This window comes from Pongo abelii, chromosome 9, assembly GCF_028885655.2.
Source record: "Pongo abelii isolate AG06213 chromosome 9, NHGRI_mPonAbe1-v2.0_pri, whole genome shotgun sequence".
Lineage (NCBI taxonomy): Eukaryota > Metazoa > Chordata > Mammalia > Primates > Hominidae > Pongo > Pongo abelii.
Window position 1 is genome coordinate 92,373,663 of NC_071994.2, and position 72,089 is coordinate 92,445,751.

General features: G+C 38.5%; 1 protein-coding gene and 4 pseudogenes across 1 annotated transcript; 3 read left to right on the forward strand and 2 right to left on the reverse strand.

Moving 5' to 3' along the window:
• Positions 1-9,037: 9,037 nt before the first annotated feature.
• LOC129048980 (tripartite motif-containing protein 49D-like) lies at positions 9,038-15,178 on the forward strand (annotated as a pseudogene).
• Positions 15,179-19,288: 4,110 nt separating this feature from the next.
• Positions 19,289-25,480, forward strand: LOC129048981 (tripartite motif-containing protein 51-like; annotated as a pseudogene).
• Positions 25,481-27,414: 1,934 nt separating this feature from the next.
• On the reverse strand, positions 27,415-38,746 carry LOC100456141 (ankyrin repeat domain-containing protein 33B-like; annotated as a pseudogene).
• Positions 38,747-40,418: 1,672 nt separating this feature from the next.
• LOC129048982 (tripartite motif-containing protein 64) lies at positions 40,419-45,916 on the reverse strand. The gene is made up of 6 exons (XM_054526204.1): positions 45,509-45,916; positions 44,876-44,971; positions 43,947-44,177; positions 43,158-43,180; positions 42,108-42,205; positions 40,419-41,009 (listed from the first exon to the last, which is right to left on the reverse strand). The coding sequence occupies exons 1-6, from the start codon at positions 45,914-45,916 to the stop codon at positions 40,516-40,518; spliced, it is 1,350 nt and encodes a 449-aa protein (XP_054382179.1). The 3' UTR covers positions 40,419-40,515.
• A 20,630-nt stretch (positions 45,917-66,546) lies between these two features.
• Positions 66,547-72,089, forward strand: part of LOC100457974 (tripartite motif-containing protein 43B-like) — an 8,653-nt pseudogene continuing 3,110 nt past the window's right edge.

The following is a 72,089-nucleotide window of genomic DNA, read 5'->3' on the forward strand; positions in this document are numbered from 1 at the left end:
CTCTGGTGGAATCATCCAGATTACCTATGTACAAAGCAAGGCATCCTAGAAGCTCAGGCGCCTTCTCTTTCTTCTCTCTTCTTCTTTACCTTAACTAGTTTGCTACTTTTTATTTTCTTTTTTTGTAAGAGAAAGGTAAATATTTTTGAGAGCTGTCACTTTCAATTTAGCAAAATGGACCAAAAAATAACATGATATAACCATTCATCTAAAGACAATGTCTTGGTACTATTTAGTTGCAAACTTTATTCTATGTGGTTTATGCATTTATTTTAATAATATAGTTGCACCTGTACATAATAACATCAGTATTTTTCCATATTGTCAGAAACTCATTATTATAATTCTTAATAGTTACTAATGTGCAGATATCTTCCCTTGTTTTTGCCGAATTATGGTTTAGTTATTTACTTCTGTTTAATGGACATTTAATATATCTGATTTCTATGTATTCTCTTTTTTCTTTTAAATGGTGTAGCTGCAAAGCCCCGATGAAAGCTTTGAAGGTAAATCTCCTTATGAAAACTTAACTAAAAAAAAGTCCTTCCCCGGAGTTCACTGGCATGTCTAGGGAAAGAATCAAATACAATTCCCAACTGAGTTCAATGTGGGATTGTTTTGAAAAAAAAGAGTGTTGTCTTTCAACCATTATGTTAAAGATTAACTTTCAAAATGCTCTAAAAGCTGATAAAGGAAAATCATTACTTGGGTTCATAAATAAAATACTACTGTGTGTCTCAAAATTAAATCTGCAAGACACCAAAACGTGATGTCTCTTTAGAATACGTAATCTATACATATGATACAATTCAACAGATTATAAGTTTGATCATCACTTATCTAAAATGCTTAAGACGGGAAAAGTTTTGGACTTTCGATTCTTTCAAATTTTGGAATATTTGCGGTATACTTATTGGTTTAACATCCCTAATACATATCCTAATACATATCCTAAAATATCCCGTATTTTAGGATGTGCTAGAATTATTTGCTAAAATTAATGCTCCAATTAACATTTTCTTGCAATGTCATGTTGCTGCTCAAAAACTTTCGGATTTTGACCCTTTTTAAAAAAATTTCTTAATTTTTTATTTTTGTGGGCACATAGTAGGTGTATATATTTGGGGGTGCATGAGATCTTTTAATACACGTTTTGGATTTTTAGATGAGGAATGCTCAACCTGTAATAGAGAGAATGGTGAAAAGTAATTCTGATAATTCTGTGCCCTCATCATCTTGTCTTTATGCTTTTTCCGAAGATCATATAATTAACAAATATTTTTGTTACTCTAATAAAAAAGCATCTTTTCAGCATTGGTTGTATCCTCACAAGCAAGGAAGGGAGAATAAATATCTCAGTAATCTGGGATTATTTATTTTAGCAGCACAAACAATTTATATTATTAAGGACAAAATTTACATCCAAATTATCTGAAAAATGTTTTCTTCCTATACCTATAATAGATATAATTAAAAGGAAATGCTAACTAACATCAGTGTTGCTGAAAGAGACTTGGGAAGTTCTTTCTGTGATCAGTCTCTGAACTCTGGCATCTGCCTCTCCATTCTAGTGCATCCTATGCAGGGCTGCCCTATCTCAAAAGACCTATTTTTGACATAATAAGTGAGATTTGTGCTGCTCAGAAATGTCAGTGCATCCCTACTACCAGTTGATTAATTACAACATACTTTGCTTAACACTGAAAGCCCTCCACTCTGTGACCCTGGCTCTTTCTAGTTTTATTTCATGTTGTTTTTAGTATCTATGTATCATATTCAGCCAAACAATTGAATTTTCAAAGCCTGATTTCTTTCTACCTTTTTTTTTTGTCATTACCTTTACATAGAGTTCCTTATTTCCACATTCATCTGGCAAAATTCTATTCATCCAGGATAGCAATATTATGAGGCCATTAATTTTGAAAATGTTAAACATTTATGATTAATTTATGATTAATTCTGTGTAAAATCAAAAAAGTAGAACACAATTTGAACAACATTTTAAGATGGAAGGAAAAAAATACTTGGTGAGAATACTAAGGTAATTCCTTTAAAGTAGAATTTTGAGGGTAAACATCTGTGTATTAAATAGAATATCATGATATAAATATCAAATCCTGGGAGCTGATGTAAGGATACATAGAAAGATAAGAGTAGATGACCCAGAAATAGGTTCAGTGATATATAAGGAAGTATTAGTAACAAAGAATACAGCAAAAATTGATGAGGAAAGATTATTCAACTATAGTATTGTATCAGCTATGTTAGTACCTGCTATAAAAGTAAATTCAGAATTGCAGTTCCCGTGTTATGCTAACATAAGCAACAGGTGTAAAGAATCCCTTTATGCCAGGAGTTCCAGACCAGCCTGGGAGACATAGTAAAACACCATCTCTACAAAAAATAAAAAGAAAATTAGCCAGGCCTGGTGATGTACCCGTGTTGTCCTAACTACTTTGGAGGCTAAGGTGGAAGAATCACTTTATTCAAGGAGTTTGAGAATGCAATGGGCTACAATTGCAATGCTGCTCTTCAGCTTGGGTGACGGAGTGAGACTTTGCCTCAAAAACAACAGAAAGCTTTAAGTAGCTATTTTATTTTAAAAGTATAATTCTTTCTTCTACAATTAATAAATTTACACATGACTAGGCCAGATGTATCAGACAGAGATTGTTCTCTACTACTTATATCTCAAGAAAAGTGAAAGACACTTACAAGGAAGCTCTAAGAAAGACATTTTTTTTCATCATTCTGGACTTTGAGATTATAATTCTGTAGACTGATTTCCTGTCTCGGTGGTGGATATCATCCTGGAACTTAATTTGTTCAAAAACCTCACATAATCGGATATTTTAAAAAACATGAAATTCATAGGATCCATAAATTATTGTGCCTTAAAAGTCTTCAGAAATTCAAGGATAATTTCTGTGGGATCTAAGGCCTTCTGCATTGTTGGGACTGAGACTCACAGCACTGGGTTGCAGACGTCTGTTAACAGGTCTGGACAAAGAATGATGTCAGCCCAGATAACTCTAAGGAAAGCTTTCTGCTTTGTTATAAGGAGAGTAATCATTGAAGTCTCTAGACAAGCTCACAATCATCATTCCAGCATATGCAAATACATCAGAACAGTTTCAGCATGCTCCTGGTTTATGAATCTTCATCTGCCTCTTTTCCATGTTCCTTTTTTATTATTTATTTATTTATTTATTTATTTTTTGAGATGCAATCTTGCTCTGTCACCCAGGCTGGAGTGGAACGGTGCAATCTTGGCTCACTGCAACCTCCGCCTCCCAGGTTCAAGCACTTCTCCTGCCTCAGCCTCCTGAGTAGCTGGAGTTACAGGCGCCCGCCACCACGCCCAGCTAATTTTTTGTATTTTTAGTAGGGAGGGGTTTCACCGTGTTGGCCAGGCTAGTATCGAACACCTGACCTTAGATGATCTGCCCCCCTGGACCTCCCAAAGTGCTGGGATTCCAGGCGTGAGCCAGCGCACCTAGCCCTTTTTCCCTATTCCTAAATGCTTTCTCATAATTTGTTCCTTACATACTTCTTTGCTGGAATACTCAGACCCTTCTTTGCCACTCATAAACTACAATGAGGGTCCAATTTAAGTATCATAGGAACGGTTCAAGTAAACTTTTCTATAACTAGCCAAGAAAATAAATTGTTAATACACAGGGACTAGGGAAGCCCAGAGGAAGTGCTACTAGGTCAATCACGGGCCCCAGGGCAGACATTCCATGGGTTATACTTAAAAGACACTCTATTGACCCCAGACAGGGAGAGCTTTTCAGGCAGAGACTCACAGGTGCAATTGATGAGAGAGGATAGAACATGAAGTGCATTGGAGGAATTGCCAGAAATTGGGTAAAATTGGATCAAAGGAATGTGACCTCGTGGTCTCCCCATGGGACTGAGAATGTTAGAGTGCTTGTTGGAAAGACGCTATTCTGAAGGCAGAAAGACATTTAGATACCTATTGTAGAAATCCAGATGAGAACATAGAAAATAAAAATAAGGCAATAGTCAAAAAAATTCGTGAAAGATTTGTAAATCAAGAAAAACATGATTATGGAAATATTTTCTTATAGACAAGAATAAATAATTATTTAAAGTGATCTCCTATAATGTAACTTAAATCCTGGAAAGATGACTTTGTTCCTCAGGTTTTGAGATATGGAATAAATGATGAGATAAAACAGAACATGTTGAATGTAAATGATTATGGAATATACAGCTGATGATGATGTGAGATGATACGTTATCTATATGATGAATTGAAATGAGGTGAATGATGTAGGCACTGACATGAGCTTTAGGCTACTACTGACCTTCTGTTTTCCTGGATCTGTGTTACTGTCCTTACTTGCAGTAAATGGCTTAGTGTCACTTGTTTTGGGGGGATCTTTTGCTAAAATCTTCATATAGGTTCAATACTTTCTGAGGAAACATGTTGCCATCAATTGGAACAAGTTTCTTGTTCATGCTTTCTACACACACATTTAACGACCATTTTTTTTAATCTTAAATAAGCACTTATTATACACTGTGGCTGTAACTTCTGCTGTTTGAAATGCAATGCATAACTTGTTTGGATTTGTTTTTCTTCCTTCACAATTTTATGAGTAAAACATTCAACCCACAACCTCAGCATATTTTTTTTTCATTTCTTTTTGATTAGAAAACTTCTACCTTTTCATTTAAAAGAAGCACTTAATTATGGCTTCTCTTTAGCATATTTGAACGACCAGCATCACTGCTTGTGTGATTTGGGGACATTATTGGGTAAGAAATGAATTACTTCAACACAAGCACTGCAATAACATGGCAGTTGAATAAATTGATATCTGAGAGGTTACTGATGATTGGGCTGGTATAAATCTAGTCCTAGGTGGGACAAAGTAAGACTGAAAAAGATTTCATCATGCTATTCAGAACAGCAGGGAACTTAAAACTTAGAAACTGTTTATTTGTAGATTTTTTTAATTTAATATTGTTTGGCCAAGTTTTGATCCCTGGTAACTCAAACCTCAGAAAGAAAAACTGTGTTCTCATTGCACATGGACCCTAGAACTTTAAGTATAATTTTATATATATATATATATATATATTTTATATATATAAAAGAAAAAAAGAAAAACTGTGGATAAGGGGGACTATTACACATAACCATAGATACATTTTCTCCATGATTTGTATGTGGTTAAACATAAAATAAGCTGAGAAAATACATAAGCACTCTTGACTGTAAGTCTCGTGGGGGCTATTTGCAAGGAATTCCTCTGTCAGAAAATGTTTGAGTAGCCACTTCTGAAATCTCTTCTTTTTTTAATTGTCACATGACAACAAAAATATTTGTTATAGAAAGAAAAATATAATCCATCCCTATCATTTGGATTCTGTATTTGTGAATTAGCCTATGTCCTAAAACTTGTTTAAAATCCCCAAATTATTACATTGCATTTCTAGTCACCATGGAACATCATGCACTATGTGGAGAAAAGCATTAAAATAATAACTTATATTTCACCCGTGAGATTGGCAAAGTTTTGTAAATTCAATAAGATTCCTCAAATTAATGGGGTTATTTGGTTAATCAGTGATTTCTCTTAGAGTGGCAGAAAATAAAAAAAGTTTTATCTTCCTGTTGGACTTCCCTGGGAATAGCCTATAAACGTACTAAAGCAGCATTTAGGGCTGGAAGAGGTGGTTTATGCCTGTACTCCCAAGCACTTTGGAAGTCCAAGACCAGAGGATCATTTGAAAACAGGAGTTGGAGAACAGCCTGGGCTACAGAGCCATACCCTGACTCTATGAAAAGTTTTAGAAAACATTAGCCAGGTGGGATGGTGTGAGCCTGTAGTCCTAGCTACTTGGGAGGCTGAAGCAGGAGGATCCCTTGAGCCTTGGAATTCAAGGCTGCAGTGAGCTGTGATTATACCACTGCACTCCACAAGGAGACAGTTTCTCTAGAATAAATAAATGTGCCCTTAGAGGAATGCCTACATCTTGGATGATACATCAATAAACAGTATGAAATGCATCTTAGTTAATTTCTAGTGTATGTCTAATCTCATAGGATTTATGTTACATATGATTCACTTCAGTCACGGTTTTTTGGAATGAAGGAGTGATGATAATTTAATCAGCGGTGCAAAGGTGTGTTCTAAATACTGCATAAACCTAATCATCTTATTCTCTACCTTTCTCAATACTCCACCCACTTAAAGAGGTGGGTGTGGTCTTCACAGATTCTTAAAGAAGGACATAGAAGAGACAAGCTCAGTTTTCTCCAAAGTAGAAGGAGAGCACTTAGAGGGAGCTGTATTTTGGTGACCTCTAAATGTCAGTACTGCGGTGAATGAGCTCCTGACCTTGAGGAGTACTTAACAGAACTATTTCTGGAAGAATCATTGTGGGAACCATTCAAAGAACCCAGCGGTGAGTGAAACTTATATTGATAAAATTATATCTTCTTTCCTTTATAAAATAATAAATTAGAGTGTTAAAAATATCTCATTATCTTAAATCTACACAATGATACCATTTGTAGTTCATATTCTTACTATAGATTTTATGAATTATGAGGATACTAATTGTTGTTATTTTGTCTTTTCTATCATTCTTCAATATTGTTTGGAAAAAATTGAAATATCTAGTGTTTGCTGCAACAGATATGTATGCATAATGAATATATGAAGTTGATATTAATACATATATCTACACATAAGTGTGTGTAAATATATGTGTAATGAGTGCATTAATATTAAACAACTGAATTGAGAAGACATTAATGAATGTTAATTCATTCATTCATCTTTTAGACATAAGTTTAAATTAGTGAGGGAATGATGAGAGATGCAAAACAGTGAAACTGAAAAAAAATGAGAAAGCTCGCCAAAACATCCTAGTTTGGAAATCAAAACACAATTTTTTGACCAAATAAATTTATAAGATATAATTTGATACGTGATGGTGGTTGCCATCTCACTTGAGTCTTAATCTTATTAAACTATGAAAAATTCCTTAAAATAAATTAGATGACTTCTGGAGACTATACACAATTCTAAGATTTTTCATTTCTTTCACTAAAATTCAGCAATGTTATCAAATACGGGAGAGCAAAGTAAAGGACTTAAAATTGCCAAAGACCATAGTTTATATATTACTCAGGGCTCTCCAGACAGACAGAATGTTAGGATGGGTATGTATATATGTAGAGATACATACATGAGCCATTTCAGTCAACCACAAACCACACATTGTGGTCACATAAGATTATAATACGAGTATGTTTACTGTACCTTTTCTGTATTTAAATATGTTTACATACTAAATAATTACCACTGTGTTACAATTGCCTACAGTATACAGTACAGAACATGCTGTACAGTTTTGTAGCCTAGGTGCAACAGGCTGTACTGTATACCATAGGTGTGTAGCAGGCCATACCATCTAGGTTTGTGTAAGTATAGTCTATAATGTCAGAACAATAAAACTGCCCGGCTGGGCGCAGTGGCTCAAGCCTGTAATCCCAGCACTTTGGGAGGCCATGGCAGGCAGATCACTTGAGGCCAGGTGTTCAAGTCCAGCCTGGCCAATATGGCGAAACCTCGTCTCTACTAAAAAAAGAACAAAAAAGAAAAAATTTACCAGGTGTAGTGAGGTGTTCCGGTAATCCCAGGTACTCAGGAGGCTAAGGCAGGAGACTCGCTTTGACCCTGGAGGCAGAGGTTACAGTGAGCCGAGATTGCACCACTGCACTCCAGCCTGGGTGATGGAGTGAGACTCCATCTCGAAAAGTAAATAAATAATACCTCCTTACACGTTTCTCAGAACATATATCTGTTATCAAGCTATGCATGACTCTACCTGAGAAGGAATTCATCAGGAAAATTCGTTTGCTTGATTATGGAGTCTGAGCAGTTCTAATATAGGCTGTCTTTAAGCTGATGTCCTGAGGATACCGGTATCTTGACTGAGCTCAAGGCTGAAAACCTCAGAACCAGCTTCAGGAGAGAGAAAGAGGAAATTGCCTTTTCTCTGGCCTTTTCCTTTTATCTGCGCTAGCAGCTGATTCTGTGGTGCCCACTCACATTGAGGGATGATGGTCCCACTCAGCTCAGCAACTCACATGTCTCTCTCCTCTGGAAAAACCTTCACAGACTCACCCAGAAACAATGCTGCACCAGTTCCCTAGGTATTGGTTAATCCAGTCAGACTGCTATCTAAAATTCAACATCACACCATAGAAATGTAATTACACCTCTCTGAGTTTAACAAAAATCCTACTATATGTTAGTTCAGAGTTTGGGTATTCCTAGGAGAAGTTAATTTAATCCACAAGAAAATAAAAAGGCCTAATATCTTTAATTATGTTTTTCTCTTCTATTAAACCAAAATTGGTTTAATTGCTGGTTTTTTTTTTTTTGTTTATTTGGTTGGTTGATTGGTTTCTCTAATTTGTTTTGGTTTGGTTTTTTATTTTACTTTAATTTTATATTATTTTAAGTCCTAAGATAAATGTGCAGGACGTGCAGGCTTGTTACATAGGTAAACATGTGCCATGGTGGTTTGCTGCCCCACTGTTGTGTCTTTCAAAATATGTCATAGAACCCTCTAGCAATCTTCTCATATTTCCTTGGCCAAGGTAGTTTTCCCCAGTTTTTCATACTCAGCAGTTACCTGAAAGAAGAATAGGAACAACTACAATTTATTCTAGGTCACTTAGAATCAAACCCAATTTCCAGATCAACATTCAGAAAACGGGAAATTGAATAGATTGGTATTATGTTACATAGAGGAAACAAGAGTACAAAGGGTTGTGAGTCATCTAGTCAGTAACATCTACTATAAAGCTGAGAGACTCTCTCTGTGTGAGATTTTTATTTTTGTTACAGAATAAATAGTGTGCTGTACTTTAATGAATACTGTCAAGAGAAGAAAATAGGGCTACCAGGTATCTCCACATGTTCAGAAACTTTTCATCAACCCAGACCCCAAAATGACATGTTGCTCTTTCTTCCTCAGAAACATGAATTCTGGAATCTTGCAAGACTTCCAGAGGGAACTCACCTGCCCCATCTGCATGAACTACTTCGTAGACCCGGTCACCATAGACTGTGGGCACAGCTTTTGCAGGCCCTGTTTCTACTTCAACTGGCAAGACATCCCAATTCTTACTCAGTGCTTTGAATGCATGAAGACAACATGGCAGAGAAACCTCAAAACTAACATTTGTTTGAAGAAGATGGCTTTCCTTGCCAGAAAAGCCAGTCTCTGGCTAATCCTGAGCTCTGAGGAGCAAATGTGTGGCACTCACAAGGAGACAAAGAAGATGTTCTGTGAAGTGGACAAAAGCCTGCTCTGTTTGCTGTGCTCCAGCTCTCAGGAGCACCGGGATCACAGACACCGTCCCGTTGAGTGGGCTGCTGAGGAACACCGGGTAAGTGATGCCTCTGAAGATCTATCTCTATAAATGACACATGAAATTCCTGTGGGTTTATTTTCTTGGAGATTGGGTAAAGCCAAATCTGAGTCCCTTTAAGCAGCTCACTTCTGGGCCTTCTTAGCTTCAGTCCTCGGAGATTTGAGGAAGAAGAAGGGAAATAGAAGAGATGCCATTTCCTAGGGACTTATTTGTCTCTCATTCTGGGCCCCCTCCCTATGAAACGGTCTGCATATTACTTTATTGTTTTCACTGGTGCTTCAATTTATGGCTCTTTTGCAGGAGAAGCTTTTAAAGAAAATGCAGTCTTTATGGGAAAAAGCTTGTGAAAATCAGAGAAACCTGAACATGGAAAGCACCAGAATCAGCCACTGGAAGGTTAGTCCTGTACTACCCTACTTCTACATTCTCCAGGAACTTATGGTGGGAAAATGGGTGACTCTTAAAATAGGAACTTCATATCAAACTCTAAAGTTTCTGGGAGTCAATAAAAAAAAAGGAAACATTGAGAAAAAGTGACCTCATTTCTTATATACAATAGTATGACTGTTATATAGGATTTCTAAGAAAACTACTGAAGTCACCCAAAGCATGCTGGTTTGTTTTCATACAAACCTGCAGCTATACACCAAAAGATACAAGAAACTGGGCCATCTCACAGCATTCTATATGTGCTGGTTGGATAAATGCTGGGCACAAGATTCATCTGGCAGTCATGAAAAGCTCAAGTGAATCTTCTCAGCCTGGGTCAGCATTAATCTGAATGCTGCTGGACAAGTAGTATTTGGAATTGTATGGAAAATTTGAGGCAGAAAGAGTGACAGGGGAAATCTAGAGCAACCATGAAATTAAGAATCTCAACTAATTAATACTGAATAATAGATAACATATGATGAGAAAATTGAGAAATATGGATTTGTGTCTTGAGGGAGACAGGTAAACAAGCCCGAAATACGGGAAATAGCATCTAAATATAAGGAGAACTCTAAGGACTTCAGAGAAATATTAAAAATGATTTTCTCTTTGTGGATGTATACTTTGAGGGTATGATAGCTAATATTAGTGTTTTGAAAAGCGTTTCATAAGAACCTAGTCTATGTTGAATATTAAATTAGAAAATTTGCTAGTATAGAAGACAGAATGCATCTTTGTCCTCACAAATCATATAATCCAAATGAGAGAGGAAAAATGGTCAACATGCAAATATGTGCAATACACGACGTGTTTGGGTGTGGTAGGTTCTTTGTTGGAGAATAATCAAGCAGGAAAGTAGAAAAGGACAATAGAGGCCAGAAACTGGAGATTAGTGTCTGATTTTTAAATAGGGTGGTTATAAAAAAGCCTCACTGAAAAATTCAATTTTACCGAAATTTTGAAGAGGAGAGGGAACACGAATGTGCTTATGTGTATATATATATATATATATATATATATATATATATATATATATATGTGGACCATGAATGTGTATATATGTATGTGTGTGTGTGTGTGCGTGTGTGTAATATTCTAGTTGGAGAGACCAGCATATGCAGTAATTTTGAGTTTGTGTATATTTGGAGGCCCGAGGAACCACAAAGAAGTCTATGTTTCAGAATGGGATAACTTAGAAAAAGAATGGAAGGAAATGAATTCAGGGAGACAAAGATGGCCAAATCATAAGTGCAGCCTTATTAGGATAGGTTTTGCTGGGCGAAATGCACTTAGCTGGACATGCTAGTCTAAGGTTATTTCACATATAATGAGTTTAAGCAACTTGTTGCGTATCTCAGAAATAGAAATAATTATTTCCATTCTAGTAACTATAGCTCTATACTCCAACTCTTAAGCATGAACTGTTCTTACTTTTCCATAAATATTGGCTGGAATAGTGAAATTCAAATTGTGTTTTTTTCATTTCCAACTGCCTTAGAAAACACATTATCTTGAATAAATTTAATATAATTGGTCAGATACATCTATGTTGATTTTTATACAGAAAGAAAGGAAAGGAACAAAATTTTGTGGATTCTAAGAACTAGCAAGACTGGGGTTTAAATTATTGGAAGTTCGAGAGATGAAAAGAATCAGTGAGATTTAGTAGGAGATGAATAAATACATTTCTCTTTTGACTAACCCATTATCACTGCAGGATTACGTGAATGTAAGGCTAGAAGCAATTAGAGCTGAGTATGAGAAGACGCCTGCATTTCACCATGAAGAAGAAAAACATAATTTGGAGATAATGAAAAAGAAGTGGAAAGATATTTTTCATCAACTTCATTTAAGTAAAGCCAAAATGGCTCACAGGAGGGCGATTTTAAGAGGAATGTATGAGGAGCTGAAGGAAATGTGCCATAAACCAGATGTGGAGCTACTTCAGGTACAAACTCACAATGTGGTTTCAGGTTTTTGACTATTCACATGTGTAAGTATATTCCTCATGGCTGAAATCCATCTCCCTACCTTTATTTCCATGATGTGTTTCCAAAAACACATTTGCATAACTAATGCTACTTTGTTGGGAGAGTATAGCCCCGCCAAGGGATTCTATTAGGCCAAAGGTCCCTCCTACTTTGTCCACCAGCCACGAAACTTTGGAATGGTCAAGGTAACAGCTCCAATAACTATTCCCCATCTAAGTCAATAATATATTTTGGGTTGTTTAACATGTATAAAATAGTGAGTGATTCATTTACATTTAGGTTAATTTGAGGACATGGCAAGATCAGAAGTTTTGGGTATCTAGGCTCACATTAATATTATTTTGAGGTCCACTCATTTGGGTAATAGGTTCTGGGAAAGATGACTAAGTAGGTTATTCGAAGTTACCACAGAGCATAGACTCTCTGGGCCTCTTCTCCATTCACTTCTGTAGAGAATGTCTTCAAGACTCAGACTTTACCAGGACATTAATTAATGACAAAACGACTAACTGGGTTTTTCATTACAGAAGAAATAGAAAATGCTTTCCGGATGGTAGGGAAATAATATCTTTAGAAAATGATTCCAAATTTCACACTCAACTGAGTGAAAGACGCATCTTGTGAAATGCCTACATATTTCTTTTTTTTTTTTTTTTACAGGGTTTTGGAGACATATTACAGAGGTGAGTGTGTACCTGTATTTTAGCATGTATTCTTTCAGTTTCCACCAATATCAAAGCAGTCTCTACCAAAGTCATGGCATAAATGATTAAGATATTGATACTACCTTTTCTTTCCATTTGCTTTCACTCTCACAACAGAAAAGATAAGAATAATAAATAAATAAATAGTGAAATAAAAAAATGTTTATTCCTGATTTTGTTTTATTGATTAAAAGCCTGCACAGGTGAAAGATGAAGTTTTGTTTTGTGGATGGTGAGAAAGTCACCAGAGGAAGCAGGAGAGAAGAGGGGGAAGTATTTTAGCAGTGAAAAAGTTGATGATTTGTTGTTCATACCTATATACATATCAGTTAACAGTTCTGAAAAATAGATTGAAAAAACTGTGGAGTGTTAGAACTGTATAAGTCCCTAGGGAAGCTTGTTTCTAAAAGGCAGGTCTAGCTGCCTAGAACAAGTTTCACATTCTTTATCTTGAAAAGGAAGCAGCAGATGCAGCAGTCTCCCCAGAACCCCGCTATTTCAGACAAAGATGTCAGGGGAGTCTGCCAAGAAGTGGAACGCAGAATTTCCTTTCTAAATATTCTCAAGGCCATAAGGCTAAGGAACCTTACCCATTTGGGGCAAAAAATAAGAAAGATCAGACTGAATTCTGACTCAGACTCTCCCACTATGCTTTAAAATTCAGAAACTGTAAATAGAATTTAATTTCAAAAAGGAAGGAATAATTTTTGAATTATCAAATTTGTGGGTTCAAAGGATTCTCACGAAATATCTTTAAAATACAAGTAGTGATTTTTATTTATTTTATGGCTGTAGATGTTGTAACTGCAGGTTTTTCCTTGCAGGAGTGAGTCCGTGCTGCTGCACATGCCCCAGCCTCTGAATCTAGAGCTCAAGGCAGGGCCCGACACTGGACTGAGGGACAGGCTCAGCCAATTCTGAGGTAAGTCTCCACCCATAGGCAGCACTTCCACTATCTAAAGATTATTATTGTTAGGATCACATAGGTAATATTTCACCCTCTATCAAATATTTTACTACTTTATAGATATAAGTGAACAATATAATCATGCAACCCTTTTGTATCTGTGTCTGTATAGTCAGATTTATAGCATTAAGTCTGAAAGATAGCGAAAAACAAATACATTATGACCTCATAAGTACTGAGTAATGTAATGGGAAAAAGGAGTAGTGTAGCAAATTTAAAAAAGGAGCAAATGGAACAATGCCCAGAATGAAGGTGAGTTATTTAATGTTTAATACAAAATTTTACCTTTCCTTAGTGTATTCATTTGAACAGCTAAGAACTGTTTTTTGGGGATTATGGTTTACTGGGGATTGCTGGGGGTTTTAAATTTTCTAAATGGATATGTATCATATATTGCAAAAAAAAATAGTTAATGGGCAAACATAAAAAGAAGAAATCATTTTGTGAATACAAGTAAAATTACAAACAAAAAGAAGTTCAGTTTAATTTCAATATGAAAAGCTACAGGTTAAGTTTAAAATCCAGCTATAACCGCGAGCTAGCATGGAGGACCACAGAGAGACTGGTAAAAGATTTTGCAGAAATCTGTTTAAATTGTCACTTATGATATGTACTTATGGATTTTTATCCAGTCATCAAGAGCAGTACTTGAGTAACTGAAAATCTTCACATTCTTTGATAGCACTAGTTTTTAAGAACAAGAAACATTTCTAAATAATGATCTTGATAACAACATAGTATTTAGGGCATATAATGTGCAAATTTTGCTTTGAAAATTGGATTGAAAGAAATTGGTCTTACATTTGGCTCTCAATATGTAAGTTTTCAAAACATTTTTAATACTTGTGGTTAGTGTTTTGTTTGTCTTGTAGATAAAATTAATCATCTCTATGCTTTATTAGAAGTTACAAGCAAAATTTTCCTTGTGACTTTACATTTCCTGGTAAATTAACTTCTTAATAGAACAATTTTTGCTTATTGACACGTCTATGCATGTTTTGTTTCTTTGTCTTTTATTTATTTATTTATTTATTTTTGCAGTGGATATTACTCCGCATCATGATGAGCCAACAGTCATATCTTTCGATGCGGAAATTTGAGAAGCATATGTATTGGATGTGACCGTCAAAATGCGCCCCATATCACTGCAACACCTACAAGTTTTCTTGCATGGGGTGCTCAGACTTTCACCTCCGGCAAATATTACTGGGAGGTCCATGTGGGGGACTCTTGGAATTGGGCTTTTGGTGTCTGTTATGAGTATTGGAAGGGGAAGAATCAGAATGACAGTATATAAGGAGAGGAGGGACTCTTGATTCTTCGATGTGTCAAGAATGACATTCAGTGCAGTCTCTTTACCACCTCCCCACTTACACTGCATTATATCCCAAGACCTACCAGCTGCATAGGATTATTCCTGGATTGTGAAGCTAGAACTGTGAGCTTCGTTGATGTTAATCAAAGCCGCCTTATATACACCATCCCTAATTACTCCTTCTCACCTCCTCTCAGGCCTATCTTTTGCTGTATTCACCTGTGACCAGAGATAAATCAGAAATGTGTTCATCTGCTGCGAGAACCCCTTTATTCCAGGAAGCCCTTTCCTTGTGCCTTATCAAACAGGACAAATAAGTTCTATTTTATGTCTTGAATTGCCTCCTAATGTTATTAATACTCATTTATTGTGTTACTATTAAAAATGATAAAAACACTAAAAGTATATGTATTGGTTCTTTACTAATTTTTGAAAAATCATTATTCATGATCATGGCATGGAATATATTCTGTTTTTTTTTTCTTTATTTCTGACTGCCACTGAGTGAAATAATAGATGACAGACATGTCTGAATGGAGTTAAAATCAATGAAAGAGAGTCCGGATCTTTTGCTTCATGCAAAAACTTGGAGTGAAGTCTTAAGGATAACTGGGAAATGTAGTTTTTCTTTCTCTTTATCTAACTATATTACACTTATCCATCATGTTTCATCGTACTAATCTATCCCTTTAGTTAACACCATTTGACCTTCTGGGCTTCACTTTGGAATTCTTACCACATATATAAATAATCCTGCATTATTAGTGTGCTCTTCTACATTGAAATACACAAGGTGGTCAGAACAATGCTGGATTAATTGAATTTTGTTTAAAAAAGTAACTAAATATTGACTCCTACCTCAAAACACACACAGTCATTTCCAAATAGATTCAAGTCCTGAAGGTAAGGGGAACATGATACTATATTCTCATAAGGATTTCTTAACCAGGACAAAAATTAACAATTAAAAAAAATTAGATGGTTTATATTAATGATGACATCTGTGTTTCAAAAATCATGACACAAGAATTGAAATGCAAACCATTAGTGGAGAAAGATATTCACCTGAACATATATAAAATACAATAGAATACATGTGCATGATGAATAGTTAAAATGTATTTTAAGTATTTTTCCAGATTCTTCCAGAGTGGCATAGAATAAATTTGGATGGCAGAGTCAATGATGAGATTAGCTGTGGAAATGGGAAACCATTTTTTGGAGGACAGTAGTAATGCTGTGAACTTGTGAAAACAACAAAGTATTCAGTAGCAACTAAAATGTGTCTCCATAATGTCATTTTACAGATGCGTATCTGAAATCTGAAATTTGGGAGAACATTCTACTAGCGTTCTCTCGTGAAAAAATACAGCTGGAAGGAAGAAGGGAGGGAAGAAGAAGGAGAGAGAAACAGAATGCATTAGAGAGAAAATGCTATTTAGACTAAAATAGAATACTGCAGATACCACGACAAAGTGGTTAAAGTGTGTCTTATGGAGCAGAAATGGCAGAAAATACCACAGTAAAGAAATTTACAATTGGATTGTTAGTTCTGGCTTTTATTCTGTCAATGTTGTGGCTTCTAAACACATCAGTGCTCTCCTTTGATCCATGTGCTAATTAACAACCTACACTCTGCCCCCTCTCCCGGATTCTTTCATCGTTTTAAACCCAATCTAATTCTAATCCAGCTGGTCACTGTAACTCATGTAATCACCTAAGAATTTTAAAAATATTTTTGATGAATAAGTGAAAAATTAGCTGGTGCAATGGCATAAACCTCTAGTCTTTTTTACTTTGAAAGCTGAAGTGGGAGGATTACTTGAGCCCTGGAATTCAAGGCTGCGGTGAGCTAAGATTGTGCGACGGCACTCCAGAGGGGGAAACTTCCTTTGGTATAAATAAATAAATAAATAAATGTGCACTTAGAAGAATGCTTGTGCCTTGGAAGAAACTCAAGAAACAGTATTAATCAATTTTAGTTAATATCTAGTATATGTTTACTCTGATAAGATTGATGATTGATATGCCTCATTCAGGCAGTGGTTTTTACAATGACAGTGTGATCCTAATTTAATCAGTGATGAAAAGGTGTGTACTAAATATTGCATAAACCTAATCGTCTCTGTCTCCACCTTTCTTAATACCATAAATATCACTAAAGAGATGGGTGCGGTCTTCAAAGATTCACATAAAAGGATGTAGAAAAGACAAGCTCATATTTATCCAGAGGAGGACAGCACTTAGAGTTAACTGCATTCAGTTGACCTCTGAAAGTCAGCTCTGCAGGGAATGAGCTCCTGATCTTGGGGAGTACTTAAAAGAATTTTTTCTTGGAAGAATTACTGCAGGAAACATTCATAGAACCTTGGGGTGAGTGTAACTTATATGGAGAAAATTATTTCTCTCTTCCTTTAAAATAGTAAATTACAGTGATAAAAATATCTAACTGTCTAAACTTACTTAATGATCTTATTTGTAACTCATATTATTGCTATTCATTTTATGACATGAGGTTATTAATTGTTGTCATTTTGTGTGTTCCAAAAGTGTTTAATATATTTTTGAAAAATTTTAGATATCTAGTGTTTGTTGCAATAGATTTGTATGCATCATGAATATATGGAATTCACATTAAAACATATATATGTACTGCATGTACTAATATTGGTACACTTAATTAAGTAAAAAAGGATAATTATTGAATACTGTAAATGTTGTGCTTTCATAACCTTAAGCTCTTAGACATGATTTTAAGTTACTGAGGCAATAATGAATTAAAAATGGTGATACTAAAGGAAATAAGAATGCTCTCCAAAATACCCTAGCTTAGAACTCAAAACACAATTGTTTAGCAGATAACTGTATAAGGAATGATTTGATACTTGATACTAGTTGTCATTTTAATTGAGGCTTACCTCAGGTGAAACTGTGAAAAATTCCTTGAAATGGCTCAGATGACCTCTGAAAAATATTTGCAATTCTTAAATTTTCACTTTTGGCACTTAAATTCAGCAGCGTTTAGTAAAAGAGAGTAAGGTAAAGGACTTCAAACTGCCAAAGCATAGATTACAGTTTGTATTGGTCAGGGTTCTCCAGAGAGACAGAACCATAGGATGTATACATAACTCTCTCTCTCTCTCTCTCTCTCTCTCTCTCTATATATATATATATATATATATATATATATACAAAAATACTTAGAATTGTGGTGCAATTGCCTATCATATACCATACAGGTTTGTAGCCTAGGAACAATATGCTATACTGTATACCATAGGTGTGTAATAGACTATACCATCTAGGTTTGTGTAAGTATACCCTATGATGTTCAAACAATAACGAAACTGTCTAATGTGTCCCTCAGATCATATATCTGTCCTCACTCTACACATGACACTGTACGGGAGAGGAAGTCCACTAGGGGAATTTGTTCCCTTGATTATGGAGTCTGAGAAGTTGAACATAGGCTGTCATTAAGCTAGTGTCCTGGAGATATCAATATCCTGGCTGAGTTAGAATCAGCTTCAGGAGAGAGAGAGGAAACTGCCTTCTATCTGCCCTTTATCTTCAGTCTGACCTACCAGCTGGTTGGATTGTGTCCACCCACATTGTGGGCTGCTGTTCCCCACTTAGCTCAACAACTTACATGTCTCTCTGGAAACACCTTCACAGACTCACCCAGAAATAATGCTTTACTAATTCTCCATGTATTATTTAATCCAGTCAAGTCAACACCTAAAATTAACCATAATACCATATTAATATAATTATATATATTTCAGTTTTTAAAAAACTGACTATATGGCAGTTCATGGTTTGAGTAGCCCAAAGAAGAAGTTAATTTAAGCCATAAGAAAAATAAACCCAATATTTTTCATTATTTATTTTATCTCCTAGTGATCCTAGACTGGTTTAATTGCTGTCTTTTTGTTTATCTGGTGGGTTGGTTTGTTTTGGGGTTGTTTTTGTTTTAAAGAGCCAGCCTCTGGGTCCCTCTCTCTAAAAATATGTCATAGCGCCCTCTGACCATCTTCTCATGTTTTGTTACCCAATGTAGATTTTCTACTCCTCTCCCATAGTCATTCAGTAGTTATTTGAAAGAGAAATAGGGACAACCATGTTTTATTCTAGACCACTTAAGATTAAAACCCGAGTTTCATATCGACATCCAGGGAATAGGTTTTTGAACAGATTTGCATTATGTTATGGGCAGGAACTAGGAGTAGAAGAGGTTGTGAGTCATCTAGTCAGTAGTGTCTGCTATAAAGCCTAAAGTCTCTCTTTGTGTATGAATTTTTCATTTCTGTTACAGAGGAAATCGTTTGTTCCGCTTTAATGAGCACTGTCAAGAAGAAAATATAGCTATCACATATCACCACATGTTCACAGGTTTTCACCAACCCAGACCCCAAAATGACATGCTGCTCTTTCTTCTTCAGAAACATGAATTCTGGAATCTTACAAGTCTTCCAGAGGGAACTCACCTGTCCCATCTGCATGAACTACTTCATAGACCCAGTCACCATAGACTGTGGGCACAGCTTTTGCCGGCCCTGTTTCTACCTCAACTGGCAAGACACGGCAGTTCTTGCTCAGTGCTCTACATGCAAGAAGACAACACGACAGAGAAACCTCAAAATTAACATTTGTTTGAAGAACATGGCTTCCATTGCCAGAAAAGCCAGCCCCCGGCAATTCCTTAGCTCTGAGGAGCCAATATGTGGGACGCACAGAGAGACAAAGAAGATGTTCTGTGAAGTGGACAAAAGCCTGCTCTGTCTGCTGTGCTCCAACTCTCAGGAGCACTGGAATCACAGACACTGTCCCACTGAGTGGGCTGCTGAGAAACACAGGGTAAGTGATGCCTCTGAAGATCTATTTCTATACAGGACACATGAAATTCTTTTAAGTCTATTTCCTTGGAGATTGGATGATGCCATCTCTGTGTCCCTTTAAGCATGTCTGTTATGAGGTTACATGACTTCACACCTCTCAGATTTGACAAACATGAGGAGAAACAAAGCAAACTCTATTTTCTGTGGGCTAATTCTTCTCTCATTTTGGGTCCTTCGTATATCAGAGTGTGAATGATACTTTATTGTCTTCACTTGTGCTTCAATTCATGGCTCTTTTGCAGGAGGAGCTCCTAAAAAAAATGCAGTCTTTATGGGAAAAATCTTGTGAAAATCACAGAAACCTGAACATGGAAACCACCAGAACCAGATGCTGGAAGGTTAGTACCATATTACTCTGCCTTCTCCAGGAACTTATAGTGAACAAATGGGTGAGTTTTAAAATAGGAACTTGATTTCAACCCATAATGTTTCTGGAATTCAATAAACAAGGAAAAAACACTTGAGAAAAAAACACCCTAATTTTTTGTGTAAGTTAGTGTGACTCTTTGGTAGGATTTCTATTCAGACCACAGATGTTACCCAAGCATGCTCATCTGTTTCCATACAAACCTATAGCAATACCCCAACAAATACAAGAAACTGGGCCATTTCACAGTTCCCAATGGGCTGCCCGGATAAATTCTGGACACAAGAGTTATTTGTCAGTCATGGAAATTTCAGGTGACCCTTCTAAGGCTGAGTCAGTATGAATTTGAATCCTGGTGGGCAAGTATATTGAAATGTGAGCTAAATTTCAGGCAGAAGGAGCAAGAGCGCAAACTTAGGGAAAGCATGAAATTAAGTATCAGAACTAATTAATATTGAATAAGTCATAACACATAATGGGAAAAGTGGTGAGAAATGTAGATTTGTGTCTTGATGAAGACATAAATATGTGAGAAATATGGGAACTAGTATTTAATAATAAGGAGAACTCTAAGGACTTGAGAAGAATTCTAGAAATGATTTTCTCTTTGTGGATGTTTATATTGAGGGTATGATATCTAATATTAATTCATTAATTTATTCTAATATTAATTCATTGAAAGATATTTTATGAGTAGCTAGTCTATGTCAAATATCAACTTAGAAAATTAAGGAGTAAAGAAGAAAGAACACACAAATCTTGCAATGGAAATGAGAAAAGCAAATGGTCACCATGCAGATATGTGAAGTACATGATGTGTTAGAGTGTAGTAGTGTCTGTGGAGAATAATCAAGCAGGAAAGTACAAAAGGAGAACAGAGGCCAGGGACTGGGGATGAAGGTTTGAGTTTTAAATAGGGTGGTCAGAAAAAAGGCTCATGGAAAAATTCACACTGAAACAAAATCTTGATCAGGAGGAAATATATATATCCTCCTGTTTGCCATCCTCTTCCTCATAAATATATGAATATATATGTGTATCTGGGTGTTGGTATATATATATGGATATACATGAGGAATATATATATATACACTCACAGATACACATATATATTCCTCATATATCCATATATACCTATATTTGAGAAATATATATATGACTAAATATATGAGAAATATGTATATATATATGAAAATAATTATAGGTATAGAAAACAGTATGTGTAGTAATATTTAATTTGCATTTATTTGGGGGTTTGAGGAACCACAAAGAAGTCCATGTTGCCAATTACAGTGAGTTTGGAAGAGAATAAATGAAACCTTATTAGAATATGTTATGCTGGGTGAAATGCATTGAGTTGAAAATGCTAGTCTGTGGTCATGTCATCATTTCTCATATAATGGTTTTACATAACTTGCTCCAATTCTCCAAAATAGAAATAGTGGTTTCTTACCTAGTCAGTATAACTCGATAGTTTGATTCTTAAGCAAGAACTGTGTTTTCTTTCTATAAATGTGGTGTGGAGGAGAGAAATCCATTTTTATATAACTATCTTAGAAAACATTTTATCATTAATCAAGCAAATGTAACTGGGCAGAAACAACTATGTTGATATTAGTACAGAAAAAAAAGGAAAGGAATAAAATTTTGTGGAATCTGAGAATTGACAAGATTGAGGATTAAAATATTGGGTGTTCAGAATGCTAAGAGAAATCAGTGAAATTCAAAAGATGAATAAAACATTTCTATTTTGACTAATTGTCACTGCAGCATTATGTGAGTTTAAGGATAGAAGCAATCAGAGCTGAATATCAGAAGATGCCTGCATTTCTCTATGAAGAAGAGCAACAACACTTGGAGAGGCTGCGAATGGAGGGCGAGGACATTTTTCAGCAACTCAATGAAAGCAAAGCCAGAATGGAACATTTGAGGGAGCTTTTAAGAGGAATGTATGAGGATCTGAAGCAAATGTGCCATAAAGCAGATGTGGAGCTACTCCAGGTACAGACTGACCACAGGGTATCATGATGTTGAACATTCACATGCATGGGTGTTTTTCCTCGCTCCTGAAATCTGTCTCCCCCTTCCCTTCCATGATTTGTTTCCAAAAATATGATTCGATAACTAATGCTACTTGGTTGGGAGGGTATAGCCTCTCCTAGTGATTCTACTAGACCGAAGGTCCCTCCTACTTTATCCACCAGCAACAAAATTTTGTAGAATGGCCAGGGTAACAGACAGCCCCAAGAAATATTTCCCATCAAAAGTCAGTGATTTATTTAGGATTTTTGAAAGTGGATAAAATGAGAAGTGATTCATTGGCATTTAGGCTAATTTGGAGACATGGCATGATGGAGAAGTTTGGGAATCTAGGATCACACTAGTATTATTTTGGGGTCCACTCATTTTGGTAACAGGGCTTAGGGAAGATGACTGAGTAGCTTCTTTATGGTTACCGCAGAGCATAGACTCTGTGGACCTCCTCTCCCTTCACTTGTAAAGAGAATGTCTTCAAGACTTAGACTTTATCAGGACATTAATCCATGACATATGATAGACTGGGACTTTCATGACAAAAGACACAGAAAATGCTTTCCAGGAGGGAACATTGTAGGAAAATAATATCTTCAGAAACTGCCTCAAAATCTCACACTGAACTTAGTGGAAGATGCATCTTGTGGAAAGCACTAAATCTTTCTATTTTTTTTTTTTTTACAGGCTTTTGGAGATATATTACACAGGTGAGTGCATACCAAGATTTTAGCAGATGCTTTCAGTTTCCACAAATATCAAGCAGGAACTTTGATATTGAAGGTATAATTGATTCAGATAGTGATACTGCCTTGTGCTGGTTGTACTTTCTCCATCCCCCACCCCCTGTAGTCATCTATTTTGTTGCCATACTCAGTGATTTTATTAAGCAGTTCAATGAAAGTTCTGCAAAACCAAAAATAAATAAATAAATAAGAAAGAAAACAAAAAATAAATAAATGAAAGAAAAATAAAGGAAGTGAGCATCTCTATTCCTAATTTCCTTTTTATTGCTCAAAAGCCTTCATATTTGAAAGAGAAAATATTACATTTACTACATGGCTACAAAGTCAACCAGGGGAAGCCAGAGAGAAAAGGGGAAAGTATTTTAGCAGTGAAAAGTGTTGATGATTTCTAGTTTATATTTAAATATATCATTCTGAAAAATGGATGAAACAAACTATTTGGAATGTTTGAACCGTATAGGCCTCCAGAAAACCTCAACTATAAAAGGCAGGTCTCCCTGCCTGGTGCAAGTTTAAACACCCTGGCCTTGAGAAAGAAGCAACAGATGCAGCAGACTTAAAAATAACCCCACTTTTCCAGACAGTGATTTCAGGAATTTCTGGTGAGGTCTGGAACCCAGAATTTCATTTTTGAATATTCTCCTAGTCTTAAGACTAATGATCCTTACTAATTTGGAGCAATACGAAGAAAGATCCAAATGAATTCTCACTCAGATAGACTTTTCCATCGTGCTTGAAAATCAGCAACTGTGAGTAAGAATGAATTGGAAAAGAAAAATGATAATTTTGGAATTAGCAAATGTGTGGGTTAAAGGGATTCTCATGAAATGTCTTTTAAATAAAAGTGGTGATTTTTATGTATTTTTTTGGCTGTAGATGTGGTAACTGTATCTTTCTCCTTGCAGGTATGAGTCCCTGCTGCTGCAAGTGTCTGAGCCTGCGAATCCAGAGCTCAGTGCAGAGCCCATCACTGGACTGCTGGACAGGCTCAATGGATTCAGAGGTAAGTGTCAGCCCATTGGCAGAATTCCCACAGTGTATTACTTCTTGTTAGAATCATGCGGGTAATATTTGACCCTTCATCAAATCTTTATTTCATTTCAGCAGGAAGTGAACCATATGACTATGCAACCCTTTTATATCTGTGTTTCTATTTATAGTCCAATTTATAACATGAAGAGTAAAACATAGTGAAAAACAAATATGTTCTGGGCTCACATGTTTAGAGTTATATACTGGGTAAATGGAATGACGTAAGAAATAAAAAATTGAATAAATGGAACAATGCTCAGAAGGAAGCTTAATAATCCAAGGTTACATAAAAATTTTACATTTCTTTACTGTATTTCATTTGAATTGTTAAACACATTTCATTGGGGAATAGAGTTCACTGCAGTTTGTTGGAGTATTTGTATTTTCTTACGATAAATATATATTATTGATATAATGTAAAATTTTGACTGAACATGTAAAAAGAAAGAAGAAATTATTATGTAAATAGGAAGTAAAAATAAAAATGATAATTTCAGTTTAGTTACAACATGAAGAGCTACGTGTAAAATCTAAAATTTGGTTTCAGTCTAGAGCTAGCAGGGACGTCCGCAGAGTGACTGGTAAAAGATTTTGCAAAAATCTGCCTTACGTTACCACTTATAATTTGAACATATGGACTTTTATCCAGTTATCTAGAGCAGTGCTTGAGTAAGCTAAAATCTTCCCATTCTTGCCAAAATTATATCACTAGTATTTAAGAACAAGAAATACTTTAATAATAATGACCTCGATAGCTAAAGGGCATTCAGGGCATAAAATATTTCACTCTTACATTGGAGATTGGATTAAAACAGGTTGGTCTTATATTTCACTCTCTAATTTTTAAGTTTTCAATAAATTTTCAATGTCTTTTTTTAGGGTTTTGTTCTTCGTATGGAGAATATTAATCATCCTTATACTTTATTAAATGTTGTAGTCACAATTCTCCTGTCCTTGTAACTTCACATTTCTCGGTAAAGTAAATTCTTGGTAGAACAACGTTTCCCTCAAGAATTCTAATTTCTATTAGCTACATGTATCTATATTTTTTAAAAATTATTTTTGCAGTTGATTTTACTCTGCAGCCTGAAAGAGCCGTCATATCTTCCTGTATGGAGATTTGAGAAGCATGAATGTTGGATGTGACCCTCAAGATGATCCCCATAACACTGCAAAGTCTGAATGTTTTCTTATATGGGGGGCTCGGGCTTTCACATTTGGCAAATATTATTGGGTGGTTCACGTGGGGGACTCTTGGAATTGGGCTTTTGGTGTCTGTAACAATTATTGGAAAGAGAAGAGACAGAATGACAAGATAGATGGAGAGGAGGGACTCTTTCTTCTTGGATGTGTTAAGGAGGACACTCACTGCAGTCTCTTTACCACCTCCCCGCTTGTGGTACTATATGTTCCAAGACCTACCAGCACAGTAGGATTATTCCTGGATTGTGAAGGTAGAACCATGAGCTTTGTTGATGTTGATCAAAGTTCCCTGATATACACCATCCCTAATTGCTCCTTCTCACCTCCTCTCAGGCCTATCTTTTGCTGTAGTCACTTCTGATGAGAGAAAAGTCAGAAATGTGTCTATATGCTCTGGGAAACTGTTTATCCCAGAAAGCCCTCTTTTTTGCACCTCATCAAACAGGACAAATAAGTTATATTTAATGTCTTTAGTTGCATTCTAATGTCATCAAAACTCATTTATAGTGTTTCTATTAAATATGGTGAAAACACGAAAACCACGTGTATTGGTTCCTTTTTTAATCATTTTTGGAAAATCGTTACCCATGTTGTATGGCATAGAATATATTCTCTGGTTTTTAATTATTTCTGAATGTCACAAAGTGAAATAATAGATGAGAGAGTTGTCTAAATGAAGTTAAAATCAATGGAAGAAAGTAGAGACCTTGGGCTTCATGAAAAAACTTGGAGTAAAAAGACTCAATGGTAACCTGGAAATATTTTCTTTCTCTTCATCTAACAGAATTATACTTATCCATGTGTTTTATTTATGAACCTATACTTTGAGGTAATCTTATTTAACCTCCTATGCTGTGCTTATCTTTGTAAATCTCATATACAAATGCTCATGCATTATTAGAGTGCTGTTCTACAGTGAAATTTACAAGGGGATGAGGACAATGTTGGATCAATTAAATATTCAAATGGACATAACTGAATACTGACCCTTACCTCAAAACATACACAGTGCATTTCCACATGGATTCATGTTCTGAAGGTGAAGGGAACACAATAAAATATTCTCACACAGAAAGATTTCCTAACCAGGACAAAAAAGTAAGAATTAAGAAGAAAAATTTAGTTAGTTTATATCAAAAATGATGACTTCTATGTTTCAAAATATGCCATCCAAGAATCAAAATGCAAACCAAGAGTGGAGAAAAATATTTATCCCAACATATATGCAATAAAATACAATACAGCTGATTAATGAATGTAATAAATAAAAGAAAATGAACCAAATATAAAATTGGGAAAATATTTGAACAAGCACTTCATAAAATTGGAGGCATAAAATATCTGGACAAATATGAAAAAGCGATTACTTTTATTAGTCCTCAGAATAATAAAAATTAATCCATAAGTTGAACTACAGGCCTCCATAAAAATTAGCAAAATTTAAAGACACATAATATTGTGTGTTGTGAAAGATAATCACCATAATTTCCAATGACTCTCATGTAGGTTGTCCGATATCAAAGGGTGTATATTTGTATATTGAAGAAATGATGAATAATAACCTTTCTTCGGGTGTTTTAGGAAGTCATATAATGAATAAAAGTGGTTTAAGAAAAGAATGAATTTGGCTTCTAGTATTGTTAAGAAACAATAAAAATAAATGAAAGAAAGGGAGGAATGATTGATTTCATGGTTCTGAGAAGTGGGAAGACATGAGTTTATGTACATAGCTTATTGGTAGAATACATCAGTCAGTCTAGGCTCAGTGGCTCAAGTTCGTAATCCCTATGATTTCGAACTGCTACATCAGGAAAGGGTTTTAAAGATGAATTTCCCTTGAATGATTATTTGTTTTTAAATCCTGTGATGAAATATTTGATATTAGAATGCTCAATTGTATTTTCCTCTTTAAAGGAGTGAGTCAGAGCAGTGGCACATGCCCCAGTGTGTGAGCTCAGAGCTCAGTGCTCAACCCATCACTGGACTAATGGACAGATTTCATGACCTCCAGGTGAGTGTCAACCTTCTGAAGTGATGACCACACAGTGCCCTTCAGGCATGTCTGTCTTTCTTTCTTTCCTTCCTTCCTTTTTTCTTTCTTTCCTTCTTTCTTTCTCTCCCCCCCCTTCCCTCCCTCTCTCTCTCTTTCACCCATGCTGGAGGGCAATGGTGCAATCTCGGCTCACTGCAACCTCCACCTCCCAGGTTCAAGCGATTCTCCTGTCTCAGCCACCCAAGTAGCTGGAATGACAGGCACCCACCATCATGCCCAGCTATTTTTTTTCTTTTTTCTTTTTTTTTTTTTTGTATTTTGTAGAGCTGGGGTTTCGCCATGTTGTCCAGGCTGGTCTTGAACTCCTGACCTCAGGTGATCTTCCCATCTTGGCTCCAAAAGTGCTGGGATTACATGCATGAGCCACCACTCTTGGCCTCAGGCATGGTTTTACTACAGGCAATTTTTTGTTCTTTATTAATCTTTCATCTTATAAAAGGGAACAGACTGTAAATAGCATTTTTAAGCATACTAGTAATACAGTCCTTATGATCATATAGAAAAAATAAATGAAACCTGGTGTAATGGTAAACATCATTCAGTTTCCTCTTGAGTCTGGACCTTTTGGGTCTGGGTCTCTCTGTGCAGCCAAGGCAGGTCAGATGGACAGACATGGTCCAGACCTGGCCAAATGGGTTCTACACAAGCCTTCTGGGTCAACACTGCCTTTCAATAAAGACCTGGGCTGTGATGACTCCAGCCGTGTTCTCCACCACAGTGGGTGGAGTGCTCATAGTGGGTCCTCGGGCCATGAAAGACCCCATTATATACATTGAACAACATGCCATCAAAGCATTTCCCATCTGACACTGCCCGGGGCCCATAACAAGCTACAGCAGCATCATAACCTTTGCCAGCACGAAGCCCAGTGTCCTTTCTGTTTATCTGTGTGTATGAGTAAACACACTTACGCTCGCCTGTGCATACCCTCACACCATAGTGTACACTGTCCACAGTGGCACCGCCTGCTTCTGAGGGCCGTGCCTTTTATCAAGTCTTATTTCAAGCTGGCTCAGCATGAGGAAATTGTGTATGCAACACTGACTTTCAATTGAGTCACTCAAAAATTAGTAAAATCATTTCAGGTAGTGTGTGTTTTTCTTTTTCCTGCTTTCAAAAACAACCTCCAGAGGAGTTTTTTTAGCCACTTATTTAAAATGTTAATGAAGGAACCTGTGATTGCAGGGGCACAGAAACGAGCAGTTGATTTAAGGGGGAGTGCTGACTGCCAGGTGCAGAATCCATAGAATTACCCACCATGGGAGCCAGAGGGACCTGCGCAAATCCCTGGGGAGTGTGTTAGAATTTCCCCAAATACTGTAAAAGAGAAGAGTGCTCATACTTTATCACGTGAAAGACTAATGATGTCTAGGAGCTGACACAGAACAGGAGGACTCTGACCACTGCAGGACCAGCGAGATGTGTCAGGACAGAAATGAGCAAGCTTGAGTCTCCGGGCACACCTGGGGAAAGAGTAATGCAAGGCACACATCAGGGCTGTGACTCACTCCTCAAAGCAGGCTTGGGTCCCCAGGGTAAGAGTGAAGAGACAGCCTTCCCACATCATGTAGTGTGGATGGCAGGGCTGCAGGGGATGTAGTCCTCTTGCCGGTGGGCTGCCAGAGACCTGGCAGCCAGACCCACTTCTTAGTGAGGGCACGTTCGTTTCCTCTCTGGGATGCATTTCATCATATTCACTTTGTACCTACGATTCTTCCTGACAGCCTGAAACAGCAGGGTTTGCATCCTTTTCAGGCCTGGGGTCTGGCCTTACCCCAGGGGCTTCTGTTTCACTCACAACAGACTTGCCTCCACACCGGAGACCTGGTCACTGCTGACAGAAGGGAGAGAAGCAGGCAGAGGGGTCCAGCATGGCCCTCCTGCATTCATAAATCCTATTTTCCAACAAACATGACGAACTCCCTGTCTCCTGCTCCCAGGAGGAGGCTCGGGTCTCAGGAGTGGTCAATGCTGAGATGACAAAGCTATTGAAATTCTGACCTCCATAGTCTTGAGGTCTCTAGTGTTGCCAGGAGACTGTCAGGAGGAGCTCAAGAAGAAAGAGGCACACGATGCTTCACACTGCTTTTCCCAAGTGCAGCCAAGGAACAGCCTCTGCACACCGAGGTAATTCTAGATGATTGGCTCCATGCTCTTCCCTCCTCCTTTCTAGGGAGTTTAGTGCTGGCTGACTGTAGAACACTTTATTCACAGAAGTAGAAAAAATTGTCACTCTTAATTCACAAATTCACATGCTCCAACGTCAGACCGGGAGTGACCGGTTCTGGAGGGAAGTGCCAGGACTGGCTCATTTGTGTTCTCATCAGCTGCCTCCATGCACATGGAGGTGGATTTCACTGGTGAAGATACATGCTTTCACATCCACAAGAGGTTCTCCGAGGGACAGAAGTGACTTCACACCCACCACAAAGCCATTTCTGCTGCCAGAGTCCCCAATCTCCAATCACCAAAAAATTCTCCACCAAGGGGTGAGCTCCACCCATCTCACTTATAATCAGTAGCATCGACATTGTCTGAGAAATATTTATTCTGTCCAGTTTAAGCTTAATTTTCATAAACACTGAAAAGTAGTAAAATAGACTTTAGCTTTTCCTTTAACTATATATAAATCCCTGAGAAGGTAGCTGTCAACTTGAAATTCACTATCTACAGTTAATTAACATCAGGGTGCAGGGAGGGACCCTGAGCCCCATCCGTGTGCACAGCAGGGGCTGGGCTGTCATTGCAAGAGAGCAAAACTGGTCTCCCTTCTGAGCAAAGAGGAGGGGGTGGGAGGGGCACGGCAGTGTAGGAATTCTTAGCCATCAGCACAGATGCTGGCAGGCCTGCTGTTCACTCACTCTGGGGGCCTGGAGGTCCCACCATGATAACACCACATTGCCTCACAGAGGACCCTGCTTTTCTGTCCTTGGTAAACCTCAGAGTAGGTGGTGCCAGGGATGATAAAGAACTTAACCAACTGGGAGAAGAAAACAGGCAAAGGAAGGAAGGTGAATGAGGAAGAAGAGATGAGACAACAGGGGTGGGAGAATGTGGTGATAAAGCCAGGGGGGACAGTGTGGTGGCAACTGACAGGAGAGGAGAAGGGGATCCATGCTCATCAGTCCCCTCCTTCCTGAACAACATGAGGGATGCAGGGAGGGCGAGCCCTCAGTGAGTGAATGCAGCACTTCAAAGAAACAAAAATAGACAAAAATAATAAATGTTCTCCTAGGACACCAGGTTTTTAAAGAGGCCACTGTGAGACCTCTGAATGCCCAATGCCCAATAGTGCTGAGCTGGTAAGTGACAAGAAGCCTGCACCCCCCAGCCCCGTGCACCTCCTGAGACCGAGGAGCCTGTGTCACCAGTACCTAGAGCTAGAGGAAAGGGCTTCCAAATGGCTCAGGAAGATGAGTGGGCATTTCACTCCACCTCTGGGACCAGATGACCACACCTCCCCTGAGGAATCCCTTACCCAAAATAATTGAACATAATAATGTTGCTTAAATATAAACTGGCTCATCTGATCACCCCGACACTGACTCCAGGACACCCCCCTCAAGGTGGCTCCAGTTGCCCATCATCTAGACTTTTCTCCCTGCCCTCCCACACTCCCTGAGCCTGGCTGGAGGTCTGCTTGTCCCCTCTGCTGCCCACTCCAAAGATAATAAGAAACCAAGAGCATGGGCTCGCCATAGGTTGAGGAAAGAGGCTTGGTGACACTTCCTTTGACTTGGAAAATTCCTCTACTAGCAAATCTGCTTCCACATGGCAAAAATGAGAAGTGCTGGGCCAGTAGCCAGGCACACAGCTGCAGAAGCTACCTGGACCTGCCTCATGGGCCAAAGAGAAGGGCTGCCCACAGGCAAGCCACGGGTAGAGTGAGTCCAGAGAGACCAGGGAGAGTCTGGGATCCAGTCAGGGATGACCCTTCTTTCAGTTGGGTCTAGTGGGTTTTCAAAATCCAGTCTTTCCACTGGGGCCATACCAAAGCTCCGGGGGAGGTCAGGTTTCCTAGTCCCACCAGAGCCTCCCGTGAAGTTGTCATTTTCTCTCAAGTTGCATACACTGGCCAGGTAAAGGCAGCTTCTACTCACCAGGCAAGTGGCCAGCTCACCTTCAGATTTGCCAAAGAAATCTGGGTCCTGCCCCATACTTGCTGGCTTGGCAGGCTTTTCAAAATGCAGGTATCTCTGGAGCTGTTTTGTGGACACCAGGAACGTTACTTGACAAGCCCTGTGCTGGCCCCAGGGTACCCTGTGCACCTGGGTAAGGCTGGAACACATTGGGAACAGGGACCCAACATGCCCACTCCGGAACAGCATGGGACCTGGGGAAATCGCCAGTTGTCTGCTGTCCTGCCATTGCTGTTCTACACATCCCTGGAGACTATGAGCATCAGTTACAGTGTGGTAGTGGCTGGTCAGGACCAGAAATGTCCATTTTTGACCTGGAAGCAGCAGACACCCAAGGCTTAGGGTAGAAGTGGGGGCCCCATACCATTCCCAGTGCCAACTTCCCATGGCGGAAACAGGAAGGAATATCTGGCAACCCACCAAGGGTCAGATGCCATATCAGCCCCAGCAAAGCTGCCAGACACTGGCTGTTCCAATGACAATTAGACATTCTTGGGAAGGTGGAACCATTTGTGAGAGCTCAGGATGGGTGTCCTGGAAGTGCCACTTAAAGGCAACTGAGGCCTCTCAAAATCCCTGTGTTAGAGCTGCAGCTCTCTATGTGGGCTGCAGTGCAGTCACCTGTGGAGCTTTAGGACAGGCCCAGGGCTCAGCTCCCCGGACCAGTGCCTTCAGAACTTTCACAACAGGGATAGCCGGCTTGGAAAGTCATGCCTGGGAGCCCATGTGACACTGCCTGGCTGGGTCCTGGGCTGACAGAGGTGAGCGTGGAGCTCGTGGTGACTTGGTAATGCTGTGAATTATTTACGTGTGGCAGAAAGGTGCCACAATGCCAAGGCCCCACGTCTTGGAAATTCCATGAGGTCTGCATGAGGTTGAACTAAACACCAAGTGCAGTCCTCAAAGGAAAAATAAAAGAAATACCCACATAAGGGACTCTGGAACTGAGTCTGGAAGAGAGGGCTGCCTGGTCCACTCCAGGAGAATTTGCCTAAAGTAAGTTTGCTTCCCATTGCATTCTCTTTGCTTGTTCTAAACATCACCTCCCCCCTATTCCTTTAATTTGCATCATTCTGGGCTCCTTACTCTTGTTGCATCCTTTTTTTACATTTTAAGGATGTCTGGATTCAATTTACTTAAGAGCATATATGGCTTAATTTTGTATTTCTGGTGATCATCCATTACATTTCCCCCATTTTATCAAATGACACTTTTTCCTCATACCTAGTTTTAATATGTTAAAGATTTTCTATCCAGTTTATCTAAAACTCCTTGATTAAACTGAGTTTAATCTAGCAATACATACATGCTTATCTCTGCATTGTTTTATAATTTGACGATAAATGTTTTTCCCCAATATATGACTGTATGGATAATACTTTTTAAAAAGATACAATAAAATATGATAACTCTTTCTCACTTGATCATGTGGCTGAATGAGTCGATCCTTCCATCAAATAGAAATATCTGGCATCGCTTAATCTAATTAATAGAAACATCCAGTGTGCACGTGCACCCACAATGAGAAGAAAAGACAGCCAAAAGGAGAGAATCCCATGATTTCTGTGTAAACTCCTACAGATATCATAAATATTTATTGCTAGAAACAGTATTTTAAATAAAAGGTCTTCAGGCAACCGAAACTGCCTTGAATACAAGGGGCCCTACCACCTGTAAAACTTGTCAAATTGGATAACAATTAAAAATACAAAATTACACAGAAAATACCCTTTAATAAATTGAGGTTTTTTGGATTGAGACGTAGTTTGGCTCTTGTTGCCCAGGCCGGAGTGCAATGGCGCGATCTTGGCTCCCTGCCACCTCTGCCTCCCGGGTTCAAGCGATTCTCCTGCCTCAGCCTCCCGAGTAGCTGGGATTACAGGCATGTGCCACCATGCTCGGCTAATTTTGTATTTTTAGTAGAGACGGGATTTCTCCATGTTGGTCAGGCTACTCTCAGACTCTCAACCTCAGGTGATCCGCCCGCCTCGGCCTCCGCCTCGGCCTCCCAAAGTGCTGGGATTACAGGCGTGAGCCACCGCGCCTGGCCTAATAAATTGATCTTTAAAAACATCTTAATTCAGGTTCTCTAAAGGGAGCCTTTTAGGCAACATGCCCGCTAGGTGTACTGAATACTAGGGTGGCTGTGTCAGGCGAATCGATGTGGCTCCCCCAGCGCCTTCCTGGGAGCATCCTAGAAAGACAGCGTGGAAACGCGCGCGGCCTGGTGGTCCCGGGAGCGGCCATGGTGCCCAGCCTCGCGGCCTCATCCTGCCCTCGAACCCCGTGTCAAGCACCCGCGGATTCTCACGTCCTCTTCTTCCAGGGCGGCGGGCGCTTCTCCTGCACCTTGGCCTGGCGCTTCTTCTCGACCTCCTCAGCCTCCGGTTTCTCCTCCTTGGCCCCCTTGTAAGGCCACTTGGGTATCCGCAGGTGGCCACTGTCCTTGGTGCTGCCCTTCCGTGCCGGCCTCTGGGACTGGAAGGTGGCCGCGGGCGCCTTGCTGAGGCGGACCCAGAGCACCACCACGCCGGGCCACAAGCTGCTCCGCCGCAGGCGCTGCAGGGGCAGGAGGCTGGCCTTCCACGGGGCGGGGTTGGCAGAGCCCCAGGACCCTGGCAGCGGGGCAGATGTGAAGCCGGCTCTTGGGGAGCCCTCACAGGGAGCCCGCGGTCTCTGGGCAGGGCCGCTTGTGCTGCTCTGCGCCCTCCGCTTCGCCCGCCTCCTGCGCCTGCCTCCCCACCCCTCGCCTTGCCGCCAGAATTTCCTGAGCCGCCAGGATTTCCTGCACCGCCAGCCGCCTCTTCCCCACGCACAGGGAGCTCTGGGGGCACACGGTCTGGCACGCGAGGGCCACAGCGGGGCTGTTAGAGGCTCGTGGTCATCCTGACCATGGGGTCCAGGGCGCCCGGGTCCTCTGGGCCCCGGACGGAGCGCGGCGTCAGCACGGACAGCTCGCAGTCCCTGACCCCTCTGCAGGCAGTTTTTGGAGCCCTCGGGCTTCAGCGCCCTCTCGTGGAGCGGAGGCAGCTCAAGCTGGTACTTTTCCCCCAACCGCTCCCGGCAGGGGCGCTCCAGAAGCCTCTGCATGAGGCGGACGTGTAAGTGGCCACTCCTCTGGCGACATCCCACGGCGGGGACCCTCGTGTGGACACCCGCCCCTGCTAGCTCAGGGCTCGGATGCGATCGGTTCGACCCTGCATGGCGGCTTTCAACCCGAACGCGTCCATCCTTCAAGGTCAAGACCCAGGACATAGTTCAACAAGTAGTTGGTGATGATAGCGTGCCCTGACTGGGCCAGAGCAGCCTCTTTAGTAAAACAGCACAGGAAAGTCATGAAACAGATGCTCAGCTCCTTTCTTCATTTTCACTTTAATTCCGTGATGCCTCTGTGTCCGTCTGACGACATCTCTCCTGGGGTCTGGGACTCTGCTGGTCTTCAATGCCTACTGACAAGGGTTCCTGGCCATCATCAGCCATGAAAATCTCAAAGCCCTCCATCCTCAACGTGGGATCCCTGGGCCAGCGGCATCAGCCTCACCAGGAAACTTGTTCTTCTGCTCATTCTTGGGCCCCACCCCAGGCCTATTCAAAGAAAGACTCCAGGGGCAGGGCTTGGCAGCCTGTATTTCCATCAGATCTGTGTTAAAGCTCAAATGAACCAGCCCAGGTGATGCTGAGGCAGGAAGCGCAAGGCTGAGAGCCAGTGTCTAAGGCAACTGTGCCCATGAGGCCAGGGGCAGCTCCTGCCTGTGCAGCTATGATTAGGGCTGTGTTCCCCTCCATGTCCTGCCAGTTGACGTCAATGTGGGGGCACTCAGCTAAGGCCACCGCGGTATATCCACAAAGCCGTGGTAGCAGGCGACATTAAGGCCGGTCTTGCCATTGTGGTCAATCTCCTGCGCCTTCTCAACGCTCACCCCCTGCCGCACTAGCGTCTGCAGCAGCCCCAGGCCTCCAGGACTCTCTCCACGCCCTCGATGCCATGCTCCTCCTCGTCCTGGAAAGTGTAGAAAGAGTCGTCCCAGGCGATGCTGCGGGTGTCAGGCAGACTGGAGAAGTCCTGGAACTCTTTGGAATCAGCGCGGTCCTCTTCGACCTGTGTGCCTAGGAGTGGGGACAGCGGTGGCGGGGTCATGCAGCGCGCCCCGCCACCCTGCGGCTGGGTCCCAGCCAGCAGCACTATGCCGGCGGCCGGAGGCGTGGGCGGGGGGCGGAGGCTCTGTCCCGGAAAGCCTGGTGCGCGCCAAGATCCCTGCTTCTTGCCTCTGTGTCCCCAGGGAAGCCCTAGTTCCCGCCCCCAGCCCGGCGGAAACCTCCCTTCTTTTACGTTATTAAGTTTGTTTTTATTTCAATTTTTTAGGACATTGATAAAATCACTTTCTGATTTTTGAGATTAAAAATTAAATAATTTTCAACTTTACCCTTTTCTAAATTTTTCACTATTTTAATGCTTTTATTTTTTGTATATTTTAATTATTGTAATTTATATCTTCAATTATTATGGAAGAATTTTAGAAAAGTCTTTTCACATAATAAAGTCTAATTAATTATTATTTATTCTCTCCTCTATCTCAAATACGTACTTTAACCTTTTAGAACTTTATGTTTTGAGACTCTTGTTACTTATGTGACATTTTAACTATTATTCTTCACTCTTCTAGTGAATTTTTAATGTCATTCAAAGGGTACATCTTTCTATACTGAGAATTAAACATAGTTCTCAACAACATTCTCAAATATTAGGAATTTCACCTTCCAATGGCATGTTAAGTATGTTTTCCTTCCCTTCTAATGCATATTCCCCGCCCCCCTCCCCCCAATTTTGTATTTTAAGTAAAGACAAAGTTTTACCATGTTGAACAGGCCAGTCTTGAACTCTTGACCTCAAGTGATCCACCTGCCTAGGCCTCCCAAAATGCTGGGATTACAAAAACAGCAACTAAATGCTGGAATGATGACTGGGAACTTGTCCAGAGTCTCCAGTGATTATCCTCCTCATAACAAGGCAGAAAGCCTTCCTCAGAATTATCTGGACTGACATTACTCATTATCCAGACCTGTAAACAGACTCCTGCAACCAGTGCTGTGAGTCTCAAATGTGCTCCTTCAATAATGCAGTAGAAGGCCTGAGTTTCCACATAGTAGTATCCTTGAATGCCTGGAGACTTTTAAGGCATAAGAACGTATTGATCCTATGAACTATATGCTTTGTAAAATCTCAGGTTATGTGAGGTGTTTGGACAAATTAAGTTTCAGGGTGATATCCACTGTTGAGACAGAAAATTAGTCTAAAGAATTAAGACCTCAAAGTCCAGAATGAGAAAAAATTGTTTTGCTTAGAGCCTCCTTATAATTGTCTTACTTGTTTTATAGATATAAGCACTAGAGGACAAGCTCTACCTGATATAGCTGGCCTAGACATATGCAGAGTTATTAATTGCAGAAGAAAGAATTATACCTTTCAGGTAAAATGGCTACAAAAAATAATTAGTTGCTGTTTTTGAGACAAGTTCTCACACTGTCACCCAGGCTGGAGTGCAATGGCACAATAGAGCTCACTGCAGTTTTCTACTCCTGGACTCAAGCAATCCTCCCAACTCAGCCTCCTGAGAAGCTGGGACAACAGGTGCACACCACCACTCAAGGCTAATTTTCTGTTATTTTTTGGTAGAGATAAGGTCTTACTATGTTACCCAGGCTGATCTCAAACTCTTGGCCTCCACTGATTTTTCTGCCTTGGCCTCCCAAAGCACTGTGATTATAAGTATGGCCACTGTAACCAGCTTTAGATCAATTTTATTTAATACAGATAGCTACCCAACTAAAAATATTTTATTAGAATTCTCTTAATTCAGCAAAGCAATGTTATTACTCACCCAGTCTTCACTTATTTTCAGCTTACATGCAAGAACAAAATTACCTTTATTTTTTAATTTGTTTTATTTTATATTTTCAAGGTGCACAATATGTCTTTTTGAGATACTTGTGCATAAGGAAATGATTAGTATAATGAAGAAAATTAACAAATCAATCATATCACTTAGCTCTGCTTCTTTTTTATGATAAGAACACCAAAAATCTAGTCCCTCAGAATATTTCCCAAAAACAATACAAGATTATCTAATATACCTACAGGTTGTACATCAGATTCATTTATTCTTCATTACTGCACCTTTACATTTGCCCTTCATTTACCTATTTCCTTCCCACCAATGTAACCACCTTTTTTAATGTATTGAACCTATAAAAATAGATTTCAAATATGAGTGGGACCATGAAGTATATTTTTCTGTGTCTGTCTTGTCTTATTTCACTTAGGAAACCTACCATTTACATGTCTCCTAAATTTAGCACAGAAATAAAGTGCTTGTCAAGAATGTGTCACAGTTTTGTTAGATTTTTTTTTGTTACCCTCTTTATCAATTTTTACTTTTTGTACTAGAGAAGAGTGAAAATTCTTGTATTAAAAAAAACTGTAACCAGGCTATTGATAAATGACTTCTTTTAGGGATAAAAATCTCAGGAAGTTCAAGATTTATGTATTAATGATTGACAATGTTCTTAGTGGTCTCTCTTTGATTTATTTCAATTGTAAGTAAGTCTTGGTGATATTCTAACATAAATTCTGACAGGTGAAGGGAATAAATAAAGTGAGTATTTCTAGGAGAATCAATAGAATAAGATTATCTTGGTTAAATGGCTAAGAAAATGTGGTAAATAGATGCAAAAACCTTTTCATCTTCCAAAATCAGAGTCAAATACTAAGTGATCGTAAACTAGCTAATTCTGTCTTTCTGCCAAAGTGAATCTGAGCTAAATTAGAAGAATGTCAGGAATAAATTCTTCCTTGAAATCTAGCAACAAATAATGTAATTAAATTATGAGGCTTTGACTGTTGCATAGAGTTTTAGCATCAACAGAAAAGCTCACAAAACATAGGTGAAAATCAGAAAGGAGTGCTGGGTTGGAGCCCTAAGGTGAATAATTTTATCATCTCAGATCACTTGGAAAAAAGCAGCGAGTCCAAAAGAAGCTGGTGATAAGCTTTCCCTCTGCTAACCCCTAATGTTCTGCATGAAATGTGTGGATGCAGAAGAGAGACAGTTTATTATAGTCTATGTGGTATAGAGTGAAGGAATAAGAGAATATTTCTGATAAGTATTTTCAAAATTTGGAGAATCATTCCTATCAAAATCATTCATTTACGGGACGAAAATACAAATAAGATGTTTCTTGCCACATAACCCTCAGCTAGCCAGGCTCTAAAAAGGACAACGCTGGACACCTCGACAGTGGTAAAAAGCAGGGTTTACTCACTCTTGAATAACTAAGAACTGGTGCTAACCTTAGGCAGCAGCTTATCTATTTGGTTGAGGTTCAGCTTTGTTTCATTGAACAAATCTCTTGGGTTATTTTCAGTTGTGCCAGTCATTTAATTTGTTTTCTGAATCAAATGATAAGAATAAATACGGTTTAGAGTGTAAACAGCATTCCCAGATACATTACAACTTGGTGTCCCATCTGCCTAATTTTGAACCTATAGGACGGGAATAAATGCATTGTGAGAAACACCAGGTGATTTCCTTAAAGCCAAATACTCTTGTCCCTCCTACTTTTCTTCCAGCTTTCCTGCTGCATGGGACATGGCAATAAATGGAAGTTTCCTGCACATAGAGGTGAAATTCACCCGTTGAAGATGTCAGTCTTCTTCTTGACCAACTCCTATATTGGTACAAACATGTAAGAGAAATGCACCTTCTGAATCATTTCAAATTCGTGGTCTTTGTTAGAGCACATAAGCCGTTGTGCTAGAAGACGGAGCTATTACATTCTATTATAGAATTTTCCATTCTCTATCATCTGGATTGTTATTTAAAATGTAAACAAAGTTTGTTATTTCTACTGCATAAGAAGATTTATACCACTTTACTCTTAGCAAGTAATTAAATTTACATGTCAGTTTAAATAAGGACAGCCTCCATTATTATAAGTCCTCTTCCTGTTCCCCATCATCTTATATAGGAACCATCCTCTTTCGATAGTTTATATTAAAAAACGTAAGACAATTGAAATCAACCCTGTAAAAATTATGCTACACTTATTTTAAATCCTAACATAATAGTGTTATCTTTGATATGAATCTGAAAATCAATTCATTTCTTATCTTTTGATAGATATTCATTAGTATGTTCTATTCTATTTTGTTACTTATATTTTGGAAAAGTTTCTTAATGTTAGAATATTTATACATATTAACTCCTCTACTTATCCATTTACTCATCTTATACACTGTTTAATCTATTCTAAGAATTGCATTGAATAATTGTAATATATTAGCAAAGAAGACAAATACTGCCATTGCCCCCTTGGAATTTTCAATCTTGTAATAATAAGTATAAGAATTTTCTGAATATTATAATCTGATATAATATATTCAGGGAAGATGTAATAGCAGAGCCACCTAGCACTGAAAAACTGTTGTATGAGCTGAAATGTGATTAATAAATAGGATGCTGAGAAAAAATAAAGTCTGTGAGGTCAACTTAACTTGTTTAGACTTAAAAAGAAAATAAGCACTCTTTTTATTCTCTGTCAGATAAGATATCCACCACTTCATTATTCTACCCCAGTCTGGTTCAAATAGACAACTAAGACAAATGATTTACAGTGTGTACAAACTGAAAACATACTCTCTGAAAAAGAAATCAGATTAAAAAAAAGAGCTTACATTGTATGATTTTATTTACCTGGATGCAAAAACATAAAAAGTAGATTAAGTGCTGTCAAGGAATGGGGGAGGGTGAATGGAGAATAAGTGTTAATGTGTATTGGGATTCTTCTGGAAGTGATAGAAGTTCACAGACAGTAGAGAGCTCTGATGCCTGCACAAGTATGATACACTAACAATCTCTGAATTAAATATATTAGAACATGACTTTCATGGTAAGTGAATGAATCTCAACAAAACTAGTACAAAAAAAACCATTATTGATGTTCTAGTAAAGATTCCACGATAATTTATTAATTAAAATAACTTAATTAACAAATGTACACATTCAAGGTGGTTATCCCATTTATAACCATAAAGTAATTACATTCCATGAAGTTACAATGAGCTCACAGGCTCTCACACATAGGGTCTTAGGACACTATTTGCCTCATATATGGGAGGTCACAACAAATCATCATGAAACCAACTTTTCATGTACAACCAAAGCAAAAGAAAGGCCTCAGAGGGGAAGAGAAGGAGGAAGGAGGAAAAACATAGATAAGAGAACCTTTAGAAACATCAAAAAAACTCACAGATCCATTATCATAATCCAGAAACACCCCAACCCGACCCAGAGGCCTTTGCACATACTGAATTAAAGGTGGAGAGTTGGTGGAGAGACTATAGTGATTGCTCGTTTTTGAGGAAATCAAAAAAAATCTTTCATCAGAATCAATAACAATAGTGGCATCTGCAGTCCTGGAATCTCTACAGACTCCGAGAATCCAGTTGGAGGAGAGGGTCACATCCACTTCCCAGTAATGCCTGTGGGAAGTGAATGCTTGCTCTCCCCACACAGCAAAGCTGTCGATTCCTTGGGGACCCGTGGGAGCACTGAGATGGTCGTCTCCAAATGTCACATATCTCACATCCTCAGAAAGGCTTATATAGCAAGGAATCATTTCTGTGCTCAGAGCATTATCCACTGTCAAGAAAAAAATATTACATTAGTGAGTGTTATGAGGGACAGAGTCTCTGTGGCCCAATTATTTACTTCATTTGCTCTTCTTCCAAGAAAATACAGAAAAAAGGAAGCCAAGAGAGTTCAGCCCCATGCATCCATGAAGATGAAATGTTATTACACCTCTACAGCACATACAATTATGTATCATTCCTTAAATAATAGAGAAAAAATGTGACCATGTCACTGGGGAAATAATGATTTAATGTCTATATCTGCATAGTTTGTTTCAGGACATATGCAAAATGGTTTTTTTTCTTCAATAGAAAACTCTTCTTGTATTATTTGTCTTTAAGATCATCAACAGGTAGACATTAATTTGCTGTGATGTATTTATTGGAATGTAAGTTATGCCTGTTATAGTCTCAAACATCAAAAATTTGGTAGAAATTAACACATGTAAAATTTATAAGTTTCTGAAAAAAATACTCTGGCTTTACATTATCTGTTTAGCTCTTGATTCAATCCACTCTGGGTTTCTGCCCTCTGCTACTTAGACCTGCTCTCTAGAATGGGCCTAACATGGTTAAGCCACATTCACAGATCCCTCATCTTTCACTTGTTACAAGATGTTTCTGATGGCATTAGAATTGTCCTGATTATGGATATTTTAGTCATTTTCTTTGTTGATCAAAATGTTCTGATTTTGTAAATAATTAAAATTACTTATAAAATGCATGTAAATGAACAAAGAATAGAAATAATTAAAAACCATTATGCCATATCTAAGCCTTCAAAATTGAATTAAATTGAATAAACACGAAATACTGATGCCACCATGAGAACTAGTGTCTTCATAACTACATGATCTGAATGTTCTTCATCCTCTTATTCTGCAGATAAAGTATGTATCTTGCTTTACATTTTCATCAAACTGTAAGTCAGAAAATTGAGTTTTGATCATTGTAATATTACTATGCAGGTAGAGAAGATGCACATGTTTTGGAAAACTATGTATTACCTACATGTCAAACCTAATAAGACCAAAATGGGAAAAGACTCAACCAAGGGACCCAATAAGGGAATAATTTGAGGCTGGAGTGCCAAGCAGCTGGCTCTTGCCTCTGAAGTTGTTGAGCATGTCTAGGACTCCAGTGATGCGCCATGAAGTGAGCTCCGGGTTCACTGGCTGGGGCTTTTGCATCTGTGCCAAATCAGTCCTGCAAAAAAAAATGGCCTCAGTTATATTTCCAGGCCCAGAGCTAATCACATAGTCATACGAAGATATCATATTTTCATGTAAGATGTTTCCTCAGAATTCTGCCAGTTTTGGTTAACTGGGTGTACATTTTATTCCACACTCTAGGGGCCATAAGGATGTTACTTTTTCTAAACTTTACTTCCATAAAAACCCAATTTCCCCAGATATGTTATTCTCAGACATTATACAACTTCTAAAGTCATTAAAAGTCATTGCCTCCCTCTGCCCATCACACCACTTGAGGGTATGCAGAAATCCTGGAAATATTTCAGAGAGCAGAAAACTCAGACAAAAACTTCTGGGACCTCAGCCTGCAGTTGTCACTAATGCTAGTCAGTGTCTAACAGAGAATGTTCACTGAGACAAAAGTCTTTAATCATTCCTGCAAAACAAAGGAGTCTAATTCCAGCCTGAGAACCCTGCCACTGAGGGTCCCAAGGCAACCATTTTCCTGAGGTCTTTCCTAGAACTGGGTGTATGGTGATGGAGCAGACCCGGGTCATTGATGCTTTTAGGAACAAAACATCCCTCCTCAGCCCATTGTTAGGGAATCTCTCTCCTCCCTCTGTCTTTTTTTTTTTTTTTTAACCTCCCATCCTTCTAGAGTAGAAGACACCTCTATGATTCCTCAGAGTAATTTTGTATTAAGATCTGTGGGGTATGGCCGGTCACGATGGATGGATTGGGAAGAACAAACTTCCGAATGGCAAATTGTTTTTATGTATATTTTAATTCATACAAATTTTGAGGTGAAAACTTTCCAGACCAAAGAGAAGAAGACCTCAGGCCCTCTTTTGAAACAAAATTGGAAATAGCCACTGACAACGATGTTAGTACTCAAAATGTATACATCCCGTTCATTAAAAAGAGAACAAATTTTTCAGAAATAGCATTTTTTAGTGTAAACTCACCTTGCTGATACATTTCTCACATCCTGCAAAAAAATAAAAGATAATGTTAATTATGAGAGATTTTTCCTTCTGCATCTTTTCTCATCCTCTTGTTTCTTTCTGTTTTAGTGTTTTAATAATGTATATCTTTTTATTTCCTGCTAAGGAATCATTGAAGGCTACATTAATAACAGAACCTCAACTAAACAATAAAAAGCTTCATCAGTGGGCATTAAGAAGAAAGGAGCTCAGCAAGAGACGGTGGAGTAAAGCAAAGATATCTAGGTTTCCAGTGTCATTAATTTCCTAATCTTATTTCCAAGGAAAGGTCTGACCACACATGACAACTATTAAAACAAAACAGAGAACCATATGAGAAACAGAGCACATGGACATTGATGAGCAGCTTTGACAAACCTTGCCCAGGCAAGGGGAAACCCCTCAATGTCTTCAGCAAATCACTGCTGTGTGGGACATCAGAGTGAGGAGGAACTAGGGCATATAAATGGAGTATTACTAACCTTCCCCTGGCCTAGAGTTCTAATGATTTTAGATGATCTCTCTGTGTGGATAGTAATCCATATTGTATTGAAGAGAACTTTGTTACATATTATCTGCTAAAATGGCAAAACTTTCCCAAAGATTACCAAAGTATGCAGTAATAAGTGAATGGAGAAATGTAATGGTGGAAGTCAGACAGCATGTGTCACTTAGCTTAGAGCAGTGACATATGCAGGTGATATTTGCATGTTCTGGCAGCATTGTCCAGCAAAGGCTTCCTGTCTCTGAGGATGGACCCTCCCTCCTCACCTGGAGCAGCTCCACGTCAGGCATGTGGCATGCCTCCCACAGCTCTCTGTACATGTCTTTCATCGCTTCTAAATGTTGGGTCATTCTCACTTGACTGTCTTGTAGTTGTTGGAAAAGCTCTTTTGCTTCTCTTTCCAGTGCCTGCAGATGCAGTTGCTCCTCCTCATGGAGAAATATATGCATCTTTTGATAATGAATAGTGATTATCCTCTTCCTTAACGACACATAGTCCTGCAGAGATGTTTAGTTAAAAGGATTACATATTCTCACTCTCAATAGAAAACTTCAAATAATTATATGCTGGGTGTAATCAAGCAACTTATGAACTTTCTGCCTCACTCTTGCAAGGAGTCTTGAATATTGGCTATCTTCTTCTGTCCATCTTTTTCAATGTTCCTATTCTCTCTCCCTTTTTAAATCAAACCTATATAAAGACTTCTGGTTTCTGTCACTGTGATGCTTCTTCACAGTTGTTACTGAGTCAATTGTTTCCTCTATTAACCTCTCTTTTAGGATTTTTCCGTGTCTGATTCGCCTACATGTTAAAAAACGTTTAGCCATACACCATATTATGCAGATTTTTTTTACTTTTACCATATTTTTACTCTATATACTATTCTATCTCTTTCATCTTCCTCACACCCAATCTTAGTGAAAGGTTGTCTCATCTGCAGTGTCTGAAAAGGTTTATGCCAACCTTCAAATTTGAACTAGAATACACATCATGCCGTTTATCCAATATACTAGAATTAATTTGTCTGGCTTGTGTGGGCTTCTCTGTTTGCAACTCCTATTATATCAATTGAAATCACTACATTTTCTTGGGATGAAATCACTATCTTTCAACTGGTAGTTTGAATTTAGCTAAAAAGTATAAGCTAACATTGTGTTTATTTGCGTAAAAACAAAGAAAACATTTTCATTCTTACCTTTAACGAATGAAATGTTCTAGTTTCCTGATTTAGATTGTTTCGTGTCTCTTGATTGATTTTCCATAAATAGTCCATTTCATTTATAAGTTTCTCCTGCAAAAGAAGCAAGAAGCTTAGCAATAATGAAAACAGTATAGTAAATTTCATACCCTTATCAATAAAAAAAAAGGGTGTAATTGAAAGAAACATAAATTAAGTTAGAGTGGAGTGGTCAGATTTTTCCAAGTTAAACACATTTGGTTCTAATAACTTGGACATGAAAAGTGATAGAAACATAATAGACAGTTTTAAGGGACCTTTCAGATAATATTATCAATTTTCTGAGAAACTGGCTTTTATATAACCTGACTTTGAAAAGTGTTCTTGGTGCTGGCCACCAGCTCCACAGCTCCATTCTACACGTTTGAACAATGTTTCTAAGGAAACCTCCTTTAGTGAAGTCTCAACACAGCTATGATTAGAGTGCCAAATTAGTCAGCAACATTGAAAGGACACATTTATGTGTTATGATTGACATGGAATAATCACCACATTCACCATCTGCATTCTCATCACCATCATTATCATAGGCCCTCATCATTCTTATTTGGGATTCTGTATAATTCAAACTGCCTTAGAGGCATCACGTACCCTGCATTCCTCAGCAGCCCATCCTATTGGGATGTGGCTGTGAGCCGCGTGCTCTGGTGACTCAGAGCAGGGCCCACAGATCAATCTCTTGTCAGCCTCACAGAAGAGCTCTTTAGTCTCCTCATGGAGCACACAGATGTTGTCTGAGTTGTTGATGTTCTGAGGTCTGGTCTGTCTGGCTAGGGAAGCCAGCTTTTTGAGTGCCACATTGGTGTTGAAGTTGGGCTTCTCTGAGATTTTTCTGCACATAGGGCAGTGCATTGGTGCTCTGCCTTCTTCTGAGCAGAGGCAGAGGCAGGGCCTGCAAAAGCTGTGCCCACAGTCAATGGTGACCGGGTCTATGAAGTAGTTCATGCAAATGCAGCAAATGAGCTCATTCTGGAAGACTCGCAGGGCATCTGAATCCATGTTTCTGAAAAATTAAAGAAAAAAAAGTGAGAATTTCTTTCTCTTATTTTTATTTGCCCCAATGAAAAGGAAAAAAAGGCCAGTGGACAATTTTCCTTGTCTACTTGAGCTCTGTCCAATATGTCTAATAAGTTAGCTCCAGTACAAACTGAGACATAGTAAATGCAAACATGCTGGATTTATAAAGTTTTCCCTCAATAGCCATTGAAGATTCGGTCCAGGACTCCCTGAGATACCAAGATCCTAAGATGTTCAAGAATCTTCTTAGTAAATGGTGTGGGATTTGCATGTAACCTAAACCTATCCTCCTGAATACTTTATGTCTAGATTACTTTGAATGCCTAATACAATGTAAATGCTGTATAAATACTTGTAATGCCATACTGTTTAGGAACAGCAAGAAGATTGAAATTATGTACATGTTTGGCAGGGCATGGTCACTCATGCCTGTAATCCCAGCACTTCAGGAGGTCGAGGCAGGCCGATCACAAGCTCAGGAAATCGAGACCATCCTGGCTAACACGGTGAAACCCAGTTTCTACTGAAAATAACAAAAATTAGCAGGGCGTGTTGGCACATGCCTGTAGTCCCAGCTATTCAGGAGGCTGAGGCAGGAGAATAGCTTGAAACCAGGAGGCGGAGGTTGCAGTGAGCTGAGATCCCACCACTGCACTCCAGCATGGGTAATAGAGTGAGACTCTGTCTCAAAAAAATAAATAAATAAATAAAGTACATGTTCAATACAGCTGCTTTTTTCTCCCTGTAAATATTTTTTGTCTGAGATTAGTTGAATCCACAGGTATGAAACTCATGGGTATGAAGAACCATGACGTAAATGAGAAAATGAGACGACAGTCCTCATGGCATTTTTGTTAAGCAAGCCGTGCTCTCAGTCATTCCCAGTTACTTAGACAAGCTTAAAGCCTGGGTGGAGGGTAAAAGCTAGGATGATTTCTGAGTCACTTATATAAGCTAATTAACGAAGAAGCACATTCTGAACGTTATCCTGTCTCTCTCATTCTATCTCTCTCAATGATTCCATGATGACAATATATGAAAGACACTTAGTATCTATGGTATTATTCTATACTCCCTGCCTCCAAACTCACCTGTGAAGTTTGCTCAGACAATTATAAATAAAGTAGCTTTTTATCTAAGATTGATTAATCAGAGTGGACTGTCAACTCCTAAAATCATCAATCATTAAATTTGTCCTTTTAACTTTAATATCAAAACTCTTCCTTTCAATACATTAAATGTAAATAATATCTATTATTTTTAATTAGGAAAGTTTTTTCCCATAGTCAATTCAGATGATTAGAGAGAACACTTTCACATTCGGAAATAGCCAATATTTCAACTATAATTAACCAGAATTAATCAACAATTAATTATTTTCTAAAATAACAAAAAAAGTGGAGATATGTATTAGGTTTTCCACTCTACCCTAGAAAATCCAGAAATGCAGTTAATGGAAGCATGGCCACTAATCCACCTTTCCCCTTAGTGACTTGGAAGTTGCAGCTTCTTGGGAGCCCTTGCCAGTTGGTTAGATCTATTGATCTATTTTCTTTCTTTCTTTTTTTTTTTTTTTTTTGTTGCTCTTGTTGAGATGCAGTCTCACTCTGTCACCCAGGCTGGAGAGCAGTGGTGCGATCTCAGCTTACTGGAACCTCTGCCTCCCAGGTTCGAGCAATTCTCCTGCCGCCGCCTCCCAAGTAGCTGGTATTACAGGCACCCACCAACACGCCAGGATAATTTTTTTGTATTTTTAGTAGAGACCGGGTTTCACCATGTTGGCCAGGCTGGTGTCTAACTCTAGACCTCAAGCGATCTGCCTGCCTTGGCCTCTCAAAGTGCTAGGCTGCAAACATGAGCCATCATGCCCAGCCGATTAAATCTATTTTCAACGGCTTTCAAATCTAGTCTGCAAACTGCAAATTTTGAAGACACAGCAAATAAGACCTTTGCAACGAGAATTTTCAAAGTAATTCAACATTTTTAACATTCATGTTGGTGTACATTATAACCACTACTAGATGCCCACATTCTAGTGAACATTTTAGGTATTTTATGGGTTCTATCATTGCATGAAACTATGGAAATGTATCTTTTCACACTCAAGAAAAACCTAACAATACAGAAAACAGTCACATAAAAAGAATCAAATAGCAAGGGAACACAAACCATATCTTACAAATTGAAGACACTTTATATTGATTTTCTGTAAAATCACTAAGACAGTCATTTGTTTGTTTAGAAAAGACCCAAGCATGCTGCCAGGTAAATTTAAAGTATTTTTAAGAGTAAAAGTGAGCACGATGGTTTTGCTGCGCATTTTATACTCACAAGGCTACTATGAATGGTCTCAGTCTAGAAGCTCTGTAGATATCCAGATTAGAAGTAACTCCTGGTGCTCCAAAGCCCAGCAGCCACAAATCCAGTGGGTCCTCACTGAAGGAGAGAGAAATCTCTGGGCAAGCATCCTTTTAAAGTATATGGGCCCACTAAAGACCACACCCACTTCCTGAGGTTGATTAGATTGCATAGAAACGGGTAAATTGGCTGATTAGGTTTATAAAGTATTGAAAACCATACTTGAGGGCTCAAAGCTCAACAGACAAGTTTGGAATGAGATGCAAGAAAGTTGACTTTACACAGTTTATTCAAAGAAATATTTTAAGTATAACAATTATTTCACTAAATATTATCACATGCTAATTTTTATTTACTTATTTGTTTATTTTTTTGAGACGGTATCTTGCTCTGTCGCCAAGGCTGGAGTCCAATGGCTCAGTCTCAGCTCAGTGCAACCTCAGCCTCTCGAGTTCAAGCGATTCTCCTGCCTCAGGCTCCCAAGTAGCTGGGATTACAGTCGCCCGCCACTACGCCCAACTAATTTTTGTATTTTTAGTAGAGATGGGGTTTCACCATGTTGCTCAGGCTAGTCTCAAACTCCTGATCTCAGGTAATCTGACCACCTTGGCCTCCCAAAGTGCTGGGATTACAAGCGTGAGCCACTGCACCGGGCCACATGCTAAATTTAAAATTTTGTTTCTCCCTCTGTTTTAAAATTATAATTGCTTAAGTGCCTAGCCGTTATTTATCTGAATATGTTCAAAGATAATACATTAACTGGGATTACCAACACATCTGTGCTGTGTAACTCTCTTGTTTAAAAAAGTATAACAAGGAACTCAATTGTGTTTCATGAAATTGTATATATAATGGTTGCTAGAATTAGCTGTATCGGCCTGTTTTTCTTATATTTACCATTTTATGACTATTTCCTAATGATGGATTTATATGAAAATAAAATCTGTTTTTTATTTATCCACCTTTTTGAATCATTTTAAAACTGAAACTTTACATATATGTACATAACTATCTATAACAATGTTATGTATTCATATTTTTAAAATTATATAATAATTATTTACACAATAATAATAATTATTATTACTTTTTTTTTTGACATGCAGTCTCCCTCTGTCACCCAGGCTGGAGTGCAATGGCACGGTCTTGGCTCACTGCAACCTCTGCCTCCCAGGTTCAAGTGATTCTCCTGCCTCAGCCTCCCGAGTAGCTGGGATTACAGGTGTCTGCCACCGTGACCGGCTAATTTTGGTATTTTTAGTAGAGATAAAGTTTCACCAAGTTGGCCAGGCTGGTCTCGAACTCCTGACCTCAGGTGATCTGCCCATCTCGGCCTCTCAAAGTGCTGGGATTACAGGCATGAGCCATGGCACCTGACTGCTATTTACATGATAATTATGTGCATAGTTATCTTTAATAGTGCCTGAAAGTTATTTTTAACATGGCTGCCATACTAACAGATTTTGCTGTCATTTACCATGATTTCATAAATCACCAATGTTTATACATAGTTGTGTTCATAAATTATCTAATGTTTGTGGATTTAGGTCACTTCTCTAAACTTAAAATTAACAAACCTTGCTAGAAGTTGAAAAAGTAAAAATCTATATAAAAGTCACCATTTACATATTAATAGACATTTAAAAAATTATAAAATTCATAAAAGCCAGCATAGCCTAGAAAAAGATGAAGTGGCTGTCTTTTTAATCAGTCCACGGCATTGCAAATTAGTATGTTTTCTGAAGTGTCATTTGATCAGCATTATGCTTCAAAAAATATATCCAATAAAGTTAAGAATAGGTAATCATACATATATATATATGGAGACTTTTCCACAAATGTTGTTCTTTGAAAACAGATTCAAACACTTCTTAAAATGTTGCATATTATCTACCTAAGTGTAGAGAAGAAAGACTTTCTAGTATTCTCACTTCTCAGTAAAAATTCAATTCTACATTTTGTAGACTGCCCTGTATTAGACAGAAATAAACAATAAGCAACTTATGAGATGCATATAAAAGAATAAAACATAGTTGCAAATTTTAGTGCTAGAAGCTGAAAAAGTTATTATCTATTTTACTACAACTGTGTTATCATGCAGGATAGGTAAGAGAGAAAAAGCAGTATTTCCTTACCTAACTAAAAATACTCTGTCATTCAAGTCAAAATTTCAGACTTTATTGATGACCAATTCTATGCTAAAAACTGTTCTAAGCGCTTCATATGTTCTAGCTTACTTAGTTGTTACAGCAACCGCATAAGATAAATAATCTTTTATACTCATTTAAAGATTAAGAAACGTAAGAACAGGAAACTTCAATGATTTGCCCATAGGCATACTCTAATTAAGTAGGAGAACTAGGGTTTGAAACCAGGCAGTCTATCTCTGAAAACTGTTTTCCTTTCAGTGACATTAAATATGTTGCCAAAGTATGTTCCTAAGCCACCAAATTACATACAATATTTTGGGGGTATGCTTCTTGCATGTTGGCCAAATTGATTGAAAGTTGACAAAGCTTTCAAGTATTGTGCAGGTTTGGTCCACTTTTTTGAATAGTAATATGCACACTGTTCTACATCTGCCATACTGTCCAACTCTCTATCAATGACATCACAAAAAGCCTGTGAGCATGCTCAGCCAAACCCCATAACAAAGGCATTGTGGAAATCCTAGTGTGCAGCGCAGCTCTTCTTTTCAAAGCACAGAATGTCTCAGAGGGTCTCTTATGTGCGCTACTCTGATTACTCACAAAACAAGTGTCTGCTATGGACTCTCCTTACTGGTAGAGATTGGAGCCAAAATTGTAACAAACCTGCACGTTCTGCACATGTATCCCGAAAATTAAAGTAAAATTTTTAAAACAAGTGTAAAAAAAAACCAAGACTAAATCCTTAAGGAGCTCATGGTCCAGTAGTTGATACAAAGGAAGGGACAGTCATCCTAAAAGTCTTCCTAAAAGAAATGACACCTAAGCTGAAACCCAAAGGATGAGGGTAGTCTTATCTTTTCTGATAGTAAAGTCTAAGTGACAGCAGTTGTCGTGAGAAAAGGTTTTGGGGCCTGGCATGGTGGCTCATGCCTGTAATCCCAGCACTTTGGGAGGCCTAGGTGGCTTGACCGGTCAAGCTGAGAAATTTGACACCAGGCTAGGCAACATGGTGAAACTCCATCTCCACAAAAAATACAAAAATTAGACAGGCATGAGGGTGCACACCTGTAATCTCAGCTAAGTCTTAGGCTGGACGATTGCCTGAGCCCAGGAGGCAGAGGTTGCATTGAGCAGGGATTGTGTCACTGACTCTAGCCTGGGTGACAGAGTGAGACCCTGTCTCACACACACACACACACACAAAATATTAGTTCTGTTCTCTTCCTGGGTTGATATCCTTCTATTCTATCTAGGCAAGAATGCTATCTGAAATGGAAATGTGCCTATATTCCTACCTGCTTAACCTTATTATGGGATTTTGATAAACTACAAGAAAGTAGTTACACTCTTCTGGATGTCTTCTAAAACGTACTTGATGTATTTGGTGCTCAATGTATGAATTGTTCTTCCGACAACTGCCTTGGATTCTAGTAAGGGTGAGTTCCTTGTACTTCTTTAACTTGCCACAATCATCCATACTTCTATTATTTTGTATAACATGATTACCTTGTCAGTGGAAAAATAAATAAATAAAATTAATTTGAAGCGCTGTGACATTGCCCAGTAGAATTGAAGATCCACAAATTTTATCACCCAGACATTCCAGCTATCGGAAGATACTGTCCGGAAAGAGAATCTATTGGCTATTTACATTAGGAGACATGTTCACAAAATCAAAACACAAAAATCATTCCAAACGTACAACAGCAGAAAATGAACAAATATATTTTATTATGCACCATTTATCCAACTTTGGGTTTTCCACTACAAACTCACTCTTGATTGTTTACATAAATAGATCTGGACCCTTTAAATATTTTTTTCTTTGCCACGTGTTAAGATGTCAATCTTTGTGAGGAGAAAGCATTGGAGAGAAATTCCAAAAAAGCGCTTCCAATCTGCTTTGGAAATGACACCTCCAGTGTCTGGCCCGGAGGGCATACAGGCATACACCAATGCTCAGATTGTGTAGTTCAGGCAGCTGCTGTAGCACCCACTTCCTGAAGTTCATGGTGGCCAGGAGAACTCAGCAGCCACGAGCTTCTCCTGATACTGCCCTTTGCCAAATTTGCAGTGGAGCCTGTCTGGCATGACATTTCTTCATAAACAGCTTCACAAGTGGCCCAGAAGCTAAGTTTCCGGGGAGCTCTGAAGTGTGGATTTAAAGAAAGTTTTTCAAACGCAACATCACAGCGACTTCTTAACATTCAGTGAGGCCAAGGGGTGAGGGGACTCTTCATTGGCTACTCCAACTTCACCCTGGAAACAATGGCAATTCCTTATATGTGCTCATCACGTATTATTTAGACTTCTCCTTACATTCTACTAGACAATATTTCCTTGCTCAAATGCTGTCATAATTAATCATTCTTTATATTAACTTTCCCTATTCACATTATTATATGTTTTCTCTGTCTTGACGGACCCTGAATCTTCCTTTCATTTGAATAAATGCTATCCATCTATCTATCTATCTACTTACCTATCTATGTGAACACTTAAAGACCAGTGGAAAAAAATCAAGTACCATACAACTATACAGGGTATGATTTTATTTTAAAAAGTTCAAAACTACCTAAAGCCAAACCACGAAACATGTAAATAATATAGCCATGTGTGATAAAATTATAAAGAATAACAGAGGAAATAAAGATAAACACAAAATTCAAGAAAGTGAAAAAGCACAAGTGTCACTAGTGCATGGGGAACCCAAAGATATTGGAAATGTTATTTTCTTAATACGGCTAGTAGGTTCACAAATGTTCCTTTCATTACTATTTTTCCCTATACTTGTGTGTTATATTATAGTCATTTACCTAAATAAAATATTTTAATAAAAAATGATTTTTTATGCTGTAGAGTGATTACATATACTAAAAGTGTAATTTAATCAGTGTCCCAACTAGTGCGTTGAGATAGTGATCCTCTCAGCCTTGGGAGGCCAGACAGGGTGTGAGACCTCTGGCTTGGAGCAGTTGCCCATATTCCGCAGTGTGCTCTATGACAAACTGATGATTTCCCATGTGTGAAGTGACATGAACACATTAGACTTGATTCCCCGAAAATGCCAGATGAGAGTTTTACGATATTTGTCCATTCTCCTTGGATTTAATACTGACTTTGATTCTTTCACTTCAGAATAAACTTGCATAATTATAAATTTTGATTTTTTATTTTTAATCCACAATGAGAAAATAAAAGAAAAAATATATACACAGACAAATATATGAACACTCACATAACTGTCTATACTATCCATCTTTATTTCTAATATACTAATTTTAAAATACATCAATATACCCAACGTCATTCTTTCTGAGTGACATACCACACAAATTCAATATGGGTTCTCTAAGGAATCCTCTTAGGCTACTTGTTTCAAAGCCTCTGAAGCTGCCTGCACAGTGAAGGCTGCAACAAAGCTTTCTCTTCACTTCTCCCTTAACCTTGCATGGGTCCACTTTCCTTTCAATATCAAACAGAGAGTTAGAAATTCCTGGAAATGACTCCCCTGAATACTTGCTGTGGCTGCTTGGAGCATAGATGACATACCTGTTGATAAAACAGTATACTGTTTACTAGTTGCCCAAATGATATGGAAGAGAAACACAAGGGCACTCTACAATTCTAACATCGAATATTTCTAATTTAACAATTTGAACCAGCCACTTGTCAACTAAACTTCCACATTCAATCAACTCTAAAGACTAGTATGGCCAGGCGTGGTGGCTCAAGCCTGTAACCCCAGCATTTTGGGAGGCCAAGTTTGGCGGATCACGACGTTAGGAGTTCGAGACTAGCCTGGAAAGCATGGTGAAACCCAGTCTCTACTAAAAATACAAAAAATTCGCTGTGCATGGTGGCACATGTCTGTTGTCCCAGGTACTCAGGAGGCTGAGGCAGGAGAATTGTTTGAACCGGGCAGGCAGAGGTCACAGTGAGCTGAGATCGTGCCACACCACTGCAATCCAGGCTGGGCTACAAAGCAAGGCTCCATCCTTTAAAAAATAAATAAATAAATAAAATGGAAAAGACTAGTTTTTGAAATATGTATTAATTAATAATATTTGACTTCGAACAAATAACCTAAAGTGGTAAGTGGTTCGATGCTACAACAGTAACAACGATAAAGTAACCATAGCAATCATGCTTGGTAATAAAGTATTTACTCACAATTTTTCTAATTCTTCAAGATAGACTACACACAGCTGATATTAGTATTTCCAAGAGGAGGAAACTGAGGTCTGAGAAATCAAGTTGCTAAATGATTTGTCTCAAGGCACATTACAAGTAAGTGCTGCTTTTTTAATATGTCATAATAAATGATAGCACAACTGTGATCGTTAAAGTCCTGTTTGTGATTACTCAACCATCTATTGTGTTTTTTTTTGTCCTTTTTAAAAAAGCCACACTACCATGTTAGAATACTTAACATAAAACATGAAGAAACATCAAAAACAATTTTGTAATGCTTCATATGACCATGATAGACGAATGTTTTATAGAACGGGCAAAGTCATTTCATGTCATAGACCTAGAAAGGAAGGACAAACTCTGAAGTGATAAATAAGGCCAGGAGCAGTGGCTCATTACTGTAATTCCATAAATTTGGGAGGCTTAAGTGGGAGAATTGCTTGAGGCCAGGAGTTTGAGACCATCTTGGGCAACGTAGGGACACCCTGTCTCGACAAATAAAAGTACAAATATTAGCTGGGCATTGTGGCATGTGAATGTAGTCCTAGCGATTTTGGAGGCTGAGGTGGAAAGATTGATCAAGCCCAGGAGTTTGAGGCTGCAGTGAGCTAAGATTGCATACTGAACTCCAGCTTGGGAGCCAGTGTGAGAACCCGTCTCTTAAGAACAACAACAAAATAAGCTGGGGCGATGGGTAAGTTAAAAATATGCTGCCATTGGCCAACCAATCGAACTGTTTAAAACATGCTCTTACTCCCAAGCCAGACACTTTGATAATCCCTGGACAGAAAGATGGAGCCATTTCTGGCTGTCCAATGACCTAAACCCTTTCAATACATATAAGATCAACCTGGGGATAGTCAATGTTTGGCAATAGTCAAGATTTAGGAATAAAAAAACCTCTAAATATTAAAAATATGAAAAAGAACAAATAAGTATGTGTTTATTATATACCCTACATATAGAGAGATTTACTGGGTTTTGTGTATATGTAAACAAAAATATATTTAAAATAGGAAAGGGGCTAGAATTACACCCACAAGAATATAACCATGATTTTATATTTTTCTGATGGAATTAGGCAGATATTTATTTTCTGCCGTGGCTTTCTTGATCTTTACAGTTTCTAAAATGAACATTATTTTAAAATAAGAAACAAAAAGATACTGAAAATAAAGATATGCAAAAATTATATTACGTCGTATGAGAGAATATTATATGTATCATTTACTACATATATCTTGAAATTTTCTATTGGCTTGCAAGAAATCAACTATGATAGTTTTCCACAGTACAAAAAAAAAAAAGGAAAAAGTGAAATTATAACAGGGAATCATTTTTTCTTTTCCTACCTATAAAAACTTCTATCTCATAACCCTAAGGATCAATAAATGTTCATTGCAGAAACATTGGTTGATTATTCATAATTCTCAATAATATTGGAATGACAAATAACATGAATATAATTATAACTTCCGTAAAATGTATTTCTATACACAAAATAAAAATTTCAGAACAAAACTGAACTTAATCAGTCAGCTCTGGGTACTGGTTCCAGGACACTGATAGATATCAAAATTTGTGCATACTCAAGTCCTGCAGAAAGGACACGTATACATGGAAAGTAGGACCCCTCTTCTGTGGAATTAACAAGCTGAATGTGAAAAAAACCACTAAACAAATCAAATTGATTTATCAGAATAATAATCCAGATTTTAGTATAAATTAATATTTCATCTTTTCAAGTGATTTTCTGAATAATGTAAATACGGCATTCTCAGAGTCTGAAAAGACTGTCTGGATTACCTTGCTCTGCCTCAGTGAGGAAAGGTAGCTGCCTGTGCGGAATCTGAAGCCACATCTGATCTCCCTTGGGTTAACTGGCCATAATATAACTCACCACATGCTTAATGCCCTTTGACATCCTGGTCTTCATATTGTTAAGACAATGAAGTAGGCAATAATAGAAAACAAAATATTTCTGAAAAACATGGCTAAGAGTCCCAATGGAACATAACAGTTTTGCTTTATTTTGTTTTGTTTTTTGGAAAAACATTCATAATTCTCTTACTTTAGGTTTTTCAATAGTTCTTTATTGGCCACATCTGAGGTTCTCAGAGTCAAGGTCATGTAATGAGTATCAGTCTGTGAAAAAAGTTCTAACATATCAAAGCTAAAGGAAAAATAATTCTTGAGGTTTGTTCCATAGAAATAAATTTACTCACTTAAAAACCTTTTTTCTGGATTTATGTCCTTCCTACTTTGTGATATTTCTAACAAAATCATTTTCTGTATGCAATACTAATATTTAAAAAGAGAAGTTGGAAAAAAATAATTTGGCCAAATAAAGTTTACCATCTTTAAAAATAAAAAGTCGGCCCTCTATATACATGGGGTTCTTTCCTTCAGTAATGTATTTTATTATGTTTTCTTAAGACATGGAATTGCGCTCTTTTGCCAGGGTGGAGTGCAGTGGCTTGATGAAACCTCACCACAGCCTCAAACTCCTGGGCTTAAGCAATTCTCCTTTCTCAGCTTCCAAAGTACTTGCGATTACAGTGAATAACACTGTATTTTCTACCTATCTTTGCTTGCTGATGTGAAATCTACAGAGAGAAAGGGCTGACTATATTTTTTTAAAAAATTGTGCTTAAGTAGACCTGTGCAATTCAAATCAGTGTTCTTCAAGTATGAAATGTATATTTTAAATTCCTATAATATGCAAATTAAGAACAATAAAATACATAGCTACCATATTATTAAATCTTATAAAATACTATTCTGCTAAAGCTTATGAAAGCACATAAACAGCTGCATGTGCCAATGGGAAAAATGATAGTGATTTTTATTTACATCGATGATAACTAACTGATAAACCCAGGTATACAAATATAGGCAAGACTTTCTTCCCCTTAGGTCTCCTAGTAATCTACTCACAGAAATAATATTAATATTAAATTAAAATAATCTAGTAATGTTTAGTAAGATGCCTGACAAATTATAAATATTTACCAAGTGATAACTAGCAATATTCTAATTTTTAAAGCTAAACCTATTAGGAACACAAAACATGGTGCTTATTTCAGTCTTTCTACACTATCTGGATGCCTGCTATGAATCAAACACTCCCTGCTTTCACAGAACTTACATTCCAAAAGGAGTGACGGGGTTGCTATTGCAATAAGAATGATTCAGTCGAATTGAAAGTGTATCAACAAGCTCTGAGTAGATGAACAATGAGTCACCGAATTCAATGTACCGCTTCTGTCACAATGTAATTAACTAACGAGAAACCATCATTACCTTACAAAAGCATTAATTATTATATTCATTCATTTAGCTCTTATTTTTATAATTTAGTTTTACTAACAGTTGGCATTTAGATCTGGCTGATCACCTCCTATGAGCCAATTACGGTTTTGAATGTTTACACAATACATGATTTTTAATCTTCAGAGCAATTCTGCAAGTTGGGCAGGCTAGTAGCCCCATTTCATAGATGAGATAATAAAGGATCAGGAGTTAAATAACTTACCTAAACTCACACTAGATAGTTTTAGAATGAAATGGGAGGTCTATATTGTTATTTCAACTGCACCCTGTTGACAAAGGAAAAATAGGAATAACTACAACCTCCATAATTTGGATGTCAGCTCTATTCAACATTTATGGATTTAGCACCATGAACTCAGATTTTGAAATAGTGTATAGTAAATGAAACACAGACTATCTGTTAGCAGCTCTCATAAACAGATGAGACAATCAAATAAAACATACTTTCAATAAAATGCTATGGGTTTCTGAATCAAATTCACAATCCATTGCTAGAAATACAAAAATTGATGTAGCTACACACATGTAAATGCACAAAGACACACACACACACACACTCGCACACTTCTCTTTCTCTGTATCCTGTGTTAACACCCTGTATCCTTTGATACAGGGGAAAGAAATCATACAAGAAAAGCAGGATGAAGACATGTCTCTTCCTTAGATTTCAAAGTTTTGGTTGAGAAATTCAATATTCAACTTAATTTACTTAGTGAGAAATTACTATTATTACGTGGAATGCACTGCTTAGTTGTTTCAGGAATTGTAAACATCATATAGAGACACAGACTGGGCTCTCCCTCCCCCTCTTCCTCCCTCTCCCCCTCCCTCTCTCCCTCCCCTCCCCTTCCCCCTCCCCCTCCCCTTCCCCCTCCCCTCCCCCTTCTCCCTTCCCCTCCCCCTACCCCCTTCTTCTTTAGTCTCCCTCTACTTTCTTGGGTCTCCCTCTGTTGCGGAGGCTGGACTGTACTGCCGTGATCTCAGCTCGCTGCAACCTCCCTGCCTCGGGCTCCTGTGATATTCCTGGCTTGGCCTGCCGAGTGCCTGGGATTGCAGACACGTGCCTGACTGGTTTTTGTATTTTTGATGGATATGGGGTTTCGCTGTGTTGACCGGGCTGGTCTCCAGCTCCTGGCCTCAAGTGATCTGCCCGCCTTGGCCTCCCAAGGTGCTGGGATTGCAGACGGAGTCTTGCTCACTCAATGCTCAATGTTGCCCAGGCTGGAGTGCAGTGACATTATCTCGGCTCGTTACAACCTCCACCTCCCAGCCTCCTGCCTTGGCCTCCCAAAGTGCTAAGATTACAGCCTCTGCCCGACCGCCACCCCATCTAGGAATTGAGGAGCCTCTATGCCTGGCCGCCCATCCTCTGGGATGGGAGGAGCTTCTCTGCCCGGCTGCCCCTTCTGAGATGTGAGGAGCGCCTAGGCCCAGCCACCCCGTCTGGGAAGTGAGGAGCGCCTCTGCCCCGCTGCCCAGACTGGATCTTTACTATCATTTGGAGAAAATGAAACAAATATAGAAATACTCAAGGAAGAAAAAGCTGTGTGTCCTTAACAAACCATAATTCAAATGATGAGGCATTTTGTCAGGGAGAGAAAACATCATTTTTCTTTCAAAGATAGAAAATGAGCTTCACGGAATCTGCTTACATTTTCATTCTCATTGTTGACTTTTTATCCACATGAAAAAAATTGGAAAGAATTGTTAACAATAAGGAAACAATTCTCCCAATATTCCTCTGAAGATAATGCAATGCTTATATTAACTGATAAATTCCCTTTAAGATTTTCCTATATTTGTTGAATAAAATTAATCAAATTATATTTACAACTTTATATTCTTTCTGCCTCCTTCATATTTTGTTGTAAATATCTTCTTATATTGTATCTCTAATAATTTTTTTTTTTTTTGAGACCGAATCTTGCTCTGTCATCCTGGCTGGCTACCTCCTGGGCTCAAGCAATTCTCCTGCCTCAGTCTCCTGAGTAGCTGGGATTACAGGTGTCTGCCACAATGCCTGGCTAGTTTTTGTTTGTGTGTGTGTTTTTCTGTTTTTCTTGTTTTTTAGTAGAGATGGGATTTCACCATATTAGCCAGACTGGTTTCAAACTCCTGACCTCAGGAGTTTTGCCTCACCCACCCAAATTGCTGGAATTACAGGCATGAGTGACCGCACCTGACTCTAATCATCGATTCTAATGATTATAAAGTGTTATCAGTGGGGAATATTGACTTCTTGAGTAATTTCTCTTCTCTTAGGCAAGAGGTTATTTTGAAATACTTGCTATTATCATTTTAGAACTCAAGTCTTTTTCAAAGCAGTCTTTCTTTTCCAAATTTGAGACTTTTTCTTAAGAAATAATTCAAGAAATGAAAATACTGTGACAAAATATAGAACTTTGTGAGAGTTCTTTGACACTTTAGCAATATAGAGCTATTACTTTCAAAAAGATTAATATAATTCACAATATTATCAGAAATCCATGGAGAGCATATGCTTCAGTGTACCAGACAGAACAATGGGTGCAACAAAGCTGTCAATTGTTATGCTACTGTGAGCAGCAGAACAATAGCAAAAGGGTTCCATCTAATCATGTCAACATGGGAGCAAACTTTTTATTAGGATTTCTTGCTAATATCAAAATATTCAGCTAAAAAAATTTTGTTTCCTGGGAAATGTTATAAAATACCAATAAGCATGATAAAATTCACTATCACTGTGAAATGCAATAATTACTGCATGAGATAAACAGGGTTTCGCAGAAAGATAAAGTCTTTGTTCACAAAGAGATTCTCAGAATATTTGAATGATATTTAATAAACTTAGAGTTGACCCTTGAACACCAAGGTGGTTGGGGTGCCGATACCCCATGTAGTCAGAAATCAGCATATAACATTTGACTTCCTCAAAACTTAGCTATCAATAGCCTACTGTTGACTAGAGGCCTTAATGATAATATTCATGGTTGATTAACGTATATTTTATATGTTATATGTATACTGTATTTTTACAGTAAAGTTATCTAAAGGAAATAAATGGTATTAAGAAAATCAAAAGAAAAATATATTTAATATTCATTAATGGAATGCTAAATATAATTAGTGGAAGTGGATCATTATAAGGGTTTTCATCCTCATCATTTTCATGTTGAGTAATCAGAGAAGGAGGAGAAAGAGGAGAGGTTGTTCTTGCTGTCTCAGGGGTAGCAGAAGCAAAAGAAACTTCAATTATAAGTGACTCACATAGCTCCAACAATTGTTATTCAAGGGTCAACAGTATATATAGGTCAAAAGCTTTAAAACTATATTCTTTAATTTTCTAAATAAAATTAAACTACATTACATAAAAAAATTAATAGAAAATTTCTTGGAATTTCAGGCAGGTAAACTGGGGCGGGGGGTGCTGGAAACTGTACACTAGATAAACCATTGTACTATTGGATTTCCACATAGTTCACATATGTGATTAACACATATATGATGAGAGAGGCAGTGCTTAGAGATGTAGCAGAAAAGGTAGCATAGGGTAGTTCAAGATGGGGCCTAGATGTATGGCTGAAGAATCTGTATTGATCATTTACTGATTCCAACATAAAATGAATCCTATGAAGAGAAGAGATGAAATGAAATTACATATATATTCTGAAAGAAGTAAAGATTTCCTGATGGAAAAGTAAAAACAAATAATATTAAAGACACTCCCAAACACTAAGAAAGAAATTGGCTCTGTGTGAAAGAGAGAGATATCATCAGCTTAATTATTTATATTATAAGTCATCTTGATTCTTTAAAGGTGATATCCTTAAAGATATAAATTACAATACTTTTTTTCTTCAAAATATCAAGTGCCTACTGTGTCTTAATAAGCATTCTAAGCCAATGCAGAAATGAACAAATGCGACAGATTTTCTTGCACCTAAAGAGCGAATGAGGTTGCAGGGTGAGAAACACAAGTCAACGAGTCAAAATACAACATTGAAAAAGTGAAGCTGGCACAGTGGCTCTGGCCTGTAATACCAGCACTTCAGGATTCTGAAGCAGGAGGATCACTTCTGCTTAGCAGTTCAAGACCAGCCTCAGGAACAAGGTGAGAGCCCATCTCTAAGAAAAGATAAACAAAATTAGCTGGGGTTGTGGCATGTTCCTGTATTCTCAGACACTGGCTTAGAAGAGAGGATTGCTTGAATCTGGGAAGTCAAGGCTGCAGTGAGCTGGAATTGCACCATGCTTAAGCCTGGATGACAGAGCAAGAACCTGTTTTGAAAAAAAAATAATTGATAGAGTGACGCATTGTGATAAGTGCTTTAGAGAAAAATACAGCAGGAAATGAAAATGAAGAAAGTATCATAGGCAAAATTGATTTTTGTTTTGTTTTTGAGACAGAGTCTCGCTCTGTCTCCCAAGCTGGAGTGCAGTGGTGCAATCTCAGCTCACTGCAAGCTCCACTTCCTGGGTTCACGCCATTCTCCTGCCTCAGCCTCCTGAGTAGCTAGGACTACAGGCAGCCGCCACCACGCCAGGCTAATTTGTTTTGTATTATTAGTAGAGACGGGTTTCACTGTGTTAGCCAGGATGGTCTCCATCTCCTGACCTCGTGATCCACCTGACTCAGCCTCCCAAAGTGCTGGGATTACAGGCGTGAGCCACTGTGCCCAGCCCAAAATTGAATTTATAATATCATGGTCAGAAAAGACATAGTATAGAATATATTTGGGCAGATACCTAAAGGAGGCTAGAAACTAAGGCAGGTGGCTATTTCATGTATTTCAGCTTTTTCCTAGCTTTTTAGGAAGAGATAACTACATTAAAAATATCTCAATCTAAACTGATTATTTCTCCACATCATATTTGCCCCCATTGTCTATTATGAAGCTTCTGATATAAAGGAGAAGGAATGAGAATACAGAAAATTGAAGCCAGACCTCAAGGTTGAGAGTAACTTATTTATGATCAGTAAAGTCTCATAATATGTACGGCAATTTAAGCATGGTAGGTGAGTGTTATTCCGTGTGAAATGAAGGAAAACCTTACTGGGAATACTAAAAGTAAATATGTCAAGTGTATATGGAAACCAGAGACAAGTGCTCTGCTGCCTTTGGCACAGAGCACAAGCAACACTTTTAAGCTTCATTACTTGTTTCTCAGTATAAGAGGAGAGGAGAATGTCTGCCTATTGACCTCAACAGCATCCTCCTGCAACTAATCATCCTTCATTCCCCTTGTCCCTGAATTCCCTTGACCTGCCCCTCCTTCATTTGATTGGCTCTGTGTACTTGTTAGAATCAGAAGATCTGGGGGAACTGTGGCTTCTAAACGTGTACACTAGACTCTACCCATTTCCAGCCCTGTGACCCTACAAACGTGCTCACCTGAATTTTCCTCCCATAGAGACACTCTTCCTGCTGAGTTTCTCTCCTCTGCTCCTAGAGCCAAATGGCATCTCCTGTCCTATCCATGATGGCTTAACCCAGGAAAGCTCCTGGATCCAAGAGGAGTCAGATAAAGGAAGGGTGGCCCTGTGGGTGCTGAGATTCTCACAGATATAAAGGGGATATCCTGAAGTCTAGGATTTCTTCCTTCCCTTTTCCTTCCCTTACAGCTTCTGCTGCTCCTGGAAGCTTTGCTCTATCTCTCATCCCGCTCAGACTGTTGCTGGGCCTGAGAGTCTTTTATAGCCAAGGTGGTTCTCGAAGAATTCTTGTCTGCATGAGGTCTGAGCTGCTTCTCCACAATCTGCAGCATGGGTTTCCATAACTGCATGAAGAGCTGGAGCCACTGGTAACTAGGCAGAGAATGTTCTCATGTGTCTAACATGGCATGACACTCCTCTCCATGAGTGGTAGAATAAATGCATTCAGATGAAGCCCTGCCATCATTACTTTGTCAAGTAGAAATACATTTCAATTTACCTGAGAGCAACATGTCCTACACTACCTTGGCCCAGGGTGGTCCCTGAGATGGAGCTTTCTAGGCTTTCCCTCCTTTACCCCTTGAGCTGGGGTGAGCAATGCCAGGTAATATAGGAGGGAATCCTACATCCTGTGGTTGCTGAGAGGCCCTTGGAAGGTTTCATCTGGAGCATGAGGAGCAGGAGAAATGTCCCTTCTGGAGTGGAGGCCAACAGTGTTCCTAGATTAAATTCTTAGATTACAATAAAAATGAATCACCTGGGGATGATGGCTCATGCCTGTAATCCCAGCACTTTACTAAAAACTCTACTAAAAATGCAAAAAAATAAAAATAAAAAATTAGCCAGCCATGGCAGTGGGCACCTGTAATCCCAGCTACTTGGGAGGCTGAGGCAGGAGAATTGCTTGAACCTGGGAGGCAGAGGTTGCAGTGAGCTGAGATCACTTCACTGCACTCCAGCCTAGGCAAGTCAATAGAGCAAGACTCCCTCCAAAAAAAAAAACTTCTGTTTTGAAAAGACTTAATCATCATCGATGTTAACAACCCCCTATGCCCCCTGAAATGCAGTCAATTGAAAGAAAGGGGTTGGTCTTCAGAGATTTATATAAGTACACTTCAAGAGCCAAGCTCATTCTTCTCCAGAACCCACAGAGTGGCTTTGCAACTGGCCTTGGAGACTTCCAAAAGCTACCAGCACTGCACCGTGAGGCTCTGATCCCTGAAATGAATTCATCTTATTTGACAGTAGGCTTTGGTGAGAACATAGATATTTTTCTGAGGTAAGTACACAATTTCCAGAGTAGGAGCTACTATTAGGTTACAAACCAAAACAAACACAATTTGGGGACTTTAATTTATCTGCAAACTTGGATTTTTTTTTAGATGAAATGATCTCATTTTCTGAGTTTTAAAAACGGCTCCATTTCTTTTTTAAAATTATTCTAACTATAATCCATAGGTTTACAAGCTCCATTTACTTAACCTATTTACAAATTAACATTCTGTCACCTGTCTTGCTACATGTTCCTCAAATTAAGGTTATGATTAATTTTTTACTTAATGTATTTCTTAGTTATTTGTATATATTGTAAGCATTTTGCAATACTTTCCAAATATCTAGTAATTTTTTAATCTCTGTAGATTCTATAAATGGCTTAAGGGTATTGTAATTTATGTGTATAAATGTGTTACATTCTACTGTACTAGTGGTAATGTGCCTATGTTACAATGTATGGCTATATATAGGTAAAGAGTGCCTTGAATGATTTCGGGAAACATTTTTTTCTAAAAAATGGTAAAAGTCTCTTCACAGACCTCAGTCTGTCAAAGAAAGCAAGAAATGAGTATTTCTGCAGAAAAGTCTCACAGGCAATCATGCAGAAATATCAGAAATAGAGGGATCATATATTTATACAGTGTAGAAACCAGGATTTAGGTTTTTCATTTCTTTGTTTTTTTGTTTGCTTTAGACAGGGCCACCCAGGCTGGAGTGTAGCAGTAGAAATAAGACCCATTATTGCCTCTGCTTCCCACATCAAGCAATCCTTCAGCCTCATCTCCCAAAGTAGCTGGGACTACAGGCATGGGCCATCATGTTTGGCTATTATACGTACATATATATTTATAGAGGTAGGCCGACCTAGACATTTTGCCATGTCGCCAGTCTGGAACTCCTGAGCTCAAAAAACCCTGCCTGACTTGGCCTCCCAAAATACTGGGATTACAGGCTTGAGCCACCTTGCCTGGCCTACGTTTTCTTTCTTCTTTCTTTTTTTTTTTTCAAATCATACATTTGAAGCTCTGACTTACTGTATAGTGCCTATTATAATTGCATAATACTATTTTTCTGACTGTGTGAAAGAGTAATGTTAATGCTTCCAAAGAGCTTAGAAAATATTTCTATCCTTTGTGTACTCCCCTACAGTTTATCAATCTTTTTGTGGTTTTAATTACCTGTCTTTTAAGGATGTTGTAATATTAACCAGTATATCCCCAAATTAACAGACAGTCCAGGAATAGTAAACATGCCAGAAAGTTTTTATTGATTGAATTAACATAGCAGCCTAGAAAAACAATGATTGTTTGTTTTACCTTGGAGAGCCTTTACCTCAATTTGTCTGTTTTACCTTGGAGAGTAAAGGCTAGCTTTTTCTGATTTCGGTCTAAATATGAGTTCTGCTCTAACATTTTCAAGCAGGGTCCTTCTGGAAAAGTCACGATGGATGGTTGTTACAGTTAAATAAAAAAGTGAGAGTAGAAGAGCTTAGTTAGCTTGCCTTCTCTAAACCAATCACTGGCAATTAAGAGTGTTACTGATTTTCAGACCATTCAAAACTCAACCCTTGAGTTTACAGGTTGATGAAACCCTTGAAGCCCAAGCAATTTGGTGGACACTAAAACCTCAAAAAATCTGACATTCTTCTATGCAAGAAAATAGAGTTTGGAAAGCTGGCCATGTGTTGATTGGAGAACAGTCACGTTTTCCTACAGAGGTCCATATCTCTTAGTGCCTTGGTTTTCCATTTTTCCTATCTCTGTCATTGCAAATTAAAGCCTATTCTTCTCTAGAAAAAAAGGATTATTCAATCACAACCTGATTCAAACTTTGCTTGGATCTTTGTCTCTCCAGGGTAGAAGATTAAATTCTTGTGGTGTTCTTTCCTTAGGAAAATGGACTCAGACTTCTCACATGCCTTCCAGAAGGAACTCACCTGTGTCATCTGCCTGAACTACCTGGTAGACCCTGTCACCATCTGCTGTGGGCACAGCTTCTATAGGCCCTGTCTCTGCCTTTCCTGGGAAGAAGCCCGAAGTCCTACCAACTGCCCTGCATGCAGGGAACCATCTCAGAACAAGGACTTCAAAACCAATATTCTTCTGAAGAATTTAGTGACCATCTCGAGAAAAGCCAGTCTCTGGCAATTCCTGAGCTCTGAGAAACAAATATGCGGGACCACAGGAAAACAAAGAAGATGTTCTGTGACATGGACAACAGTCTGCTCTGTTTGCTGTGCTCCAACCCTCAGGAGCACAGGGCTCACAAACACTATCCCATTGAAGAGGCAGCTGGGGAACAATGGGTAAGAGATAGCTCTGCGATCACCTGAAAGCTGGAGGGAGGCAGAGATAAAGAGATTAAAAGGACAATGAGAATCATCATGGTGATTACTCCATTCTTTACTGAGTGCCAGGTGCTGTTCTAGGTAGCAATGATGAAATTCTGAATAAAATATGCAACTCCACCTTCCTTCCTGGAGCTTGGACCGAAACAGAGCGTGATTAAGTAAATGTCATTATTATTGACTCTACTGTTCAATGCTAAAGGCATTGAAAAGCTACCAAAACTACAAGTACAAAGAAACATATTTTGGAAATATATTTAATATTACTGGACAAACGAGTATGGGGATAGCACACTACAAAATCTGGGGGCTAGCATAGTGGGTTCTGAAGCAGGATGTTCCACTGAACATTAGCCAGATTATAGGAAATCTTCACTCTTCAGTTCCCTAAACTGTTCTACATTCTGAAACCTCAAACTGAAAAATATCAATTAAGGATGAGCAGTCAAAAATTTGTGTTTCTTAATCCAGTCTATCATTGTTGGACATTTTGGTTGGTTCCAAGTCTTTGCTATTGTGAATAATGCCACAATACACATATGTATGCATGTGTCTTTATAGCAGCATGATATACACCATGGAATACTATGCAGCCATAAAAAATGATGAGTTCATGTCCTTTGTAGGGACATGGATGAAATTGGAAATCATCATTCTCAGTAAACTATCACAAGAACAAAAAACCAAACACCACATATTCTCACTCATAGGTGGGAATTGAACAATGAGAACACATGGACACAGGAAGGGGAACATCACACTCTGGGGACTGTTGTGGGGTGGGGGGAGGGGGGAGGGATAGCATTGGGAGATATACCTATGCTAGATGACGAGTTAGTGGGTGCAGTGCACCAGCATGCCACATGTATACATTTGTAACTAACCTGCACATTGTGCACATGTACCCTAAAACCTAAAGTATAATAATAATAAATAAATAAATAAATGAAAAAGAAATGCACAAGAGAGCATCATAAAAAAATGTGTTTTTTTCCCCTGTCTAATGTATTTATATATTATATCCCTTGCCTGCGTATACTATTCAGAGTGTGGAATCTATGGTGTTCGGCTTTCTGTTGTTAAACCTCGTAATTCTTTTGCAGGAGAAGCTCTTAAAGCAAATGAGGATTTTGTGGAAAAAGATTCAAGAAAATCAGAGAAATCTAAATGAGGAGAGAACAGCCTTCCTCTGGAGGGTAAGTATGAGACCGTGGGTCCTCACGACCAGCTTGAGACAGGCATGCTGACAACATTTATATTAGCAACTTGAGTTGAAATTCTCATATGCCAGATTTTGTCATGTGTTTATTCATAGGCTGGAAAACAACCAGACTGTTCAATATAATGATTGTTCAGGTTTTCTGTAAATGCTTTTCAGATAAGTAAAAAATAAATCTAAATTCTGAAGGACAAGTGTATGCTTAAAATTAATAAGTATTTCAGGCAGAGATTTCTGTATAAATGAATTATGTAATATTGATTAAATAGTATATAATTGAGAAATAAAGGCATTTAATGGTGAATATGATGTCGTCCAGGGGCAAAAAGGCAGGTGGGAACAGTAATTTAAGAAATGTGCCTGTGCCAGTGAAATCTGATAGCAAAGGACCCAGATGGTGCCAGCTCAAGTAGGAGAAAATGTAACACGATGAAAAGCTGAGGAGAAGGGACAACAAATGACTGCGGGAGTGAGAGAATAAATATGTCAATATTGAGAGGAGAAACACAACGGAATGGAGATTCATGTTCTTAGAATGGCAGGGCAATACAGAGCCTGTGGTTTTTGAGGCAAGAAAGATAGGAGACAGAAAAGAGGTAGTCGGTTTGAGAGATGGGGGTTAAATTTTTTACTAAGATCCTTTTTGCGTGATGGCTTCTGATCCTCATTATAATATACTAACAACGTCCCTACTTAGAGTGATTGTTTAGGCTGTGAAGTACAAAGGTTTGAGACTACAAACTAATTGAGGATCAAAGATTATATATATTATTGATGACAATTTAACAATCAATCATAAGTTTTAGTTGTTTTCTAATGGTATCTCAGATTTAAGAGGACATATATTTAAACATTTAAATCTAAAGGGCTTTTTTGCAGGTGTTCAGGAATTGATGAATTACATAAATTTTGAAGGAAGGTCTTGCTTAACTCATCATCCTGTTTGTAAAGGATGGAAAATAAAAGAAGGAAAGAGGAGGAGGAATTTGTGGGTTCTGTGATGTGGAAGTAGACCTGAGCATTTAGCCTACAAAATCCATGTCCCTAGAGAGTGACGTGGTTTTACGGTCACAGATGATCGGGAATGAGTATAGGAAGCTACATCCAGTTCCAGAAAGAAGAAAAACAACATTTAGAGAGACTGAACAAGGAATACCAAGAGATTTTTCAGCAAATCCAGAGAAGTTGGATCAACATGGATCAAAAGGGTAAACACTCGAAAGAAATGTATCAGGGACTAATGGAAATGTGTCATAAACCAGATGTGGAGCTGCTCCAGGTGAGAACTGAGGGTGTCCCTTGAGACACTTTGTATTAGCTGACCTTTACATCTTTGCCTTCCATTGGGTATCAAAGATATTATTTCTTCATCTCCTGCATTGATGGTGAGAGTCATTCCCACTGGCTATAGAGATAAACTATAACTCCTAACCTAATCATGGAGAGAAAGCTTTATGGAATTGTGCAACGAGATTCCATAGAACATTTTCTACCACAAGCTTCCTCCTCCAGCACATTTCATTCAAACCCTGGAAGAAAAAATTTCATGTGAAAATTCTATTTTTGTTTCCATTAGATAATACAAAGAAATTAGGGAAAAACTAACATTTCCTTCTTCCTCCTTTTGGGAAGTCCTAGTTTTGAAATGCTCTTGATTTGAGCCACATTACCCTTTGGGGACTAGGCCTGAAAAAGACCACGTTGTAGACAGCTGCAGCAATGCACAGTCACTACTCACACCTTTCTCTCTCACCCAAATTTAGGGTCCTGAATTTATCACAAATAGATTATGTTAATAGGTCTTACAGGTGTAAGTGTTAGAGATGAGAATACATTTTAAAACTGTCGCAGTGACAGTATGTGGTAATTCTAAAGTTTTCAAAACCTAAAGAGCAGATTGGCAGAATAGCAACTTTGTTTCTTTGTTTGTTTGTTTGTTTTGAGACGGAGTCTTCTTCTGTCATCCAGGCAGAAGTCCAGTGGCCCAATCTCAGCTCACTGCAACTTGTATCTCCCTGGTTGAAGCAATTCTCCTACCCCAGCCTCTTTAGTATCTGGGAATAAAGGTATGCACCACCACACATAGCTAATTTTTTTGTAGTTTTAGTAGAGTTTTAGTAGAGATGGGTTTTTGCCATGTTGTCCAGGCTAGTCTGGAACTCCTGACCTCAGGTGATCCACCCACCTTGGCCTCCCAAAGTGCTGGGATTACAGGTGTGAGCCACCTCACCCAACAAGAATAACAACTTTCTAAAGAAGTCATTTTTTTTCTCTCTCTCTCTCTACAGGATTTGGGAGACACGGTGGCAAGGTATGTTATTGGCCATCAATGCAAGCTGGAGCACAAGGCATGCTATGAAAAACATCAAGCTGCTTCCAACAAAGTGAAAACATAATTTACTAACACCATAATGTGTCAGTGTGATTGTGTGTGTACTCGTGTGTTTGTGTTGTATGTTGAATGTTACCTATGCCTTCTACCAGACATTAACCTTTTCTTACTTTTCCAAGTGACTCAGGGGGTTATGTTTTGAAGAGTTCAATGCAGAAGTTGCTAGAATACAATTGCCTCTTTTTAGGATTCAGAATCATAATTAGAGATCAACTATTTGGTGGCAGATAGGGAGAGAGGCATTTATCTTTCAGCGGCAGTACGTTAGAAAAGCAGAGTGAAGAGTTAGAAATATTCCCTAAGAGCCACAGACCCGAAGTTGTGAAGATGGCGGAGTAAGGCGTGCCGCTGTAAACTGGCCTCTCGGCCGGGGGCGGGCAGCCCCCGGGAGGCCGAGTGCATCTGTTGGACCGTGCGAGGAGAAGAAAAAAAAAAGAGATCAGCCAGAGGAAAGGAACTAACCGAACATTCTTCCTCCTTACCTTACAGAGGGGAGTGGTCATCTATACTAAAGCAAAGTGTCACGCGCGTCTGTGCGAAGAGACCACCAAACAGGCTTTGTGTTCCTTATCACAGGAAGAAAATTTTCCTTGACCTTTAGGTGCTTTTATATTCATCTCAAAAACAAAATTCTGAACTCAGGACTTGGCAAGTGTCTCTATGTTTTCTCCTAGAGCGGGTAGTCCTCCTTCTTTTACCCAGTTACTTTCCCTATTCTTGAAATGTGGCTATCACTTCTCTACACATTACCTCCATGATTTGGAATGGAAAAGGCCACTTTTCTTTTTGTTCTGCCTTTCAAATTCAACACAGAGGAGCTCCTAGGATTCTAGTTATCCTGCTAACATCTCCAGGAAGAAAGAAGCAACTCGCATGGGTCTTCTGCTGTTTGCTTAATTATAAAGGCATCATTTTGCAAGCTGAAGGCTGAGTTTCATTTGAAACAGATGCTTAGGTGGTGGTATTTGTGAATACTTTTCATTCCAAGCAAGAAGACTAAAGAAGTAGCAAGTATGGATGACTTCAGGGTTTAAAAAAAATGTCTTCCAGTTTCAGCCACTACCATGATAAGCACAGTTGAGACTGAAGCAGTAAATTCCAAATATGTGTTTCTAATTTGACGTGAAGGATACTAAAAATTTATATTTGTATATTTAAATCCTGGCTCATCCTGTGACATAGATTTACTGAATAGGAACAAAGGCCCAATTTTAAACAAAAACCTAGGCCGGGTGCTGTGGTTCACGCCTGTAGTTCCAGCACTTTGGGAGGCCAAGGCAGGCGAATCACCTGAGGTTGGGAGTTTGAGACCAGCCTGACCAACATGGAGAAACCCCATCTCTACTAAAAATAGAAAATTAGCCGAGCGTGGTGGTGCATGCCTGTAATCCCGGCTACTCGGGAGGCTGAGGCAGGAGAAATGCTTGAACCCGGGGGGCGGAGGTTGCAGTGAACCGAGATTGCACCACTGCAC

Excerpts from the sequence above, each read along its gene's own strand:
- LOC129048982 (XM_054526204.1), bottom strand. The coding sequence starts at position 45,916 with ATGGATTCAGATGCCCTGCGAGTCTTCCAGAATGAGCTCATTTGCTGC. Across the intron at positions 44,178-44,875 it reads GAACATTTCATTCGTTAAAG|GACTATGTGTCGTTAAGGAA; the intron begins GTAAGAATGAAA and ends ACATCTCTGCAG. Across the intron at positions 42,206-43,157 it reads GTGAGAAATGTATCAGCAAG|GACTGATTTGGCACAGATGC; the intron begins GTGAGTTTACAC and ends TTTTTTTTGCAG.